The sequence below is a fragment of the Engystomops pustulosus genome, chromosome 4, assembly GCF_040894005.1.
Source record: "Engystomops pustulosus chromosome 4, aEngPut4.maternal, whole genome shotgun sequence".
Classification (NCBI taxonomy): Eukaryota; Metazoa; Chordata; class Amphibia; order Anura; family Leptodactylidae; genus Engystomops; species Engystomops pustulosus.
In genome coordinates, this window is record NC_092414.1 from 133,945,743 (window position 1) to 134,009,594 (window position 63,852).

Here is a 63,852-nt window from a genome sequence, read left to right on the forward strand (position 1 = left end):
TGTACCTGCCTCCTGCTCCTGCGGGTCACCAGCTGGTACTCCTGCAGGTACGCAGGAGCTTTACCTTTTGTCTCCCTTTGAGACCTTCGAAGTTCCGGCCTGGAGAAGATAACAATCTCCTCATTGTCGTCCTCTGATTCAGGCGCTGGAGTCGGAGTCTCAGCTGGCTCTGATGTTTCAGGGGTTGCAGACAGTGGAGCCGGATCATCCTCCACAGGCAGCAGTATTGGAGACTGCGGTGGGGATGATGGTCTCTGCGAGGTACCTCTTACTGGAGTGGAAACAAAACAGAATTGAGGCACAGTCACAAGTTCCAAGAAACTGGGGGTAGGCGAACACAAGGAGGTCTGTAAGTTGGGGGTCGAGGTGAGAGGTGTAGACATAGGGGCAAAAGGACGAAGACATCTCTTCAGCCGGTTCCTATGTACCCGGAGTGGTGGACGGTCTCCTCTTGAAATCTCGTAGACTTCAGGGGAGAGACTGTCCCTAACTAGGTATGGCTCACGCTCCCAACGCCCATCTAGCTTACTGGTGGGATGGTTGTTGCGCAGCCACACTCGATCTCCTGGGGCAAAAGGCTCAGCACAGGCATTACGATCGAAGTCCCTTTTTTGTTTCTCCCGGGCCTCTTCTAACCGCAGATCCACAACTTCTCTGGCATCCGCCAGGCGCCTCTGGTGTTCGTGAACCCAGTCAGTCTGGGGGAGTAAAGACTGGGAATCAGGGGACTCCATGTCCCAGGTCATATCAGCAGGGAGATGGCCGTGTCTCCCGAACATCAGATAGTACGGGGTGTACCCTGTGGAGCAATGAGTGGTATTGTTGTACAGATACACTAATTCGGGCAACAGTTTTGGCCAGTCAGCCCTTTTTGCAGGGGTCAGAGTCCTCAGCATATTGATTAGAGTCTGATTCATCTTTTCACAAAGCCCGTTGCCTTGGGGATGATAGGCTGTGGTCCTCAGCTTCTTGCAGCCATATAGAGTGCACAGCTCCTGGAAGACTTGGGACTCAAATGCTGTTCCTTGGTCTGTAAGGATCTGGTCCGGACAGCCATAGGGGAGGATGAAGCTCTTCCACAGGGCCGCTGCGGTGGTCCTTGCAGACAGATCTCTGACAGGTACTGCAACCACAAATTTGGTATAGTGGTCGATGATCGTAAGAGCATAACTGTGACCGGATCTGCTGGGCTCCAACTTCACGTGGTCCAATGCCAGGATCTCCAAGGGCCGTTGGCTCACAATGGGACGTAGAGGGGCCCTTTGATTGTGTCGCTCTCCTCGAGCGATGGCGCAGGCCGGGCATTCTCGACACCAGGCTTCAATGTCGGACTTCATGTTGACCCAGAAGAATCGCCTTCGGAGGGTGGCTTCAGTCTTCTGAGCGCCAAAGTGTCCAGACTGGTCATGGTACATTTCCAGTACTATCTTGGCGTCCCTCCTGGGAATCAGAATCTGGTATATCCGATCATAAGTGATAGGGTCCAGAGTTCTTCTCTTTAGCAGACCCTGGTGCATGCTCAGAGTCTTTCTCTGGCGCCACAATTGAGACAGTTCTCCATCAGCTCTTCTGCGCCGGATTCTTTCAGGCACTCGCCCACTAGAGAGATAGTCCATTACTTCTCCTATGGCACGGCTATCAGCCTGAAGACTCATCCAGAGGTCCTTTTCCGCAGGGGGCTCTGACTCTTCTTGAGGAGTAGCTGGCGCTGCCTCTGTCGGTAGGGAGTAAACTCTCTGGGCATCCTGACGCACAAACTGGGCATAGAATGCTGGCATCTCGACATCTTCCCACTGAGCATCTGTGGAGGGTCCCTCCCACTGGTCAGGGAGACGGGACAGAGCGTCGGCGTTGTCATTGGTCTTACCAGCCCGGTACTTGATGGTAAAGTTGAAATTGGCAAGTCTGGAGGCCCACCGTTGTTCCAGTGCTCCAAGACGAGCGGTGTTCAGATGCGCCAAAGGATTATTGTCTGTGAAGACAGTGAAAGATGATGCAGCTAGATAGTCCTTGAACTTTTCGGTCACAGCCCAGACTAACGCCAGAAACTCCAACTTGAAGGAACTGTAGTTCTGGTCGTTTTGCTCCGGTTCTCGGAGGGAACGGCTGGCGTAGGCTATGACCCTTTCAGTTCCGTTTTGGAGCTGGGATAATACCGCCCCTAGACCTTGCTTGCTGGCATCAGTGTACAGGGTGAAAGGCAGACTATAGTCTGGATATCCCAACACCGGGGGCTCAGTCAACCGTTGCTTGAGCATCTGGAAGGCAGCTTCTCGTTCGGCCGTCCACTCAATGGCTACTCGGGAACGTTGGCTCTCTTTTGGCAGGCCCCTTAGAAGCTCTTGCAGGGGAGCCGCCAGCTGGGCAAACTTCGGGATGAAACGCCTGTAATAACTGGCAAATCCCAGGAAGCTTTTGATGTCCCGTACGGTTGATGGGGTAGGCCAGTCGTGAACAGCTGCAATCTTCTCTGGATCTGGCTCAATTCCATGAGCGCTCACCACATGTCCCAGGTACTTGACGCTAGGTTGTAGCAGGTGGCACTTGGAGGGCTTGACCTTCAACCCATGTTGGGTCAGGATTTGGAAGACTTCAGCCAGATGGTGGAGGTGGTCTTCATAAGTCTTGGAGTAGATGATAATGTCATCCAAATATAGCAGGACGGTCTCAAAGTTGCGATGACCCAAACATCTCTCCATCAGCCGTTGAAATGTGCCTGGGGCGTTGCATAGCCCAAACGGCATGTTGTTGAACTCGAACAAGCCCATTGGGGTGGTGAAAGCCGTCTTCTCTCTGTCTTCTGGTGCCATGGCCACTTGCCAGTAGCCGCTGGTCAGGTCCAGGGTAGAGAAGTAGGCAGCTGACCCTAGGGCTGCGAGGGATTCCTCGATTCGAGGCAGAGGATAGGCGTCCTTGTGGGTGATATTGTTGATCTTCCTATAGTCAACACAGAATCGAAGGGTTCCATCCTTCTTCTTCACAAGGACCAGCGGGGCAGCCCATGGGCTGCGACTCTCCCGGATAACGTTGGCTGTCTTCATCTCTTGTACCAGCTTCTTCACCTCTTGGTAACGGGCTGGAGGTATGGGCCGATATCGTTCCTTGATAGGAGGATGAGAGCCAGTAGGGATGGTGTGTTGGATCAGAGTAGTCTGCCCAAAATCCAGTGGGTGTTTGCTGAAGGCCTGGTGGTGCTTCATGACGACATCCAGGACACCTTGTACTTGGTCTGCAGGAGTAAAATCGTCGTCTCCAATATTGAGCTCAAGCCACCAGGATTGCTCGGCAGGCTCATCTTCAGCACCTTGCTTTACTTCCAACTGTTGGGAGGCAGACAGAGAGGTTTCCACCAAGTCTTCAGGATGGACACTGAAGAGAGTGGCTACGGCTTGATACTTCCTCAGGTCCACTGGGGAGTCTCCCACATTTAGTAGTCGAATGGGTACTTGTCCTCGGGATACAGTGACTAGGCTCCTGGCGGCTAGAATGGGCAGGTCTTCATCAGCTGGTAGAGGTTCTACTATCGCCTGGTAGTCTTGACCTTGGACGCCCATGCAGGCTCGACACCATACTAACGTCTCAGTCCCAGGTTGAAGGCGGACAGGTTGGGGATCCTTGATCCGGGCTCTGCAGATTTCTCCATTAGGGCCAGCAAACTTCTGTTGCGCCGCTAGAACCTGCATAGTCTCCTGAATTACCTTCCGGGAACCGTTGGGCACTGTTGGCAGGGAGTCGTGGAGAGCCTTCAGCACTTCAGGGTAGCAGTTGCGGAGGACATTGGTACCCAGTACCAGGGAGAAGTTACCGTTTTCGGGCACACGTGTCACCACTACGCCCTGTCTGGTTAACTCAGTGTCTCCAATGGTTAGTGTGGGCTCCCAGTAGCCGCGGGTGGGAACGGGTTTTCCGTTCGTAGCAATAATGTTCAAGTAAGCCTTGGGAGGCTGGACTAAGGATGCTCCTCCTCGGCATTTCTCGAAGGCAGCACTCCGGAGGGTGGTCACTTGAGAGCCGGTATCAATTAAGGCCGGTAGGGTAACTCCGTTGATGGTTACATGAACCATGGGGCGAGTCCCCACGAACCTGGGCATCCAGTTAGCATCTCGGGGACTTACAAGTTCTTCCCTTGGAGGTCGTCCCTTAGCTCCAAGGGTTTGTCGTTTAACTGACGACAGTCATTCTCTTCATGCCCATATTTATGGCAGTAGCTGCACCGCTGACGGGGTTTCTTCTGACTCCAGGTGCTTAACGACTTCGCTTCTTTTGGGCGCTGTTTAGTCGGAGATTCACGAGGAGTAGCTGACCGTACCGGGTTCTCTGGAGATTTCCTCCTCATAGCGGAGACAGTCACTTCCACCTGGGTCAACCGATCGAGGATTTTATGCAGGGTGTCCGCCAGATTAGAGACCTGTCCTGCTAAGTCAGCAACTTCCGTAGCCGCAGGAGTAGGTGATGTCGACTGCGTTGGATAGCAAGCTAGAGCAGATTCCTCCATTTCCACGGATTCAGGCTCTTTCTGCGGTCCAGTAGGCGGTCGGTCCCCTAATATGTCAATGGCAATTTCCTTAAACTCAAGGAAGGAGGCCTGGGCATGTTGAGAAGAGATGATCTTTAGTTGACACCTTTGATTTCTATCAACAAGTCCATTAATAAATTGTTCCCTTAAGGTTTGATCAGAGGTTTCAGCGTCTTTGGGCTCAAGGCAGGTGATGGCCTTCCATGTCTCCTGTAGGGAGAGGGCAAAGTCTCGGAGGGACTCTTGGGGCTTCTGTCTTTTCCCGAAGAATTTCTGCTTCAACTCGGAGACAGTACACTTGTCAAAGGTGTTACGTAGCCTATCAAGAATCTGGACCACATTCTGACACTGTTCTCGGGGCCAGGACTTGACTTCCCGGAGAGCGGGTCCTTTCAACTGCCCGATGAGGATGCCCACTTTCTGTTCCTCTGTGAATGGGAGCAAGGCGAAGGTGGCTAACAACTTGTCCCTGAATTCAGGGAGAGTATGTGATTCTCCCTCGTAGTAGGGTAACCAGGGGGCCCCCAGATAGTAGGGCATAGTCAAAGGCATCATGGTGGGAGTCCCAGGGACACTAGCTGTAGCAGGGCTGAAGGGACTCTCAGGAGGACTTAACATGCTCCGGTACCCTGAGGAGGGACCAGGGGATGGGACTTGCGCCAGTCCCGTATCTTCGTCCTGGGCGGACATGACTGGCCTAGCTGAGGGAAGCCTGTAGGGTTACACAATGTCCGTTGCTATGGGCGATGGCTAGAATGGGACGTGGGCACTTTAAGACACAGTCACTATTCCCTGGGAGGTGAGCCAATAACCTAGCATCGGAAACAATCTCTACCCCCCTTTAACTTCCCCAGCGGTACTCACTCAGGATCAGCCGCGGTGACAGGACAGCTTCGGTGCATGAAGGTCTCTGTTCCCGATGTCCGGCAGGCAGCAGGGGCTCGGTGATGCTCAGCGGTGTTCTCCTCCAGGGGCAGGACACGTGCGCCGGAACTCCGGATGAGGCGCACACTGCTGGCAGGCTTCAGGCGCGGCCTGCGCCGAAATCCAAGATGGCCGATTAACCCTCTTCGTTGCCGGCCGCACACGCTCCAGCTCCTCCTCCACGGTGCTTCGCGCCACTCGCGCAGGGGGCGGAGCCTAATGACGCCTCTGGAGTTCCCGCCAGTGAAGATTTGGCGGGCTTGAAATACTTGCTGCGCCACACGCCTCTGAGGTAAATGCTTCAGGCGCAGCAGCGCCGGATGTAGCAGAGCTGACAAAGTTCTTTGCAGGGCTTAACCTCTTGAGTGCTGGAGCGGAGCTCGACAGCACGTGGCAGCAGTATAAAGTTCAATGTAGAAACACACAAATACTTGGGCCTAAACCCGGATGGCATCAGGGTTAGGCAGCACAGTCTTTTTCTTAATAAAGTACAGTCTTTAGTGCCAGGATAAGGCACAGAAGTATATATCCTGTTCGTGACGCCACTTGCAACATCCCCCACCGGGGCCTAGCCTTAAAGGGGAGGCCTGGAGACAGCCGGGGCCCGCTGTACCGGAGTGGCTGGCGGTTGCGGCCTAAGCACGCTATTGTCACGGTGCTTGGTACGGGGGATCCGGAGGGCTGTCCTACAGCCTGGCAGGTCTCCAGCAGGGTGGTGTTGGCAAGAAAAGATGAGGGAGCGGCTGCTATAGCGGATCTCCCTGGGGCAACCCCTTAATGTCCCGAGTGTGAGTCTCTGTGTGGTGGACAGGGTGCCAGTGATGATGGGAGTTGTAGTAGCAGGGACCAGACGGAGGCAGAGGTTGAAGAAAACAACTTACAGTTCTTTATTGGAACCGCAGGAACTTCAGCAAACGTGCCTTTAACAGGTAGATGGAGTACTGGAGAGGTATTTGGAGGGAGCCGCAGGATGTAGGTCACCAGCCTGGATGTAAGGGCAGGCTGGGAGGCAGCTGTGTCCTTAGAGGAGGCTTCAGCTCGGTCCTGGATCTCTTCAGGTATCACCCTTGAAGGTAGGATGATACCCCTTTCCTCACTACACTAACTCTAGTCTTATTGTTCCACTTCAGGCAGGGGCTAGGCTCTTCCTGCACTGGTCTGGTGTGCTAGAGTCTCTGAGCTACTGCTCAGCTAACTACTCTCTGCTGCGTCCTGCAGACCCAGAGGGCCTGACTAGGACCGGTCTATTCTCCCTTCTGGGAGAGACTGCTCTCTTCTCTCTCTGGGGAGAGACCTCTCTCGGAGTGTTCTACTAGAACATTCCTGGCCAGAGGTTTTATTACCTCCCTTTGGTCAGGTGGTGGCTGCTCCTCCAATTACCTCTCAGTTCACAAAGACAGGATGTAACACATATCATTGGATACTGGACTTTTACATCATATACAGATTTAACTTTTGCCTTGCCAGGCAGGATTAACCACTGCAATGTCCCCTGTATGATATGGTGACATGTTATGGGGCTTATTCGCAAGCACTACCTCGCCATTGCATCGGCGAGGGTGTTGCATTTGCATGTTATAGGATTATTGTGCAACCGGCCACTATTGCAGGGGTGGGCAATTCATTTACCCATGGAGGCCACACATGAGAAATTCAACTAATGTACTTAACTCAGTTCTAACCAATACCAATGCACTGTATTCCGTATATAACCTATCCCTGCATAAAACAGTAAATAAAAATTACACTTATTCAATGAAAATATGGAGGACCTAACTGCATTTAATGATGGGGAGGGGAGATCAATTTTTTTCAACAATCTTGAGTGGGCCGGAGATCGTTAGAGGATCAGATGTGGATCACGGGCTGTACAATGCCCAGGTCTGCACTAACGCTACTACAGTACAACTTGTACACTACCATCTGGTGGTAAAACAAGAAACTACTCTTTGTTTGTTTCACAAAGTGAAAGTGCAAGTAAGCGCTGGTATCAGGAAGTCCAATGACGATGGTGAGTAAAACATAGAAAACGAAAAGCAGAAATTTGACTTAAAGAGGGAGTATTATATGTATAACCACTTTCCATTTAATAGGGAACTAACTATAGTGACAGCATAGGTGGTGGGATATATACAAATCCTCCCAACTTTTGTTGTGGTGGAAAAGGGACAAAAGTTTTTTTTCCCCCTAAGCCATGTATGTTGCCTCTCCCTTTATGCCCCCCCTCCCACAGTATAATTTACCTCTTGGTGCCCGTCCATATCCCCTTTACCATGTGGCTCTCTCTGTTATATTCAGTTATATTCAGGCCCCCTCATATTGTATCTCCCTTTCATACTTTGGACCCCAGCAACTTCCCTCCATACTGTGCCCCCCTAGCAGCTCCCCTCCATACTGTGCCTCCCCCAGCAGCTCCCTTCATAGTGTCCTCTCAGCAGCTCCCCCTCATAGTGACTCCCCCACAGGAGCTCCCCCTCATAGTAACCCCCACAGCAGCTCTTCCTCATAGTGTTCCCCCACAGCAGCTCCCTCTCATAGTGTTCCCCCAGCAGCTTCCCAACATGGTTTTCCCCCAACAGCCTCCCTCATAGTGTTTCCTCAGCAGATGCCCTTTTTACTGTGCCTTCGTGATATGTCGTTCGCAAACGGCGGGAGCTGACTCCCCTTGGTGAGCCGATGGCTCACTTAACCCCACCCATTAACAGCTCACCATGCCCCCTTTAACCTGATACAATGGGGTTAAAAGTGGAGAGGTGTTGGGTGTTTGACTGGCCTGTGGCCAGTATATTTAATAGGGAGCCATTCAGGAGCCAGCGGAGCCGGCTCTTAGTGAGTGGATCCTAATGAGCCAGCTCACTAAGATGAGCTGTAATTCCCATCACTATTGTGCCTCATCCCCCCAGCAGCTGCCCAGAGTGTGTCTCAGAGAGGAGGGGGGGAGGCTAAAGCCAGCAGTGTAGGAGTGAGCTGGCAGCAGGAATGTCCCATCTCCCCTGCAAAAACATGTGCTGCGCAGTAGCAGCTGTGTAACTTCAAGACCAGGAGGAGTATGGGAGGGAGGCGCTGTGTCCTGCACATCTATACCGCCCAACCTTTGGGCTACAGAGGGAGGGACAAAATCGCCTCCCTTTTTCTAAACCACGCCGATTGTCCCAACCTTGGCCCCACCCCTGAACATATTATAATATTGTTCTTAATGGCCCCTACATAAATTAATGCCCCTTCCTGTCGCCCACCTCCTAAGGACCCATATAATACCCCCTAATGTAACTTTATCTTTATCCTCCCTTTACATTTGTTCCCCCCCTTTAATTTATCTCCCATTGTGGCCTCCTGTTCTCCATCATATTGTGGCCTCCTGTCCTCCATCCTCCTTATATAGTGACCTCCTGTCCTCCTCCATCCACCCTCCCTCATATTGTGGCCTCCTGTCCTCCATCCTGCAGCCTCCTGGTCTCCCTCCTTCCTCATACTGTGGCCTCCTGTCTTCCATACTCCCTCATATTGTGTCCTCCTGTCCTCTACCCCCCTCATATAGTGTCCTCCTGTCCTCCTCCACCCTCCTACATATTGTGGCTTCCCTCAGCCTTTATATTGTGGCCCCATGTCCTTTTTCATCCTCCCTCATATTGTGGCCCCTGTCCTCCATCCTATTCACATAGTAGCCTCCCTCCTTCCTTATCTCGTGGCCTCCTGTCCTTCATCCCCCTCATATTGTGGCCCTTCTTCTCCATTACCCTCATATTGTGGCCACCTGTCCTCCACCACCCTTATATTGTGGCCTTCCTCCTCTAAATATTTTGGCCCCCTGTCCTACATCCTCAATTATATTGTGACACCTGTCCTCCTCCATCCTCAGTGCCCCCCCAGTACCTTATTTACATTTCCATATGTCCCCCACAAGTACTGCTTCTTCTTCTCCCCAGGCATAGAGATGACGAGGAGGGGGTGGGGCCAGATGGGAGTAGCTCCTCCACTCCTCCTTGTCATCTCGGAGCCCTGTGGAGAGGAGGAAGCAGGACTGTGTGGGAACAATGGAAAGGTAAGTTCGAATACAGCAGGGGATCAGAGTAAAGATTGCCGCAGGGGGCAGGGGGGGGATTTTTATCCTCAGGCAGCAGAAAGGCTAGAATCAGCCCTGAGTACAAGAAAAGATCACAAAGGCGTGTTTGTGTGGGTTTCCTCTGGTTTCCTCCCACACTACAAAACATACTGGTAGGTTGATTAGATTGTGAGCCTCATGGGTACAGGGACTGATTTGGCGAGCTCTGTGAAGCACTGCGCAATCTGTGTGTGCTATATAAATACAGAAGTTATTATTAATTATTATTATTAATATTGAAAGCGCATAACAAATTATGTAAACTCCTCTAGTGCTGCCAAGAGCATCCAGAGAGATTCACCAGAGGTCACAGTGGAAAGAGAAGTTTGTAACTAGAAGTTGTCTGTAAGTTGGGTATTTTTAAGTCAGGGGCTGCCTGTATATCTGAACAGTTCAGTAAGCTGCACTTACCTTGCATTTTAAAATATTGCTCTGGTCAATGTTGAAATGATGAAATTTGCTTACTAGATCAGCCCTAGTAAGTAGCAGACCCGAGATGAGCAAACCGGAGAAACTTGAAAATTAAGTATCAAATCTGAACCATCATCATTGGAGGCACCGATCTCTGGTGTAAAGTTTTTAAATTCTGCCGGCAAAACCAACAGTAGTATTTAAATCAATGTGATGCACAGAGGACGGGGTCATTTAAATGAATGTGGTGTATGCGTGCATTGGTGTCATGCCCCCGGCACCATTTTGGAGAAGATTGTCACTCCCCGCCACACTGCTTTAAATGCCACGGGTGGTTTTAAAGACTTAACACTCACGATTGGTGCTACTACCAATTGCTGGTGTTATTGGCGGGGAGGTTGAACCAAACCCAGACCTGAACCCAAACTGCTGACTGACATTTGAGTTTGGGAAGCCAAACCCATATCCCTGTTGGGATATCCATGTTTGACATGGACCCAAACTTTGTGGTTTTGGTCCACTCTATACTACTAGTAAGACTATTAAAAAACCCTATGTATAAAGACTTTTCGTACTGTAGACTGGGACATTTTCAGCATAAAAGAAACAAGGAAAAGTCAATGTGGTTAACTAATACTAATAAACAAGAAGAATAAGGCATTTAAGTTGCTAAAACACAAAGCTAGGGGGCGTGGCTGACGGCTGAGCAAGCCAGATGCAGCCTGTGAGTGCTCCAGTGCCTGGCATATTTATCCCTTGCCATCCTGCACACAAGCGGGTCTATAACCCCAAAGATCTCCCCCTCTGCCACCTAGAGACTCGTGCCATTTCTACCATTTCTAGGAACGGGGGAGTCCTGTGGAAGACCGCGGCCTACTTGCAGCCTAGACTAGCCTCGGCCTCCCCTGACCGGAAGTCAGCCATACCCCGCCGGCTCCCAGCACAGCTAGAACTCTGGCAGCAGCCCCCTCGAGACTCCGGACCCAGCCTGGGCCCATCTTTCAGCAGTCCCGAAGATCCAGTGCGGCCTACTAGGCCTCAAAAGCCTTGGTTTTGCCTAAATTTACTGCCCGACCTAGGGGCACTGTCTGTGGGGAGGAGATCTGAGGCCTGCAGCTCGGAATAAAAGTGGGCCTGAAGGTACAGCAGGGAGGACAATGGCGCTTTTAAGGGCATTGTGTGATCTGTTATACTTCTGTTGAGCCCTGGTGACAAACCACAGAGTCTTTTGCCTTTTTGCCTATAAATCATTTTTTGACTGTGGCGGTCCCCTTATGTGAGTGGCGGCACATCTTCAAGTGTGGTTTGATGGCAGACGATGGTGCCCGTGTACCTGCCCCTGCACGATCCGTGATTTACAATTTTTTTTTTACTATACAGAACACGCAGCTGACTGTTTGACATTTCCCCGGTGCTTATGAGACCCAAGTCTCGCAAAAAGGGACAGAAACCACCTGATCCTACAGGCATCCGCCAATATTTGAGGGGTTCACATGCCGCCTCTCCGTCTCCCTCTCAGCCCAGAATGGCGTTGCCCCGTCTACCATCCTCTCCATCAGTTAGCCAAAGTCCTCTACTTCTGCTTGAGTCCCCAGTTGCCTCTGCAGCTTCAAAAGGGGCGCCCAACACCCAAGTGGTGGATGAGAGCTAGGACTGGAAGAAGCATCTGTGGGCGATCCCAACAAGGCAGGACCTTGAGGTTCTTATCCAGCGTATAAAGGACTCTCACAAAAAGGTAGTGGAGGAGGTAAGATGGGATGTGGCTCATATAGGAGGTCGGGTTGAAGACTTCCTGGAAGACACCAGGAAGACATTGAGAACTGTCACAGACTTAAAAACCTGCGGATAAGGGGACTATCTGAGTGCCTCCACAAGAGTTGGATTCTGTGGTCACCCAGTTATTTCAGGAGCTCTTGGGGCCCTCTACTTCACACAGATTGGAAATGGACAGTGTTCATCATGCCCTTGGACATAAAAGCTCAGGTCCCGCTAGACCCAAAGATATCATTTGCCACATCCATTTTTATAAGGAGAAGGAGGCCATTTTGAGGGCAGCGAGAGAATGACAAGTCATCTCTTTCAGGAATTGCTCTGTCTCTATTTTGCTAGATCTAGCCAAGCACACTCTGCAGCTGCAGAAAGCTATCAACTGCTCTACGTGAAAAGAGATCCCGTATCAATGTGGGTTCCCTTTCCAGCTGCATGCTAAGAAGGGGGACAGAATGGCCACGTTCAAGGACTTGGGTGATCTACCAACTTTTCATGGAACATTCGTGTTACCACAAATAGCTCTTCTGGAATAGCCGGCCATGACGGTGTTACCACCTGTTCCACCACGTCTGGAAAGTTGCTCAGAAGCCAAAAGCGCAGAGGCAGATTGGAAATGTTGTAATGTATACTGGAATAATTATGGTGTTTCACACGGGAAGGGCAGGGTATTGTCACTGGCACTGTACTTTGACTATCTCCCCCAGTCGGGATAGGTTCTGGGTCAGTTGATTGGGTTCGGTCGCTCTAGATATCTAATAAGGACTACTTTCCGCTGTAGTTTTACACGGTAGCCTACCTTAGGTAAGGTTACACAAAGCATGGGTGTGTCTGGTGTGTTGTCTGTTTATCTGGTTACTTGCTGTCTTGTTTAGTTTTATCTTGGAGTGTTCTTTCCTTTCCCTAAGTATCTCATCCTATCCAACGCTTAACTGCTAAACATGTCCTCACTAACATTTAGCTCCTATAATGTTAGGGGGTTAAATAGCCGTTAGCAAGTGTGGGCAGATCCTGTACCATCTTCACAGGCAGAGAACTATGGTCCTTCTTCTACAGGAGACCCATTATAAGACTAACTGTGTCCCGGCAGGTAAAAATAGATATTACAACAAATGGTTCCACTCCACGAGCCCCATACATAGAGCTAAAGGGGTGACGATGCCTTCCATTACTCTTTCTCTCCTCAAATTCTCGACTCTCTGTCAGATTCGTTAGGGAGATCCTTGTTTGTGAAGATAAATTGGGCAGGCAGAGTATTGACATTTGCTAATCTGTATTTTTTTCCGAATTCAGGGTAGGTGTCTTTTGGAATTGAGGCCTTGCACAATCTATGGGAGTTCGCGGATGGCTCCCCGATTAACCTAGGAGGTGATTTCAACATGCCGATGGACGTAGCTGTAGATACGACCTCAGGTAGGTTGGTAGTTTCCTTTGCTGCAACCCGTAGACTTAAGCAGGAGTTATCAAGCTTAAAATTAGTGGATCTCTGGAGGGTCCTCCACCCTGGGATTTGGGACTATAGCTACCATGCTTATTCCCATTACTCGTACAGTAGATTGGGCTACCAGTTTGTGTCTCATGGTCTTCTTGATCTTTCTCCTCTCTGCTCTATGGATAGACTGCTGTGTTTAGATCATAGCCCGGCGCTTTCTGGATAGGAGCCCCTCCACAAAAGGTTCAGTCTTGGCACTTAAATGATAATCTGCTGAGGGACTTGGTTTGTGTGCCCCCACCATTAATTATTTCATATGCTGCCCCTCATAATTAATTATTTCATATGCTTCCTCCACCATTAATTATTCCCTATGCTTCCCCTCATAATTAATTATTTCCTATGCGGCCCTTTATAATTAATTATTTCCTATGCTGCCCTTCATAAATAATTATTTCCTATGCTTTCCCCCACCATTATTTCCTATGCTGCCCCTCATAATTAATTATTTCCTATGCTGCCCCTCCAACATTAATTATTTCCTATGTTGCCCCTCCACCATAAACTATTTCCTGTGCTGCCCCGCATAATTCATTATTTCCTATGCTGCCCCTCATAATTAATTATTTCCTATGCTGCCCTTCACCATTAATTATTTTCTATGCTGCCCGCATAATTATTTCATATATTAGGGCCCCCGGCCGCCACAATCTTTTTACTGCTGTTTAAAAAAAAAATCCTGTACTCACATTTGGCAGTGGCTCCTGCGTCTTCTTTCTTATGGCTGTTGCCGGACAGGAAGGGGTGTGCGGCCGCGTGATGACGTCATCACGCAGCCGCGCATCCAGGTTCAAAGAGCGATGTGTGCCGGGGTTGTCTTCCGGCCACATCACTCTACCTGCAATAATAGTGCTCGAGTGGTCTTTTCCGGCCGCATCGAGCACCATACAGTGACGGGCAGGAGCTTCCTGTCCCGATGGACGGAGGCCCCTGCCCGGCTGCCGAAAGCCTTTGGCCTGGGGGGGGGGGTCCAGTGCTGGTGCTCCAAGCGATGGGAGCAGGATAGAAACGGTCCGAGGGCCGCATGTGGCCCACAGCCTGTAGTTTGGGGACCCCTGGTTTAGAGAGTCCCCACAGTTTGATCTTTTTATTAGAGGTTTGTAATTTGCAGTTATTTGATAGGATGCTCTCCCCTTCCTCCCCAGCTTGTAAATGTTGTCTTGTGTGTCAGTATGGCTGTGTGTATTGGTGTATGATGTCTTTGTATGGGTTTTATTTAGTTTAGGTATTTGTTGTGGTGGTTTTTTAAAGGAAGGCGGGATGAAGAACTACATTTTGTTATGTATTGTGGTCACCGCTTTATGTTTTTCTCATATACTATTTGCACCAGAGTAATGTGTGATTTGGATTATTGTTTTTTCTGCAATATTCATGCAATGTATGTGTCTCATGGTAATTACAGTACTTATACCCGTTGTTCATTTTATGTTTTAATAAAATCTTTATTGAACCTAAAACACCAAGCTAGCGATGACTCATTATGGCTCACAAATTATTTTGTAATTATATAAATGGCAAGAAAGAGTGCGGGCCCTGTGAGGAATAACTTGGGTTTCATGGTAGAGGGAAATGAGGAAAGGGACAATATATTGAATGTTGCCTTCTCAAATGTCTTTACCCAGGAAAATCCCTTGGTGGAAGACATGATAAGGGATAATGTAAATTATCTTTTAAATGTCACCAGTTTAACCCAAGAAGAGGTACGGCACCACCTCACAACCACTAAAATAGACAAATCACAGGGCCCGGATGGCATACACCGCCAGGTATTTCATGAATTAAGTATTGCAATAGACGGGCTTTTATTTTTAAAGATTCATTAAGGACTGGTTCTGTTCCACAGAACTGCTGCATACCAAATGTGGTGCCAGTATAAAAAAAAGGTTTTTTTTGTAGGGAAAATATTGGAGGGGTTTGTTAGAGATGCTATCTGTCACAATCTCAGGGGAATTGTCAGTGGACTCCCTGGACCACCGCAGGGGATAACAACCTTAGCCACAACCCGGGAGCGGAGCCAAGGTAGGGACACGAAGACCACGGGCAGGAAGGACCACGGATGGCAGGTAGGACCATGGACGGCAGGCAGGACCACGGATGGCAGGCAGGACCTTGGAAGGCTGGCAGGACCTTGGAAGGCTGGCAGGACCTCGGAAGGCTGGCAGGACCTCGGATGACTGGCAGGACCACCACAGGACACCAGGACCGCCACAGGACACCACGGAACAAGGGAACAACACGAAACACAGGAACACGGGAACACAACGGAACACGGGAACAGCAGACCGGGGCCGGGCAGTGCACTGGTGCACCCGCGATCCGAAACATGGATGGCGGGGTCACCCCTGACACTATCCTAGAGCATCTCACTGTACATAGTCTTATAACCCAGTATCAGCATTGGTTTATGAGGGAATGGTCCTGTTCTTAGACTGGTCCTGGGGGAGGTTGTGGATGTTGTGTATATGGACTTTTCCAAGGCATTTGACACAGTGCCAAATAAAACGTTTGTACATAAAATGAGACTGCTGGAACTAGGGGAAAATTTGTGTATTTGGGTAACCGATTGGCTTAGTGATAGAAAACAGAGGTTCATCATTAATGGCACATTCTCAGATTTGGTTGCAGTTACCAATGGAGTGCCACAGGGGTCAGTATTTGGCCCCCTTCTTTTTAAAATATTTACTAATGACATCATAGAGTGTATGCATAGTATCATAGTATCATAGTATCATAGTATATAAGGCTGGAAGGAGACTCAAGTCCATCAAGTCCAACCTTCAAGAATTAAATAAATGTTTTATCCCCATAACCTGTGATCTTTTTTCTCTCCAGAAAGTCATCCACGCCTCTCTTGAACGTGTACATAGAGTCGGCCATAACAACCTCCTGCGGCAGAGAGTTTCAGAGTCTCACTGCTTTTATAGTAAAGAACCTTTGTCTATGTTGATGGTAAAATCGCCTCTCCTCTAGGCATAGAGGATGCCCCCTTGTCCTGGTCACAGACCTAGGTATAAAAAGATCTTTGGAGAGATCCTTGTACTGTCCGTTCAGGTATTTGTACATTGTAATGAGGTCTCCCCTCAGTCGTCTTTTTTCTAAACTGAATAATCCCAAATTTTGTAATCTGTCATTGTATTCTATTTCCCCCATTCAGGGTCGGTCTGGCCCACCGGGGGGCCGGTGAATCCCCCGGTGGGCCCCGACTCCTGTCACTATGGCATGGGCCTTTAATGGAGGCTGCTCCTCTACTACTAACAATAGTACTTGCATCATTCAGATGCAAGTACTATTGCTTACAGTGCCGCGCAGGGCGTCCTGTGCGGCGCTGCTGTGACACAGGAAGCCCTTGCTAGCGCTTCCTGTGTCACTACCACAGAAGCAGCCTGGAGGAGCCAGGGGAAGGAGGAGTAGGAGCGCCACATTCAAATCTGTGGCTGGTCTCCCTGGAGGTGCAGCCCGGGCAGAGCTGACAGGAGAAGCCCCGCCCACCAGCCCGGGCCTGCTGCACAGAGGAGACAGCTCCATCCACTGCCATGATGTATCCCCTGCCTGACCTGGACCTGCTGCTGTATACCAGGTTAGTGTAATGTGTATATGTGTGTGTCTTCCCTGTGTATGTGTGTTTTGTCATATGTATATATGTACAACATGTCATGTGCTTGTATATAGACTGATAACATGTAATAGCTGTATATATAGGTGTAATGTGTTCTATATGTGTGTATATAATGGTATAGGTGTGTATATATATATGTATGTGCATATACAAGTTTTACATGTGATATATGTATATGTGTGTATATGCAGGTATACCATGTAAAGGGTGTAAATATAGGTGTAATGTGTGTGTATATTTATATATAGTGATTGCTGGGGGAGCTGTATACAGTGATTGCTGGGGGAGCTGTATACAGTGATTGCTGGGGGAGCTGTATGCAGTGATTGCTGGGGGAGCTGTATACAGTGATTGCTGAGGGAGCTGTATACAGTGATTGCTGGGGGAGCTGTATACAGTGATTGCTGGGGGAGCTGTATATAGTGATTGCTGGGGGAGCTGTATATAGTGATTGCTGGGGGAGAAGCTGTATACACTGATTGCTGGGGGAGAAGCTGTATACACTGATTGCTGGGGGAGAAGCTGTATATAGTGAATGCTGGGGGAGAAGCTGTATATAGTGGTTGCTGGGGGAGAAGCTGTATACAGTGATTGCTGGGGGAGAAGCTGTATATAGTGGTTTCTGGGGGAGAAGCTGTATACAGTGATTGCTGGGGGAGAAGCTGTATACAGTGATTGCTGGGGGAGTTGTATACAGTGATTGCTGGGGGAGCTGTATACAGTGATTGCTGGGGGAGCTGTATACAGTGATTGCTGGGGGAGCTGTATACAGTGATTGCTGGGGGAGCTGTATACAGTGATTGCTGGGGGAGCTGTATACAGTGATTGCTGGGGGAGCTGTATATAGTGATTGCTGGGGGAGCTGTATATAGTGATTGCTGGGGGAGCTGTATACGGTGATTGCTGGGGGAGAAGCTGTATATAGTGATTGCTGGGGGAGCTGTATACAGTGATTGCTGGGGGAGAAGCTGTATACAGTGATTGCTGGGGGAGAAGCTGTATATAGTGATTGCTTGGGGAGCTGTATACAGTGGTTGCTGGGGGAGAAGCTGTATACAGTGGTTGCTGGGGGAGAAGCTGTATACAGTGATTGCTGGGGGAGAAGCTGTATACAGTGATTGCTGGGGGAGAAGCTGTATACAGTGATTGCTGGGGGAGAAGCTGTATACAGTGATTGCTGGGGGAGAAGCTGTATACAGTGATTGCTGGGGGAGTTGTATACAGTGATTGCTGGGGGAGCTGTATACAGTGATTGCTGGGGGAGCTGTATACAGTGATTGCTGGGGGAGCTGTATACAGTGATTGCTGGGGAGCTGTATACAGTGATTGCTGGGGAGCTGTATATAGTGATTGCTGGGGGAGCTGTATATAGTGATGTCTGGGAGCTGTATACAGTGATTGCTGGGGGAGCTGTATATAGTGATTGCTGGGGGAGCTGTATATAGTGATTGCTGGGGGAGCTGTATATAGTGATTGCTGGGGGAGCTGTATACAGTGATTGCTGGGGGAGCTGTATACAGTGATTGCTGGGGGAGCTGTATGCAGTGATTGCTGGGGGAGCTGTATATAGTGATTGCTGGGGGAGCTGTATATAGTGATTGCTGGGGGAGCTGTATACGGTGATTGCTGGGGGAGAAGCTGTATATAGTGGTTGCTGGGGGAGAAGCTGTATACAGTGGTTGCTGGGGGAGAAGCTGTATACAGTGGTTGCTGGGGGAGAAGCTGTATACAGTGGTTGCTGGGGGAGAAGCTGTATATAGTGGTTGCTGGGGGAGAAGCTGTATACAGTGATTGCTGGGGGAGAAGCTGTATACAGTGATTGCTGGGGGAGAAGCTGTATACAGTGATGGCTGCAAGAGTACTAGATGCGGCCGGAAGCGGCTGCTTGAGTACTATCACTGATTGTGCGCGCAGCACTCAAACATTAGATGCCGGAGGGAATGGCAGCACGTATGGGGCGGGGCCTTAATAAAATATGGAGGGGGGGGGGGTGGCAGTGTGCACGGGGAGCCTTAATAAAATATGGAGGGGGGGGGGGTGGCAGTGTGTATCAGGGGCCTTAATAAAATATGGAGGGGCGGTGGCTGTTTGTTTGGGCGGCCTTATTAAAATCTGGGGGGAGGGGCAGTGTGTATGACATTGTTTTATCCAGGTGACATTATACTGTAAGTAACTGTGGTATTTTTAGGGTCGCAGTGAGGGGGATCTGCCTCCCAGTGCTGAACACATCTGCCAGAAAATTCTGCAACCAGATTTTACGATGATTCTGGATGTGAAGGAGAAGACAAGTCACTTGTAAGGTAGAAGATGCTACTTCTTCCTGTGTCCGATCAGTATTGTAGTCCCTGACTTACCTTCTAGTGTGAGACGCTCTCATCTTATGTACTGTAATATCTATAGGGTCAAAGAGACAGGTGTGACTTGTCTATGTGATGCGGGGACACCAGAGTAGGGTTATTGTCATCAGTTGGTGCAGTGCAAACACTTACGTCTCTAACCATAGCTCTGGAAACCAGGGGTAACTCTTATACTATCCCTAACCACAGCATAGCCACCAACAGAAAGCCCCGGAAACCAGGGGTAACTCTTATACTATCCCTAACATTAATGCCTTGAGGTGAAGTCACCCCTGCAGCCCCTGTACACAAACCAAGAGCCGAGCTCTAGCAGAGAGGGAGGGAGGGAGGGAGAAAGGGATTAGCTTATCCTTTGCTTCACTGCCCCCGCTAGTGCTTACAAATTTCCTCATCCCATAATATTTATATGCAGTAGTAGGTGGGCCCCCAAAATCAATTTCACTGGTGGGCCCCAGGCACCCCAGTCCGACCCTTCCCCCATTCCCCTAATAATCCTTGTTGCTCTCCTCTGCACCCGTTCCAGCTCTACTATATCCTTTTTATACACTGGTGCCCAAAACTGTACACAATATTCCATGTGTGGTCTGACCAGGGATTTGTATAAGGGCAGAACTATGTCTTTATCATGAGAATCTATTCCTCTCTTGATACATCCCATTATTTTATTTGCTTTAGCAGCAGCCGCCTTGCTCTGGTCACTAAAATTAAGTTTACCATCCACCAATACCCCCAAGTCCTTTTCAGCTTCAGTTTTACTAAGTAATTGACCGTTTAGAACATAATTATACTTTTTGTTTCCATGGCCCAAGTGCATAACTTTACATTTATCTACATTAAACCTCATCAACCATTTCTCTGCCCATCCCTCAAGCTTCCACAAATCCCTCTGTAATGCTAAACTATCGACCTCAGTATTTATTACTTTACACAGCTTAGTATCATCTGCAAATATTGAAACTTGACTGTGTAAACCCACTACAAGGTCATTAATAAAAATATTAAAAAGAAGTGGCCCCAATACTGACCCCTGTGGCACTCCACTGGTAACATCAACCCAATCTGAGAATGTGCCATTAATGACTACCCTCTGTTTTCTATCACTAAGCCAATTACTTACCCAGATACACAGATTTTCTCCTATTCCCAGTAGTCTCATTTTATATACCAACCTTTTATGTGGCACGGTGTCAAATGCCTTTGAAAAGTCCAGATATACAACATCCACAGCGTCCCCCAGATCCAGTCTTGAACTTACCTCCTCGTAGAAACCAATCAGATTAGTCTGACAGGACCGATCTCTCATAAATTCATGCTGACGCTGGGTTATAAGGTTGTGCACAGTGAGATACTCCAGGATAGCATCTCTAATAGTACACTATTTGCAGATGATACTAAGCTGTATAAAGTAATTAATACTGAGGCCTTTGGAACAAAAATACAGAGGGATTTATGGAAGGTGGAGGTATGGACGGAGAAATGGCTGATGAGGTTTAATGTAGATAAATGTAGGGTTATGCACTTCGGCCATCAAAATAAAAGGTATAATTATATTCTAAATAGTCAACTACTTGGTAAAACTGAAGCTGAAATAGACTTTTGGGTATTGGTGGCTGGTAAACTTAATTTTAGTGACCAGAGCCAAGCGGCTGCTGCTAAAGCAAATAAAATTATGGAATGTATCAAGAGAGGAATAGATTCTCAAGATAAAGACATAATTTTGCCCTTTTGCCCCTAAATCACTGGTCAGACCACACATAGAATATTGTGTACAGATTTGGGCACCAGTGAATAAAAAGGGCATAGTAGAACTAGAATAACCAAGATTATTAGGGGAATGGGGGGGGGGGGACTAGAATACAATGACAGATTACTAAACATGGGGTTATTCCGTTTAGAAAAAAAGATTGCTAAGGGGAGACCTTATTAAAATGTACAAATACCTGAATGGACAGTACAAGGATCTCTCCAATCTTTTTATACCTAGGCCTGTGGCTGGGACAAGGGGGCATTCTCTACGCTTAGAGGAGAGGCGATTCTACTATCGCCATAGACGGGGATTCTTTCTTATAAGAGCATTGAGACTGTGGAAATCTCTGCCACAGGAGGTTATGGCAGACTCTTTTTACAAGTTCAAGAGGGGCCTGAATGCCTTTCTGGAGAGCAAAAATATCACAGATTATGGGGAAAAAAAATTGTTTACTCTTACAGGTTGGGCTTGATGGCCCAGTGTTGTTTTCCAACCTTATATAATATATAAACTATGTACTATGTACTAAGTGTTATTATGGTAATATTGTAGCTATTATTTCTTGCTATTCAGTTGTATTATCTTTTATGTATAATTTTTAATGGGGATTTTGTCTACAATTGGAACAGTTCATCAGAAATCTTCATAGTATACAGGAAACTAGTGGACCTTCGGATATTCACACCTCTGCTGTATCAATGAACAGTGCTTACAGCCTCTGAACATCAGCCATCCTTGTGAGAGTTTTATTTAATACAGTATAACACACCATGATAAGTATGGTTAAAGATATGATGATAAATTATATTTTATTGCTTTTTTAGGAGTTGTTTTTCTTGATCTTAATCATGGATTCTCAACCTGCCAGTGAGAAAGTAGGTGGATCAAAGGTGAGTAATGGGTAAAGTGAGATGTTATTAACCCCTTAAGGACGGAGGGTTTTCCGGCTCATTTCTCGCTCTCCAACTTCAAAAATCCATAACTTTTTCATTTTTACTTGTACAGACCTGTGTGAGGGCTTATTTTGTGCGTAACAAATTTTACTTTCCCGTAATGTTATTTATTTTAACATGCCGTGTACTGCGAAGCTGAAAAAAAATTCCAAATGTGGAAAAATTGAAAAAAAACCGCACGTGCGTCACGTTCTTGTGGGCTCAGTTTTTACGACTTTCACTCTTCGCTCCAAATAACACGCCTACTTTATTCTTTGGTTCGGTGCGATCGCGGTGATACCAAATTTATATAGGTTTTATTGTGTTTTAATACATTTTCAAAAATTAAACGAATGTGTACAAAAAAGAAAAAAAATTTTTTGCCATCTTCTGACGCTAATAACTTTTTCATACTTTGGCGCACGGAAATGTGTGAGGGGTCATTTTTTGCGAAATGAGGCGACGTTTTCATTGCTACCATTTTGAGGTCTGTGCGACATTTTGATCATTTTTTATTTCATTTTTTATGTTATGTAAAAAGGTGTAAAAGTCGCATTTCGGACATTTGGGCGCCATTTCCCGCCTCGGAGGTCACCGCCGGCCGTAACCGTTTTTATATTTTGATAGATCGGGCATTTTGGGACGCGGCGATGTCTAATATGTCTGTGATTTTTACTGTTTGTTATGTTTTATATCCGTTCTAGGGAAAGGGGGGTGATTTGAACTTTTAATATTTTATTAATTTTTTTTATTTTTTAAACTTTTTTTTTTCTTTTTTTTTTCACTATTTTTTAGACCATCTAGGGTACAATAACCCTAGATGATCAGATCGCTCCTACCATATACTGCAATACTACAGTATTGCAATATATGGCGTTTTTGCAGGTCTTACATTACAATGAGCCACTGGCTCATTGTAACGAACCTGCATAAACCATGTAGCCTCGTGTCAAGAGAAGACCCGAGGCTACCATGGTAACCGATCGCCGCCCCCCGATGACGTTCGGGGGCGTGGCGATCGAAAAAAAGATGACGGCGCCCGCGCGCCGCCGTCTTTTAAACGCCGCCCACGACTTTGCGGGCGGCGTTTAGAGGGTTAATAGCCGCGATCGGTGCAAGCACCGACCGCGGTTATTAGCGGTGGGGGTTTTGTGCAAAATGCAAAAACCCCCACCTCTGTATGAAGAGGACTCAGCCCGTGAGCCCTCTTCATACTTCCCTTATACCTCTGCGCCGTAGAGCTACGGCGCAGAGCGTTAAGGGGTTAAGATATTAGGTATATACTTGATGTTTGAAAATGGCTTTTCAGTAGGAGTTTACATTTTTGAAGAGCTTCCTGTTTATTTCCCTGTTGGGACGTATAGGGGCCAGTACTTTCCATATTAGGGGATCCTCATTATTGTCACGAGTGCTTTTGCGACCCAATACCCATGTTGCAGGCACACCCGTGCTCCTATCCGTGCTCTCCAGACCCTCGCCACTGCTCTCACCGCTCTGTCAGGATCCGATCTTCTTTAGCTTCTTATGACATGATTATGCCATGGTTTTTACAAAAAAGCTTTTAAAATTATGCAAAGGAGCCTGAGGGAGTCTGGACCCCATAGGTGTTAATGGAGCCTGGAGCCCCTTGGGCTCATTTGCATAATTTTTAAAGCCTTTTTTCCTAAAAACAAGTGCATCAATGGGGGGTATCTAATGTTACTTTTTGATCACTTTTTATCCTTTTTTATGATGTTGGATGTGAAATTTTTTTTTACGGCATTCACTGTCCGGGTTCAATAATTATTTTATTTTATTCTATGGGTTCTTTTGGATGTGGTGATACCCAAGGTCGTGTTTTGTGATTTTCAATCTTTTAAATATAAAATTTGATTTTCATATGTGATGGGACATAAGGGGATCTTTATTCATTCATTTTATAATTTTTTTCCTTTTTTTGAAAACTTTTTCTTTTACTATTTTACTTTGTCCCAGTGTGGGACATGAACAAGTGATCATTTGATCACTTGATCTATGTAATACAGGCGGTCCCCTACTTAAGAACACCTGACTTACAGACGACCCCTAGTTACAAACGGACCTCTGGATGTTGGCAATTTACTGTACTTTAGCCTAAGACTACAATAAACAGCTATACCAGTTATCACAGGTGTCTACAATAAAGCTTTATTGTTAATCCTTGTTCTAATGACAATCCAACATTTTTAAAATCCAATTGTCACAGAGACCAAAAAAAATTTGGCTGGGGTTACAATGATAAAGTATACAGTTCCGACTTACATACAAATTCAACTTAAGAACAAACCTACAGAACCTATCTTGTATGTAACCCGGGGACTGCCTGTATACTGCAATACTTATGTATTGCAACATATTACATAGTCAGCCTATGCATTCTGCATAGACTTACAGGAACTCTGCCGGCAGTCTCGAGAACTTCATAGGTCCTAGGACCACTCTAACACTGCAGCGTTTGTTCAAGCACTAGCAGCTGCTTACTTTAGTAAGCAGCTCTTGGTGCCGAAAATGTGGGTGACAGGTCCTCTTTAAAATCCTGCATCCTGGTGGTAGATCCTAACAGTCCTTTAACATTTGCTTTATATTTATGTTTTTAGCTGAATTTCAAAAGAAACCAGGACTTACTTGTTGTTAAAAGTACATATATCAAGTTAATTGGTTCTCTGATTTTCATGCCAGGTAAGTGGATTCAGAGGCAGTTTTTCTATTATATTAATGTTCAGCTCTTAAAGCCCTATCTTTGTTATATTTCTTGTAGGATACATTGTAGTTTCAATTGTGTTCAAATAGGTTACTTATAACTCAATATCTAAAATGATTTCACTTTTTCTGGATTATTATTTTTAATATTTAATTAAAAATAATATTTTTATTTCATAATTTTATCCCCTTTTGTCTCGAAAGGGGACATGATCACACAGTTTTCTACAAAACTGATCAATCTTATTTCTGTTAGCATAAAGCAAGATATAGTAAGTGGTTAACTATGGAAAGTCCAGGCTGCCTACTATGATAATACATCGGCATCCTTCACTTGCACAAGAGCTGTGTGTATCCTTATTAATATAGCGCCATTATATTCCATAGTGATCTATAAATAATAGGGGACATATATATATAAAATACTACATTACAGAGTACAAACAGTCATATGGGACAATAGTAGTTCCTTGTTTTTACATGTAATATATTCTGCTGCTCTATATTTCATATTGCATGTACAGCATCCTAAAACGCAATGGTGCTGTAAAATAATATATATGTGCTAAAAATTATAGCTGCCTTAACAGAAGTAATGTATAGTAAATATGTTCATTCTCTTCTGACAGTGTGCCACGTTGCATCCTTAGACGTTAAGGCACAACTACGTGAAGATGTCCTCCTTCCATGTACAGTCAAATACAAGGATGAATTTGATTACAATATGCTTGTAGTTCACTGGCAGCGACCAGGAAATGACATTGTGGTCCATACCTTCTTTTATGGTTCCAGCCAACCTGATTATCAAGCAGATCACTATCGAAGTAGAACAGAAATGTTTTATGACTTATTGCCTTTTGGTAATCTGTCATTGCTTCTGAAGAACCTGTCTGAATCAGATGCTGGGATTTACTCTTGTCACAGCATTCTAAAGGAATCTTCAGGATTTGTCACAAAATATGTGAACCTTACAGTTGAAGGTAATATTTAGGATCTTACCAGACTTTATGATTAATGATTTATGATTATTTATGATACTGTTTTTTTTATTGACCCTTTTCTCTGATTAAACTTAACGGCCACATAGGCAAGTACAGAAAAAGTGGTTTTGGCTGAAACCCTGCATTCAGTGGTCAATAGTCAAATGATTTTGAAGGTAGTACGAGTTTACTCACAAAATCCGAGCCGATAACCTCTTCACTATGTTCACATTGGGGCAGATTTACTTACCTGGTCCATTCGCGATCCAGCGGCGCGCTCTCTGCGGTGGATTCGGGTCCAGCCGGGATTCACTAAGGTAGTACCTCCGACGTCCACCAGGTGGCGCTGCTGCGCTGAAGTTCCCCCGAGGCCCACTGGAATGCCCTGAAGTTCACCGGCCTATTTCTGGTGAAGGTATGCGCGAGTCCTGCGACACTTTTTTTTTTAAATGCTGCGGTTTTTCCGAATCCGTCGGGTTTTTGTTCGGCCACGCCCCCCAATTTCCGTTGTGCGCATGCCAGCGCCGATGCGCCACAATCCGATCGCGTGTGCCAAAATCCCGGGGCAATACAGGGTAAATAGGCGCAAATCGGAAATATCCAGGTAACACGTCGGGAAAACGCGAATCGGGCCCTTAGTAAATGACACCCATTATGTTTCTACCATCTGCTAAGTGAACTGTCATAACGGATATTTTTAATGGATACCAAAGGAAGACCATCTGTTTGCATTGGTTTGACAAAGTCTTCAGTGGTATATCTATATATATATATATATATATATATATATATATATATATATATATATGCAATCTTCAGAGGAGTATGCTGCACGCTGAGAAAGCAATAAGCGGGGTAGAAGCGGAGGGGGGAGAGGTAAGCCAGCAGGGCCAGGTGGGTAGCTGGGTTACTGTACATAGAGGTGGTAGAAAGGGGTCAGAGAAAAGGAAGGCCAATTCTGACTCTGAACATCCAAGCAAAATTGCAAAATTGTGCAATGATGTAAGGAGGTCAGTGTCAGAAATGGCAGCCCTAGCGGATCCTGCTCTCCTTAACAGCCGGGGGAGCAGACCAGCTAGTAGTAGGGTGGATGGGAGTGCAGGTAAGCCAAGGCAGATAGTGGTTGTAGGGGACTCTATAATCAGGAAGACGCATAGAATAATTGGCCTCAACCAAATGGTTTGCTGTCTCCCTGGTGCCAGGGTTCGGCATGTGGTGGAAAATGTGGTGTGGAGTGGGGGGAAGGACCTCCAAGGTAGTATTCTCCGGAATCCTACCTGTGCCATGTGCTACACAGAGCAGACAGCGGGAGCTTAGGGAGTTAAATGCATGGCTCAGGTCCTGGTGTAAAGCAGAGGGATTTGGGTTCCTAGAGCATTGGGCTGACTTTTCATTGGGGTACAAGCTGTTTTCCGCAGATAACTTGCACCTAAATGGAAGGGGGGCTGCTGTGCTGGGCAAGAAGATCCTAGCAGGGGTGGCGGAGTATTTAAATCAGGATTGGGGGAGGAGGAAAAGGAAGACACTAAAGGGATAGACAGGTCAGAGAGGGGGCAGGTTATGTTGGTGGGTGGTGAGGTGGGCAGTGTATGGGGGACTAAAGTAGTGGATAAGGAGATCCACAAGTTACAGAACAGTGGTGAAGATATATGTGCTGGTAAAATTACTTTAAATCAGATAAATAACTGGAAAATTAAAGTGTATGTTCACAAATGCCAGAAGTATCACAGGCAAATTAGGCGAGCTTGTGGCTCTGGTATTACAGTGACAGTTAGATGTTGGTGTAGCGGAGACATGGCTCGATGCATCACATGGGGTGTTAAAATTCAAGTTTTTGCACTCTTTCAGAAAGACAGGGCAAATAAGGAAGAGGTGGTGTATGTCTGTGTGTCAGAAGAGACTTAAAAGCGATTGTGAATGAGACAGTGGTCTCAGAAGAGTGTGAGGAGGCTGAAACTTTGTGGGTTGAAATTCAAAGCCAGAAGAGCTTTGGGAAAATTATTTTTGGTGTAATTTATAGAATTATAGAACTTTGAATTTTAAGGCGGCTAATTTCCAGAAATTCAGGGCTGCACTACAGGATATAGACTGGGATCAAATACTGTCAAATGATGATACTAATGTTAAATGGGAGAAATTCAAATCTATCCTGGGTCATCATACTTCTAAATTTAATCCAAGGTAAAAAATATAGACGGGGCGAGATTACACCCCTCACAGCTTACAGCTACAGTTAAAAGGGCAATTAATAAGAAAAAGAGGGCATTTAAAAAATATAAATCTGACGGGTCACCTGAGGCTTTCAGTACTTACAAAAACTTACCAAAATCTGTAAAAAGGAAATCAAATCAGCCAAAATGCAAAATGAAAGACAGATGGCTAAAGATAGCAAAACAAATCCCAAGAAATTTTTTAAGTATATCATTGCAAAAAAAAAGGGTCAGAACAGGTTGGACCCCTTAATTCTGAAAATGGGGCATCAGTAACTCTAGACCAAAAGAAGGCGGAGACACTTAATAGGTTTTTTAGCCCCGTTTATACGATAGAAGAAAGAACTTCTGACATGGGTGGTGCCAGTGGGGGTCATGCATCCTGTAATATACTAGACTGGCTGAATGTAGACATGATTCAATCTAAGCTCAATAAAATCTATGTGTACAAGGCTCCTGGATCAGATGGGTTACACCCCAGAGTTCTTAAAGAACTCAGTTCTGTTATTGCTGTACCGCTGTCTAAAATCTTCAGGGATTCAGTAATGTCTGGTGTGGTGCCAAGTGACTGGCGCAAGGCAAATGTGGTGCCACTATATAAAATGGGCTCTAGAACTTTGCCAGGCAATTACAGGCCTGTAAGCTTAACTTCCATTGTGGGGAAAATATTGGAAGGGTTAGTAAAAGACTATATAATGGAGTATGTGACATCAAATAGTATAATAAGTGACAGCCAGCATGGGTTTACAAAGAATAGAAGTTGTCAAACCTTATCTGCTTCTATGAAGTGGTGAGCAGGTGCCTGGATGGAGGAGCTGCTGTAGATATTGTTTTCTTGGACTTTGCAAAGGCATTTGACACTGTCCCTCATAGACGCCTGATGGGTAAAATAAGGTCTATTGATTTGGCAGAAATCATTTTCAAGTGGATTAATAACTGGCTGAAGGATCATATCCAGAGAGTTGTGGTCAATGATTCCTACTCGGAATGGTCACCAGTTATGAGTGGTGGACCCCAGGGTTCTGTGCTTGTCCCACTACTATTTAATATATCTATTAATGATATAGAGGTAGGAATTAATAGCACTGTGTCTATTTTTGCAGATGACACCAAGCTGTGTAGTGTGATACAGTCTATGGAGGATGTTCATAGGCTGCAGGGTGACTTGGACAAACTGAATGTTTGGTCACCCACTTGGAAAATGAGGTTCAATGTGGATAATTTAAGGTTATGCACCTGGGGGCTAATAATCCAAAGGCAAAATATGTCCTTGGGGAGTAAATCTGGGAGAGTCCCTTGTTGAGAAGGACCTGGGAGTACTAGTAGATCATAAATTGAATAACTCATGCAATGTAAATCAGCTGCCTCTAAAGCCATTAGGATCTTGTCATGTATCAAATGTGGTATGGACTCTTGTGATAGGGATGTAATATTACCACTGTACAAGGCATTGGTTCGGCCTCACCTGGAATATACTGTCCAGTTCTGGGCACCGGTCCATAAAAAGGATGCCCTGGAGCTCGAGAGGGTTCAAGAAAAGCCACAAAAATGATAAGGGGTATGGCTGGTCTTAGTTATGAGGAAAGATTAAAACAACTAGATTAATGTAGTCTGGAAAAGAGACAACTACGAGGGGACATGATTAATTTATATAAATATACACTCACCGGCCTCTTTATTAGGTACACCATGCTAGTAACGGGTTGGACCCCCTTTTGCCTTCAGAACTGCCTCAATTCTTCATGGCATAGATTCAACAAGGTGCTGGAAGCATTCCTCAGAGATTTTGGTCCATATTGACATGATGGCATCACACAGTTGCCGCAGATTTGTCGGCTGCACATCCATGATGCGAATCTCTCGTTCCACCACATCCCAAAGATGCTCTATTGGATTAAGATCTGGTGACTGTGGAGGCCATTTGAGTACAGTGAACTCATTGTCATGTTCAAGAAACCAGTCTGAGATGATTCCAACTATCCTGCTGAAAGTAGCCATCAGATGTTGGGTACATTGTGGTCATAAAGGGATGGACATGGTCAGCAACAATACTCAGGTACGCTATGACGTTGCAATGATGCTCAATTGGTACCAAGGGGCCCAAAGAGTGCCAAGAAAATATTCCCCACACCATGACACCACCACCACCAGCCTGAACCATTGATGCAAGGCAGGATGGATCCATGCTTTCATGTTGTTGACGCCAAATTCTGACCCTACCATCCGAATGTCGCAGCAGAAATCGAGACTCATCAGACCAGGCAACGTTTTTTCCAATCTTCTACTGTCCAATTTCGATGAGCTTGTGCAAATTGTAGCCTCAGTTTCCTGTTCTTAGCTGAAAGGAGTGGCACCCGGTGTGGTCTTCTGCTGCTGTAGCCCATCTGCCTCAAAGTTCGACGTACTGTGCATTCAGAGATGCTCTTCTGCCTACCTTGGTTGTAACGGGTGGCGATTTGAGTCACTGTTGCCTTTCTATCAGCTCAAACCAGTCTGCCCATTCTCCTCTGACCTCTGGCATCAACAAGGCATTTCCGCCCACAGAACTGCCGCTCACTGGATGTTTTTTCTTTTTCGGACCATTCTCTGTAAACCCTAGAGATGGTTGTGCGTGAAAATCCCAGTAGATCAGCGGTTTCTGAAATACTCAGACCAGCCCTTCTGGCACCAACAACCATGCCACGTTCAAAGGCACTCAAATCACCTTTCTTCCCCATACTGATGCTCGGTTTGAGCATTTACATGCCTAAATGCACTGAGTTGCCGCCATGTGATTGGCTGATTAGAAATTAAGTGTTAACGAGCAGTTGGACAGGTGTACCTAATAAAGTGGCCGGTGAGTGTATACTGTATGTTTTAGTATATGATGTATATTTACACATGATGTATATATTACACTATGTGTATGTACTATAGAGTATGTGTGCAAATTTGATGTGTGTATACAGTATGTGTGTACACATGTATGGATGTGTAAATACTGTGTGTGTTTATTCTGTATGAGTTTGAATAACCTGTAAGTATTAGTGTATAAATGTATATATGAGTGCATAAATGTGTGCGTATAAGTATATACAAGTTTATAAAAATGAGTGTCCACAGCTTCATCTTAACTATCCCAGCCTGCATCTACTATCAGGCTGTGTGCACCATTCCTGCGGACCACTCTCCATGAGCACAACGTTGCCTGCGTCTGATCCCTGGATACGGCTGTTTACCACCACGGGCTTCCTCATCCATTACCCAGGGACCTATCTTACAGACACTCAGGAGTTGCCCCAGGGAAAATCAGTACATCAGCCTCTCTCTCCATATTTTTGCACACACCACCTGCTGGAGACCTGCCAGGCTGTAGCACAGCCCTCCGGTCCCCATACCAAGCACCGGAACATCAGCGTGCTCTAGGCTGCAAAAGCCAACCACTCCGGTATTCTGGGCCCCGGCTGCCTCCAGGCCCCAAGAAAAGGCTAGGCCCTGTGTTTGGGGGGGGGGGGGGGGGAGGTTGCACAATGTTACCACAACATGTCATCTCGGTTGTAGCTTTTGGATTGCGTTTCAAAACACATGTGTTAATGTGGCATAAGTAAATGTAAATTTATACATGTTTTAAATTTCTTTCAAGGGAGATCTGAGGACCAGATTGAACAACATAACTATCACATTTTAGCATGGATATGCCTTACAAGTTTGGCTTTCATTTTGGTTTTCTTCTTTCTGTATTATAAATGGAAAGTGAAAAGAAATAAAAAACATGATGAAGGTAAGTGGTAAAATGTTAGTAATATACATTGTAAAAATAAAAAGCTTGCTTATAGTGGGTGAGGACACAAAACGCGGAAACCTCTGCATGCACTGCTGCATCCACAGCCCTACAAACATGTAGTGGTCATTTTTTTCCCCCGTGTGTGCGGCCTCCTCTCCAGCGCACAGCAGTATGCTCACCCGGATTGTCCTTTAATACAACTACTGCTGCACTCTGACCATCTGGATTCACCAATATTTACCACAGGACGGTTGTGGGACATGCAGTAACTCCCAGACATTTCATGCAAAAAAACTATTTGTTCCTTTGTGCAGCCAGCAGTGGTGGTTGTATCTAAGGACATCTGTCCTTCATTTCTAAGGAGCCATATGATTACATTTACCGTTTTAAGGCACTTCTATTTTTCTGACTTGTTTTGTGGAGCAAAAAAAGAGACCAGCTAAAAGAAAGTCTATCTTTCCCCATGTGTGCGGCCTCCTCTCCAACGCACAGCGGTATGCTCACCCGGATTGTCCTTTAATACAACTACTGCTGCACTCTGACCATCTGGATTCACCAATAATTACCACAGGACGGTTGTGGGACATGCAGTAACTCCCAGACATTTCATGCAAAAAAACTATTTGTTCCTTTGTGCAGCCAGCAGTGGTGGTTGTATCTAAGGACAGCTGTCCATCATTTCTAAGGAGCCATATGATTACATTTAGGGGAAATTCTCTTGACACAGATATTTTTTTTAATAACATTCACTTGAAGAAATGTATGTACATGGCAGATGAATTAAATTAAATTAAATGTTTTTGCCCACATGAGAATATCCCTTTAATAATGGGGATATTTATTTATAAAACCAGTTATTTCCTAATTAAAGAGAAACAGCACCTTTCCACAGCCTCCAAAACACCCCAATCATCAATTGGCAACGTGTGTAAGTTTTCCCAGAAGCAGAGATTGCGTTTGTAAAAGCAAATCCCATTGGAACAGGGCAAGGCTCGGCCCAATCGCATATGAGTTTCCATAGAAATGCGTGAGATCGGTAATGAGTATGTAAACAATGCAAAACACTGGGTGCTTGTTACCGATCACATGCGGTTCAATGGAAACAAATCTAACATGCTATTCCAACCAAGGCGGTATTTTCATTAAAATCTTAGTTTATTTAATCATTTTAAAAGAATGGCAAGGACACTGTAAGTTTAGGAGTGTCTAAAAATGCCCACTTCTGTAAAAATGTACTAGTGCTAACAGTAAAACATGTAAAAAATGTATTAATTTTTTTTTTGTTGCAGAAAATGAGGTCCTTCTTCCAATCTCACAAGGTAATTTACTTATATTACTGATTTTTGAAGGATGCATAATCTGTAACTTTTCTATAATAGAGTGTGCCTGATCATGACATCCAATTTTAGAAGTGAAGGCTAAAGCTTAAAGGGGTATTCCGGGAATATGAACGTCTGACACAAAAACCCTTAATGATATAAATAAATGAATACAACAATACTCAATGTCATTAGTCACAAAACGGAGCTAAAATAATATGATTTTATGATTTACAAAATTTATGGCCTCTCTAAAGTAGGTGGAGTTATCACTAAGATGGCCGCCACTGGAAACTACAAGTTCCATGATCCTTTAGTTCTCAGTAACTCCTCCTACCACTTATGCTCTGCTAACAGTGATGATGTAACAGGTTTTCTTGCTCTGTTACCATAGTAATGATGTGTAACTGCCATCACCACAACACTGGCCATACTGGATGCACTGCAACCAACCGACTACAGCCAAACGTAGTGGTGATCACATGACCCTGCCCAGGCAGGTACAGGACATGTGATGTGGACATGTGACCAGCGGCCATCTTCTTTTCTGCGACGGACCGCGCAGAGGAAATTAACGGACTGATTAAAGGGCCGGTAGCATTTTAATTCTTCATTACTGTCTATGTCACTAGCATTTTCTGCTAAGGAGAGCAAAATTTTAAATAACAACTAATTATACATAAGCTTATATTTTGAGTGCCCACTTGTATATGAATTATGCTGATTCCTGGAATACCCCTTTAACTGTTATTCAGTACAGTGCTTTGTTTGAATTGGCTTGCTGTTATTAGTATCAGTGGTGTACTGCTGAGGATAGTGATAGTCGGTAGTGGTCATGTAGATTGAGACACATAGGGGTAATTTATTTTAGCATTTCAAGTGGAAAAATTTTTTTCCCCTTTTTTGCGCCCCTTGCGCCTTAATTTATGAAGTGTCGGCGACACAATATTGGTGTTGTCGACTTGTTCTATTTTTTGTCACAAAATTGTGGCGCCACTTGTGAATCCAACCATTTTCTGGCGCTTCTATTTTTCTGACTCGTTGTGTGGCGCAAAAAGAGACCAGCTAAAAGAAAGTCTAGGAGTTTTTAACCTTTTAGTCCGTGCACCAATTCATTAATCCCTTGCACCACTTTTTGGGTGCATTGGGGTATTTGCACAATTTTTCCAAACTTTTTCAAGAAGTGCACTTGAGTTTGCCGTGTAGCAGTAAACCTGATTTGTGTCTAAATAGTTTTTGCATTTCTCCTGCCTCCAGATGTTTGCGCCTGAATCTACCAAAGACCAAAGAGGTGCCATAAAAAAGACTCCCCAAAAAAAAGACTCACTAGACAACAAAAATAGCTCAGGGAAGGGAGAAAAAGATAAATGACTCCCTATATGTTTATTTTGCTGCTTCTGTTACTTTAAACTTATGATTGCCTGCCCCCTGTGTTTTTTTAGCCCAAATTTATTATGAGGCATGCTTCTTGGGACAGTTCTCTGTCTGTCTTGGGAACTCGGCTGACATATTAAAGTGGCTTTTTTTTTTCAAAAAGTCGCAAAAAAGGAATAAAAAGTCCCCGCATATACGCTATCAGGAGACTGGCGTGACTGTGTGACTTTATATACTCCTTTTTTAAAAATGTCACAAAGGTTTGACAAAATAGAAAATTGGTGCAAATAGAAAATGTAGAATTTTATTAGTGAAAAGTTGTAAAAAACCTTAATGCAGCTTTTCTGAGACTTTTTTTTACGCCCAAATGGGCCAACAAAAAACCCAAATCTCTTTATGGTACATGTTTTAATCTGTGTTGTACATAGGGAGGCTTTTAAATTTAAAGAACATTTCACACACAAAACCGTGATTACTGCTCCCACTTTCTGTTTATAGAGTGTTAAATGCATGTGGCACCATGGTAGCACCCATGGACATTATTGTTACATTGTTGGTACCCTTATGTTAAATTTTGTCAAAATCAATTAATGTAAATGAGACATAAAAGGACTAGAGATGAGCGAGCACTAAAATGCTCGGGTACTCGTTATTCGAGACGAACTTTTCCCGATGCTCGAGTGCTCGTTTCGAGTAACGAGCCCCATTGAAGTCAATGGGAGACTCGAGCATTTTTCAAGGGGACCAAGGCTCTGCACAGGGAAGCTTGGCCAAACACCTGGGAACCTCAGAAAAGGATGGAAACACCACGGAAATGGACAGGAAACAGCAGGGGCAGCATGCATGGATGCCTCTGAGGCTGCTTAATCGCACCATTATGCCAAAATTATGGGCAACAGCATGGCCATGACAGAGTGACAGAATGAAGCTAGATAGCATGTAAAACATCCAATAATTGACCCTGACACTATAGGGGACGGCATGCAGAGGCAGCGGCAGCAGCGGCAGGCTAGAGAGTGGCATGGCGACATACCCTAAATGGACTCAGGCTTCAAACCAATGGGTGGCAGAGAGGAACCAAAGGAGGTGAGCAAGAAGCGCTCAAATAATATCGGTACATGATAAAAGTTTGCCAGTATATTTTGTGGATTACACAGCAGGGTGGCGACAAAGTTAACATGGAAGCCATGAAAACAACCCAAAATTCTGCCTGACACAGCTCGTTTGATAAGGGGACCATGTATGGAGGCAGTGAACTAGTAGTAGATTAAAGGTGCTGCAGTTCAAACTATGTTAGTTGGTTCTTGGCATGGAGCTGGCGCTCCGCTGCCAGGCGAGCTTTCGCCAATCCAAGCCCCTGTCTCTAGGCTACTCCCCAAACAGCACTTCTAAGAACCTTTTGTATAAGATCAAGTGTAGTAGCGTTCTTATAAGTTTAGGATATGGCGGGTGAGGGGAATGTAAACAGATGCGCAAGAAGCGCTGAAATAATATCCGTAAATGGTAAAAGTTTGCCAGTGTATTTTGTGGATAACACAGCAGGGTGGCGACAAAGTTAACAACTTTGATGTGGAATCCATGAAAACAACCCAAATTTCGGTCTGACACACCTCGTTTGATAAAGGGACGATGTATGGAGGCAGCTATATGGACGACTTTTGGAGGTAGCAATGGAGACAACGTGTGGAGGCTGCTATGGAGACAATTCAATTTGGATAGTGCCTGTATGTGGCAGTCCAAAAAAGTTTTCAAACCAGAGGAGCAGGTAGGTGGCCCTCCATAAAAATGGAATAGATTGAGTGCCTGTATGTGGCAGTCCAAAAAAGTTTTCAAACCAGAGGAGCAGGTAGGTGGCCCTCCATAAAAATGGAATAGATTGAGTGCCTGTATGTGGCAGTCCAAAAAAGTTTTCAAACCAGAGGAGCAGGTAGGTGGCCCTCCATAAAAATGGAATAGATTGAGTGCCTGTATGTGGCAGCCCAAAAAAGTTTTCAAACCAGAGGAGCAGGTAGGTGGCCCTCCATAAAAATGGAATAGATTGAGTGCCTGTATGTGGCAGTCCAAAAAAGTTTTCAAACCAGAGGAGCAGGTAGGTGGCCCTCCAGAAAAATTGAATAGATTGAGTGCCTGTATGTGGCACTCCCAAAAATTGTTTAAAACAGAGGACCGGGTCGGTGGCCCTCCAGAAAAATTAAATGCATAAAGTACTATAGCTAGAGCCAGTGGGCCCTGTAAAAAAATAGCCAGTTTCCTCTGCTTTACTGTACAAAGAGGAGGAGAAGGAGGAAAATGAGGAGGAGGAGGAGTGGATAAATTATTCAGGTTGAGCTTCCTTCACCTGGTGGAGATTGGAAATTAGGAGAAATCCAGGCTTTATTCATCTTGATAAGCGTCAGCCTGTCAGCGCTGTCAGTCGACAGGCGTGTACGCTTATCGGTGATGATGCCACCAGCTGCACTGAAAACCCGCTCGGACAAGACGCTAGCGGCAGGGCAGGCAAGAACCTCCAAGGCGTACAGCGCCAGTTCGTGCCACATGTCCAGCTTTGAAACCCAGTAGTTGTAGGGAGCTGTGTGATCATTTAGGACGATGGTATGGTCAGCTACGTACTCCCTCACCATCTTTCTGTAAAGATCAGCCCTACTCTGCCGAGACTGGGGACAGGTGACAGTGTCTTGCTGGGGTGACATAAAGCTGGCAAAAGCCTTGTAAAGCGTACCCTTGCCAGTGCTGGACAAGCTGCCTGCTCGCCTACTCTCCCTCGCTACTTGTCCCGCAGAACTACGCACTCTGCCGCTAGCGCTGTCAGAAGGGAAATACTGTTTCAGCTTGTGCACCAGGGCCTACTGGTATTCATGCATTCTCACACTCCTTTCCTCTCCAGGGATGAGAGTGGAAAGATTTTGCTTGTACCGTGGGTCCAGGAGAGTGAACACCCAGTAATCGGTGCTGGAATAAATTCTTTGAACGCGAGGGTCACGGGATAGGCAGCCTAGCATGAAATCTGCCATATGCGCCAGAGTACCAACGCGTAAGAATTCACTCCTCTCACTGGCCTGACTGTCCATTTCCTCCTCCTCCAACTCCTCCAACTCCTCTTCTTCTGCCCATACACGCTCAACAGTGAAGGACTCAACAATGGTCCCCTCTTGTGTCTCGCCAACATTCTCCTCCTCTTCCTCCTCATCCTCCTCCACCTCCAACGATATGCGCTGAGAAACAGACCTAAGGGTGCTTTGGCTATCAACAAGGGAATCTTCTTCCCCCGTCTCTTGTGAGGAGCGCAAAGCTTCCGACTTCATGCTGACCAGAGAGTTTTTCAACAGGCCAAGCAGCGGGATGGTGAGGCTGATGATGGCGGCATCGCCACTGACCATCTGTGTTGACTCCTCAAAGTTACTCAGCACCTGACAGATATCAGACATCCACGTCCACTCCTCATTGTAGACTTGAGGAAGCTGACTGACCTGACTACCAGTTCTGGTGGAAGTTGACATCTGGCAGTCTACAATCGCTCGGCGCTGCTGGTAAACTCTGGATAACATGGTCAGTGTTGAATTCCACCTCGTGGGCACGTCGCACAACAGTCGGTGAGCGGGCAGTTGGAGGCGGCGCTGCGCTGCCCTGAGAGTGGCAGCATCTGTGCTGGACTTCCTGAAATGCGCACAGATGCGGCGCACCTTCGTGAGCAAATCAGACAGATTGGGGTATGTCTTGAGGAAACGCTGAACTATCAGATTTAACACATGGGCCAGGCATGGCACATGTGTCAGTCTGCCGAGTTGCAGAGCCGCCACCAGGTTACGGCCGTTGTCACACACAACCATGCCTGGCTTCAGGTTCAGCGGTGCCAGCCACAGATCAGTCTGCGCCGTGATGCCCTGTAATAGTTCTTGGGCGGTGTGCCTTTTATCGCCTAGGCTCAGCAGTTTCAGCACCGCCTGCTGTCGCTTAGCGACTGCACTGCTGCTGTGCCTAGAGCTACCGACTGATGGCGCCATGCCCACGGATGGTCGTTCGGAGGAGGAGGTGGAGGAGGGGTGGGAGGAGGAGGAGGCATAGTAGGCCTGAAACACCTGGACCGAGGTAGGCCCCGCAATCCTCGGCGTCGGCAGTATATGACCAGCCGCAGGGTCAGACTCGGTCCCAGCCTCCACCAAGTTAACCCAATGTGCCGTCAGCGATATATAGTGGCCCTGCCCGGCAGCACTCGTCCACGTGTCCGTGGTCAGGTGGACCTTGTCAGAAACGGCGTTGGTCAGGGCACGGATTATGTTGTCTGACACGTGCTGGTGCAGGGCTGGGACGGCACATCGGGAAAAGTAGTGGCGGCTGGGGACCGAATACCGAGGGGCGGCCGCCGCCATGAGGCTGCGAAAGGCCTCGGTCTCTACTAGCCTATAGGGCAGCATCTCCAGGCTTAGCAATCTGGAAATGTGCACATTAAGGGCTTGGGCGTGCGGGTGGGTTGCACTATATTTGCGTTTCCGCTCCAGCGTCTGGGGTATGGAGAGCTGAACGCTGGTGGATGCTGTGGAGGATCGTGGAGGCGACGATGGGGTTTTTGTGGCAGGGTCCTGGGCAGGGGGCTGACTATCAGCTGACACAGGGGAAGGAGCAGTGGTGTGCACGGCCGGAGGTGAACGCGCTTGTTGCCACTGAGTGGGGTGTTTAGCATTCATATGCCTGCGCATACTGGTGGTAGTTAAGCTAGTAGTGGTGGAACCCCTGCTGATCCTGGTTTGGCAAATGTGGCACACCACAGTCCGTCGGTCATCCGGTGTTTCCTTAAAGAACCTCCAGACTTCTGAAAATCTAGCCCTCGCCGCAGGAGCCCTCGCCACGGGAGCTTCACTAGTTGACACATTTGGCGCTGATGCACCAGCTCTGGCCCTGCCTCTCCGTCTGGCCCCACCACTGCCTCTTCCAACTTGTTCTGGTCGAGGACTCTCCTCCGTCTCAGAAGCACTGTGTTCACCCGGCCTCTCAACCCAGCTTGGGTCTGTCACCTCATCATCCTCCGATCCCTCAGTCTGCTCCCCCCTCGGACTTCCTGCCCTGACAACAACTTCCCCACTGTCTGACAACCGTGTCTCCTCATCGTCGGACACCTCTTTACACACTTCTTCCACTACGTCAAGAAGGTCATCATCACCCACAGACTGCGACTGGTGGAAAACCTGGGCATCGGAAAATTGCTAATCAGCAACCGGACAAGTGGTTTGTGACTGTGGGAAGGGTCCAGAAAACAGTTCCTCAGAGTATGCCGGTTCAAATGGCAAATTTTGCTGGGAGGGGGCAGACTGGGGGGGAGGAGGCTGAGGTGCAGGAGCTGGAGGAGTGCCGATTTCGGTGACATGGGTGGACTGCGTGGAAGACTGACTGGTGGACAAATTGCTCGAAGCATTGTCGGCAATCCACGACATCACCTGTTCGCACTGTTCTGGCCTCAACAGTGCTCTACCACGAGTCCCAGTAACTTGAGACATGAACCTAGGGAGTGTAGCTCTGCGGCGTTCCCCTGCTCCCTCATCAGCAGGTGGTGTCTCACCCCGCCCAGGACCACGGCCTCTGACCCCTGCAGTAGTTGGACGCCCACGTCCCCGCCCTCGTCCTCTACCCCTAGCCCTCGGGTTAAACATTTTGAAAATGAGAGTTATAACTTTAATTTTTTTTTTACCTTTTTTTTGTGTTTTTTTTTTTTTTGTGTGTTTTTTAGTTTTTAAAACCAAACGATGCTATCCTATTGCTATGGCTATTTTCTAGCCAAGTATGAAAGCACACTGCTATGCCAGATGAGATGACGCTGAGTTATGAAAAAAATAAACGTAAAATAAAAAAGGAAATGGCAGACTGTGCCTAATTGAAATCCAACCCCGGGCCCTAATAAATTTTCCCACTTCGGTCTTTGCGATGGATATGTGCGTCACTAAGCGCAAAACACAGTGGTCGCAAGTCTCACTCCAAATTGCTCACAATTTGCTAGTAGATGCACTGCAACAACTACAGCCACCAGCACATCAACCAGAAATCAAATATATATAACGCTACTGTAGGCGTAAGTAAGCCGTTTGGATTCTCCTATGGCTATTTTCTAGCCAAGTATTAAAGCACACTACTATGCCAGATGAGATGACGCTGAGTTATGAAAAAAATAAACGTAAAATAAAAAAGGAAATGGCAGACTGTGCCTAATTGAAATCCAACCCCGGGCCCTAATAAATTTTCCCACTTCGGTCTTTGCGATGGATATGTGCGTCACTAAGCGCAAAACACAGTGGTCGCAAGTCTCACTCCAAATTGCTCACAATTTGCTAGTAGATGCACTGCAACAACTACAGCCACCAGCAGATCAACCAGAAATCAAATATATATAACGCTACTGTAGGCGTAAGTAAGCCGTTTGGATTCTCCTATGGCTATTTTCTAGCCAAGTATTAAAGCACACTACTATGCCAGATGAGATGACGCTGAGTTATGAAAAAAATAAACGTAAAATAAAAAGAAACTGGCAGACTGTGCCTAATTGAAATCAAACCCCTAATAAATTTTCCCACTTTGGTGTTTGAGGTGGATATGTGTGTCACTAAGAGCTAAACACAACGGTAGCAAGTCCCCCTGCTAATTCCTCACAATATGGTACTACTACCACACTACTAGTGCCAGCAAGCCCAGCCACAAGCAAATAAAAAAAAAAGGATAACGTTATTGTAGCCCTAAGAAGGGCTGTTGTAGAATCACTCCTGCCTAACAGTAAGCTAATAGAACACCCTAACGCTTTCCCTGACCAGCAGCAGCTCTCTCCCTAGCGGCATCCAGACAGAGAATGATCCGAGCAGCGCGGGCAGCGGCTAGTCTATCCCAGGGTCACCTGATCTGGCCAGCCAACCACTGCTATCGACGTGTAAGGGTACCACGTCATGCTGGGTGGAGTGCAGAGTCTCCTGGCTTGTGATTGGCTCTGTTTCTGGCCGCCAAAAAGCAAAACGGCGGGAGCTGCCATTTTCTCAAGCGGGCGAAATACTCGTCCGAGCAACGAGCAGTTACGAGTACGCTAATGCTCGAACGAGCATCAAGCTCGGACGAGTATGTTCGCTCATCTCTAAAAAGGACCTATCACCACCTCACACATAGGAGATTAACAAATCCAAATGTAGGGCCTTATTCACAGATTCAGGGGCACTTTGAATTTTTTCTCCCCAACGATTGCGGAGATATAAGTCCCAGTATTTGACCATTATAATCCTGTATACTGTCAGAGTGGCGATGTGTTTTATCATAATCGTCTCTGATACTATCAGCAGCAATGCCTATAGTTGACCACCGAATAGAGGTAAAGCCGGTTGTAAAGTATATGTCTACATTAATACAACATAATAACCTCTAAAAATATATACACCACCAAAGCCTAGGGCTATGATAAAGTACATGTAAACCTATTTTGTCTACCTAAGGAAGGAGACAGATCCAGGACATAAACATAATACAAATATAATAAGATAATGCTTTATTAAATTCAACATACAAAAACCATAAAAGAATTTTCTGATAAAAAATGTGCAGCCACAAATGGTGGTAAGCAGACAAAGGAGTGACACCACTTGGACACAAAGGGAGAAAATTACTGCATTACATATTTTCTGGGGATCAGGTGAATCAGGTATTTATGTACCGTTATAGTCCTTTAATATAAATGTAAAGTCATATTGCACTTGCCCCAAGAAGGTTTTAAAATGAACAGGGTCTCTTACCCATAATCAGACAGCAGGCTCCCAGGTCCAGGGTGACTCCAGCCCCGAAGCGCATTTCAGCTCAAATGAGCCTTCGTCTGGGCTCATTTTCTGTCTGACTTTGCACTGAAAAGACCGTGCAAACTGCTTCCACATGTGTTTATAAAGTGTCTGCACGTTCAGTTTTGTCTCTTGGCTGCACTGTGTCCAACAAGACATGTTCTACATCATTTGGTTAAAACGGTAGACCTTCAAATTTGCAGACCCCCCCCCCCCACCTCTTGCCAAATATTGATTTTGTAATACAAAGCTTAGCTACTACACAACACCATAATACACACTTAAAGGGGTATTCTCGTCTGGGCACTCACATTCAGTTTCATTAATATGCCATATGTAAACATTTCTTCAATTAGATGTTATTAAAAAAAATGTTCCTGAGTAAAGATAATTTCTCATAAATGTAGCCATGTGGTCCCTTTAGAAACAAGATGGATTCCTCAGATACGGCCACCTATGCTGGAGGGATTGCACAAAGACACAAAAGGCTTTGGTATATGAAATATCCGGGAGTTACTACATGTCGCACAGCCACCCTGTGGTAATGATTGCTGAAGCCTGGTGGTCCGGCAGGACAATATAGCGCAAGTCTGGCCACCACTGCTAGAGTGTGACATGGTCGTATCCGAGGAAGCGGATCTCGTTTCTAAGGGACAGAATGACTACATTTACGAGAAATTATCTTCACACAGGAACATTTTTTTTAATAACATCTAATTGAAGAAATGTTTACATATGGAAAATGAATTTAATTACTGTATATACTCGAGTATAAGCCGACCCGAGTATAAGCCGAGACCCCTAATTTTACCACCAAAAACTGGGAAAAACTACTGACTCAAGTATAAGCCGAGGGTGGGAAATGCATTGGTCAAACCCCCCCAGTAGTATACAGCCTGCCAGCCCCCATGTAGTATTTAGCAGCCCCTAGTAGTATACAGCAGCCCCCTAGTAGTATACAGCAGCCCCTAGTAGTATACAGCAAGCCCCTAGTAGCATACAGCAAGCCCCTAGTAGCATACAGCAAGCCCCTAGTAGTATACAGCAGCCCCCTAGTAGTATACAGCAAGCCCCTAATAGTATACAGCAAGCCCCTAATAGTATAGAGCAAGCCCCTAGTAGTATACAGCAAGCCCCTAGTAGTATACAGCAAGCCCCTAGAAGTATACAACAGCCCCTAGAAGTATACAGCAGCCCCCTAGTAGTATACAGCAGCCCCCTAGTAGTATACAGCAAGCCCCTAGTAGCATACAGCAAGCCCCTAGTAGCATACAGCAAGCCCCTAGTAGTATACAGCAAGCCCCTAGTAGTATACAGCAAGCCCCTAGTAGTATACAGCAAGCCCCTAATAGTATACAGCAAGCCCCTAGAAGTATACAGCAGCCCCTAGAAGTATACAGCAGCCCCTAGTAGTATACAGCTAGCCTGCCCCCACGGCCCTTAAAAAATAAACTTATATACTCACCCTCCGATGTCAGCGCGGCTCCCCGATGTCGGCGCGACTTACCGATGTTCCCGATGTCAGGGCGTCCCGTCTTCTTTCTTCTCCGCAGCTCCTCTTCTCTCTTCCGGCATGGACGCGGCCATGTTTTCTTCTAGCATGCGCATACTATGACGCGGCCGCTGCTGATGTAAGATAGAAGAGAGAAGAGGAGACGCGGAGAAGAAAGAAGACAGGACGCGCTGACATCGGGGACATCGGTAAGCCGCGCCGACATCGGGGAGCCGCGCTGACATCGGAGGGTGAGTATTTAAGTTTAATTTTTTTTAAGTTGGTAATTTTTTTTGTTATAGACTCGTGTATAAGCCGAGGTGACGTTTTTCAGCACATTTTTTGTGCTGAAAAACTCGGCTTATACACGAGTATACGAGAGAATACCCCTTTAAGCTGTGGCAAAATCTTATAATACACATCACAACTGCTACAGAACCTCATAATAAACACCTCAGCTGCTGCAGAACATCATAATTCACACCTCATCTGCTGCAGAACATCATGTTATACACCTGGGCTGCTGCAGAACAACATAATAATCACTTCAGCTGCTGCAGAACACCATCATACACAACAAAGCTGCTCTCCCCTCTTGTGCTGTATCTCTGTATACCCTCTTGTGCATGTCTCTGTATACCTTCGTGTACTGTGCTGAATATCTGTATATCCCCTTGGCAAAAATATCAAAGTGACCAATACAATCTCTTTCTTTGGTCACCACTAGTTTGAACTATACCAGTGTAATCAAAATGTACATTTTTTTAGGTGGTGTTATTAGAAAATCTTTCTTTTTAAAAAAAATCACTTTTATTGGATATATAATATATAACATATATATATATATATATATATATCTTATATAATTTGACCAACAACTTTAGTCTCAGTTGTCCTTCACTGTTAACTGAGATATCTAAGCAGGTATATATAGGGATTGGTTGTGGATCACTATCATACAACATTTATTGCTTGGTATAAACTAATATAGGACATCAACCAATCCCTATATATTCCTGCTTAGGAATCTTGGTTAATGAGCGTCAAGAGTGAAGGACAAGTCAGACTAAAGTTGTTGGTAAAATTATATAAGCTTTAATGTATATCCAATAAAAGTGATTTTTTTTAAAGATTTTCTAACAAAACCACATAAAAATGTTTCATTATGTATACCCTCTTGGGCTGTGCTTTCGCACTGTGCCATCCTGGGTGGTTGCATGCGGTGCTTAAATAGCCCTGATCCAAGTGAAATGTGGGCAGCACATTTCACTCCAGAATGCCTTGATATTCTTGAGATTATTCGGACCATTAGCAGTCAAGACACCCTATATCTGGTACAGCAAAGCAACACCAAATCTGACTTGCCAAAGACCTCCAGTTTTGTCCCAAAAGACATTCTCCCAGAAGATTTATGGCTTGTGAGTTTGGCTAAAACTTTTGAGGCCACGACCGGGAGGATGGTCCTATGGACCATAAACTTCTGAATAATAAGTTGAACGGTAGTAAGAGGAACATCAAGTTGTTTGGAGATAATCTAACAGCATTTACCTTGAACATTTTGTTTTATCATTTTCTTTCTAGTCTCCCTAGAAATTTCTTTCCTTAGCTTTCATTGATCTATGTTCAAAAGCAATGTCTGATTTACATTAGTTGATTTTCAGAAAATTATATATTTATAATATGTATTATATGTTTCTCAGTTTCAAATTTTTCATTAATCTGTTAGGGTTGGTTACACAAAAGACAGGGGATAGTGTGCCCTGAGCTTGCCCCAACCTCTGTCCCTTCCTATAGCCCCCCCACGCTAAACCGTGGGGCGACTACTTGAAGACTCGAAATATTCTGGGTAAGTGTGGGAAGGGGAACACAAACAGACTGACAAACATAAAACAATAAAAGAATCGTAAACAAGCCGGAGTCACAACTAGAGGGTACGTCAAAAGCAGAATCAGTAAGCAAGAGTCAAAGTCCAAAACTAGCCGAGTTAGCAACAATATAGATACAGATACAGAGCAATACAAACTAGCAGCAACCAGGTGGAGAAAGGGATTTTCAAACACTGGCACTGGTGACTAGTGAAGCTGCAATTTATGCAGCCAGAACTCCACCTCCAGAACCTGATAGGTGCTGGACAGCATCTGGGAATTAACCCCTCATGGTGCAGAAACAACCAAGCACCAAGCAGAGGTTCAAAGTCCCAGCCACTCCTAGACAGCGCGAGATCTTAGCAGCCGCTGCCCAGGACGAGAGGTGGAGTTTGCGCGGATACGCGCCGGGGTTCGGAGAACGCTGCTGGTACCACCAGAAGAACCAGAAGTCCCAGCCATCTCCCTAGCGAACCTGACAAATCACTTTAGGTTTTTCTTTCTTTAGTGGATGGATACCAACATTTTTGTCCATATGTTCATCAAACTGAAAAATTCTAGTTGGTTTAGGCCATGGGCTTCCAGGGAACTCAGGTGGCATCCAGTTACAGTTTTCCCTAACTTTAAAATTTACCTATCTTTATACACTTTTAATAAATCTTGCCGATTCTACAATGAATATACTGTATGTGAAAGCTTCTTTTTAAGTATATTGTATTTGCTGAAAATAGTATCTTTGCTAAAATCTGCTATTTTTCTCTGTAATACATAGAATCTCTTATACAAGATTACAAAAAACATCTGACCTCTTCTTCACGACCTCAGTATGATTCTGTCCTGCAAAGACAATTACTTGTGATAGAACCTGGTTTCCTTGGTTCCTGTAAAATAATGAAAACATCTATAGGAAACAATTCAGAGGAAATAAATGCAGAAGAACTTTTTACACTAGAAAACCAGCATCTTTTGTCCAGAAGAATGCTTCTAGTGGGGGATGCAGGGTCAGGAAAAAGTTACTTCTGCAAATGGCTACAACATAAATGGATCCAAAAAGACATTAATATATATAATTGTATTTTATATCTATCCTGCAAAAATATAAAGAATGAGATGAGCCTAAAGAAAATATGTGACACAATTTTCGAACAAATTTCTACAGTTCTTAGCATGGATAAGATCCTACTTATTTTTGATGAACTTGATGACCTTTTATGTCAAAAGGAGAATGTAAACTTGACTGAGAAAATTGATACAGATACCCCTTTGGATATAAAAACTCTGTTGAAATTGATAATGGGAAAACAACTTGTCCCTGACACAGATGTATTAATTGCTTCTCGATCTGACTCTTGGATTTTCTCAAACAACAAATTTGATTCTACTTTTTATCTTCTGGACTTTACGGAGGAAGAGACTAAGAATCTCTATAATACAATTACTGCAAAAGACAAGAAAGCAGACAATAGATCTAAAAGAATATCAGATATCACTTACACTCCCGCTTTTGTTGTACTGATGAGTTATTTGCAGACTGCAAAGGAACTGGAAAATAACAGAGATTGCAGTCCATATAAGATTCTCATTGATGTTTTGTTAATGTGGACTACAGATGTAACAGGAAAAAGGAGAGACTTGAAAAATAATTTTACAAATATGGCAAAGAAGGCCTATGAAAACCTTACTAAAGGAGAACCATACAGCAGTGAGTCCATGGAGTACTGGGAGGAATTTCTGAAGTTATATAATTGTGAGCATAAATACATATACCAATGTAATATGCTGAGAGATATGTTAGCAGCTATGCATTGTGTATGGGAAACACACCGTATAGGAGGCTTAACAGAATGCCTAGATTTCTGGGTATTTGGAAACATAATATATAGCAATAACAACGAGTTGCTAAAATCCATTGCAGATGAGCATAATGCAAAATATTATCATTTCATAAGATTCTTCTTGAGACTCTTGACTTATCCGGACTGTGACAGTCTATGTAACAACAAACCTGTGAAGAACAGGGACACTCAAGAGTTACTTTCAGGGTGGTTCAAGAAAAGTTTTAACATACATAGTAAACATAGTGAGAGGCTGAAAATCATCCACTGTATTTTTGAGCTAAATAATGAGAAAGTGACGAGAGAATTTTGGTCAATCATAAAAAAAATTGAGCTCTTCAACACCCCTCTGAACTTTTTAGGACATCCAAGCCATAGAGTATTGCTTGAGAGGAATCGTATTGGAAGAGCTGGACTTGAGGCTTTGTGCTCTTGAAGATAAATCTGTTAGCCTGCTCCGAAGTGTGATAAAGAACACCAAATATGTCCTGTAAGTATCAGTAATAAGTCATTTTATGTGTCAGTTTGTTGAAATACAGCTGTGAAGACAATAATTTTACAGGGGCCCAAGACTAACTTTGCAAAAATCTATGCATGTATCCTCCGTACATGAAATGGGTTTTGGCTGTCACAAGCCTGGGTAAATATTAGGCTAAGATGTATGTGTGAGGTGCCACAAACCCACTATTGAAGAGTTTATGTTATAAAGCTTCACCAGTAAAATAAATGCTATTTAACCCCATAGCGCAATAAGACGTACCCTTACGTCTTGCTGCGCATGGGGGAGTATGAAGAGGGCTCACCGGGCATTTGCTTTGATTGCCGCCGGGAAAGCTGCCGGCGGCATTAAAGAGCCGGCGGCGCATGGGCGCCGCCATCTTGCCTCCGATCGTTACCGGGGAGCGGCGATCCGTTGTCATGACAGCCTCGGATCACATAAAGATCCGAGGCTATCATGATCTCGGCTATCTATTACAATGTGCGATTTGCACATTGTAATAGATGGTATGCAAAATCCCCATATACTGCCATACTGTAGTATGGCAGTATATGATAGGATCAATCAGACAACCTAGGGTTAAAGTGCCCTAGGGAGTCTAAAAATAGTAAAAAAAAAAGTAAAAAAAAAGTAAAAAAAAAAAAAAATTATATTAAAAAAAACATAAAAATTCAAATCACCCCCTTTTCCCTAGAACTGATATAAATATAAATAAACAGTAAAAATCCTAAACACATTAGGTATCGCCGCGTCCGAAAATGCCCGATCTATCAAAATATAATAACCGTTTTTCACTGCATTTTACCCCGTAGCGGAAAATAGCGCCCGAAGTCGCAAATTGCATTTTTTTGCCATTTTGAAAAATAGAAAAAATTCTATAAAAAGTGATCAAAAGGTTGCACAGTCCTAAAAATAAAAGCGTTGAAAATGTCATCAGAAGTCGCAAAAAATGACACCACCTACAGCTCTGTACACTAAAGTATGAAAAAGTTATTAGCGCAAGAACACTGTAAAATGAAGAATTTTTTTTCTGTACAGGAGATTTTAATTTTTGTAAATGTATGAAAACATTATAAAACCTATACAAATTTGGTATCGCTGTGATCGTATTGACCCAATGAATGAAGTATACATGTCATTTGGGGCGCACAGTGAAAGCTGTACAAACCAAGCCTACAAGAAATGGCGCAAATGTGTTTTTTCATCATTTTCACTGCATTTAGAATTTTTTTTCCGCTTCCCAGTACATGGCATGGAATATTTAATACCATCACTACGAAGTGCAATTTGTTACGCAGAAAATAAGACATGACACAGCTCTGTACATGGAAAAATAAAAAAGTTATAGATTTTTGAATGTGGGGAGTGAAAAATAAAAACGCAAAAACGAAAAAGGGCCTGGTCCTTAAGGGGTTAATGGGCATTTAGGTTCCCAATAAAGTGCTCAGAAAAGCAAATGAAATCTAATCTTATTCTTACAACTAAAATATTTGACATGTACTTTCATGTAACTAAATCAGTATGATGAACAATAATTCATTTTGCTTGTTTTAGACTTTCTTCCAACAACCTGACTGCAGAAACCGGAAAACTGTTAGGTGAAATTCTTAGAGATCCGGACTGTATGATTGAAAAGCTCTCGTAAGTATATACTGTATTTTTATATCCACATATAATTATGAAAAACAATCTAGGACAACAATCTACCTTTAAATTAACAACATAGTCCTTAAATGGAAAACCTTGTGGTTCACCAGAAAATGTACATGTTATAGATTTTGTTGGTGAACAAACAAAGGATCCATGTATATTATGATCCAACCTTTTATAATTTTGTTTCTGCAGGTTGGGGACCAATAAGTTGGGTGCCTATGGTGCTCAAGATCTTTGGAGAGCTCTAGAACACAACAAGAATCTAATCGGTTTATATGTTTATGATAACAATATCCAAGATGAAGGCACACGTGGGATTGTTGAGTACCTACGGAATAATAATTCACTTAAGGAACTACAGTATGCCCTTTTACTATGGTTTCACTTTACTTTTATATTTATTTTTACATTTCTGCTATTTTTTTCTAGGTTTTGAAAGTGGTAAAAATTTAGATCGGAATCAGGAGCAAGGCAAAAGATCAAGGCAGGCATCAGAGTAGCTAAATCAGGAACGGAACCGGGGTCACAATAGGAAATTACAATATCAGAGTATAGCATTGGTATCAAACTTTCTCTAGGGCACTAGGCACAAAGATCTGGCGGGGCTTGCAGGAAGAGGCTGGCTATTTATAAAAACCTGGAATGGCCAGAATCAATTAATGTCGCACCGGCCCTTTAAAACGTGAGAAGGCGGCGCAAGCGCATCCTAGGAGGCTGAGACACACGCCCGATGGTGCTGGAGGAGGGGCACAGGGAAGCACATGGGTGTGTCTGGAACCGGAGGGGGGGGGTCACACGAGCACCCATTATAGTACCCCCCTACAGCCTCCCCCTCCTCTTGGTCAGAAGGAACCTTTGAAGGAGAATACGGTCCAAGGATGAATCGCTTCCCCCTAACCATCTTCATATACAGGACCTCCTTTACCTCAAAGACATTGGTGGAGTCAGCCTCAGGACCAGGAGGAGTCACTAGCAGCAAGAAATGGCTTCAGAAGAGAGACATGGAAAGAGTTCAGGATGTGCATGGTGGGAGGAAGACGGAATTTATAGGCCACTGGGTATCAGCGTATAGTGTCAGAAACAAGCTTTCTGTAGGGCACTAGGCGCAAAGATCCGGCAGGGCTTGCAGGAAGAGGCCGGCTATTTATAAAAACTTGGAATGGCCGGAGCCAATTAACTTCGCGCTAGCCCTTTAAATCGCGAGTAGCCGCTGCGCGCACCCTAGGAGAAGCGTGTGCTTAATTGCGGGAGACAGTGCTGGAGCGTGGAGTCAGACCACGGCATAATGGGTTAAAAATGATCTTTATTGTGTAAACATCACTAGGGGAATACAATGTGCTAACTTTCTTTGTTGGGAAATCCCTTCAAATTTGTTAAAATGACTATTTCACTATATTTAAAACCGTATCAAGGTCATATTCTGTGCAGTGTTTTAAAGGGTAACTGTCATTTGAGATTTTTTTTTTTTTATATCGTGGGAAGGGTTGTGATCATTTTTCTAATATACTTTATTAAGAAATTGTTCTTTTTTTTTTAAATCAGATCATATTTATTAAATTCCAACATCACATTTTACATTTTCAACACTGAGAACAAGAACACAACGAAAACCCCCCTTCTCCCCCTAAGACCCCAACCCCCCCATTCCCTGGTACATTTCTTCAAAAATCTGTACTTTGCCAGCTTGATGAAGTAAAGTGTTCATTCAAAGTTTCAGTTGTCTTTAGGCAGTATACCGACCTAGATGACCCCACTCCCTTAGACAGAGATACAGCACTCACTTGAACCAGGACATTGCCTAATTACCTTACCCAATTTTATACATACTTACCATATCACCCCAAAATGAATGAGTTGTTTAGCAAACCCTGGAGGGGAGACCAGGTGTGGCACTCCAAGGACCCCATGTGGCGTCAAACTTTTTAATTGCTTTTCTTTTCTTTATATACTCCGTTTTCTAATTATCTAATTACGTTTTTCAGGGACTCCTTCAGTTCTTTAATAGTAGGAGGAGCGGTTGAATCCATTTGGTTGCAATTAGCTTGCAGGCCTGATAGAGTATAGCGAAGCTACTGTATCCACTCCACAGCCGTGGGTGGATGAGGGCTCTTCCAGTGTCAAGGGATCACTGTCCTTGCCGCCGTGAGAAAGTGGCGAAGGAGTCCTTTTTTGATGGAGGAGATGGTGCCCGGTAGCACGGAAAGGAGGGCAACCTGTGGGCTAAATTGTGTAGTCTTACCAGACACTCTGCTATAGGTGTCAAACACCATCCGCCAGAAGTCCTATATTATCGAGCAGCTCCACCAAATGTGAAGAATGGATCCCACCTCCGCACCACACCTCCAGCAGAGCTCCAAGACTCCATGGTAAATCCTATGGAGCGTGAGGGGGCACCTGTACCAGCGTGATAAGATCTTATAGTTCTTCTCCTGAGCGCTGCAGGGCAGAGGGAGTTTATGGGAGAATAAAAAGGCTTTGTCCCATTCTGCTTCCGTGAGTGTGGTTGATAGGTCCGTCTCCCACGCTGACACAAACCCTGGGTTCCCCCGGGAGGACTCAGCGAGCAGTATAGCATATAGCTGAGACAAGACGTGGACGTGATGCAGGTCTAAGTAGCACCTCAAACCCGGTTAGGGATGCCCCGAAACTAGAGTCGTGTCCGAGCTTACGTATGAAGCTAACTGTTGGTACTCCAGCCAGGATAGCGGAACGTCTGGGTTGGAGCCTCTCAAAGAGTCCCAGGAGGGCATGATGTCTCCAGACACTACCTGACCCATACGCGTGTCCGCTCCCGCCTCCCAACACAGGAATCTCCCTCTCCCCATCCCTGGGAGGAATGCTGGGTTGTTAAATAGGGGGGTGAGGGGGCCCTGTAGTCTAACTAGGGTATCTCGAGAAGCTAGTCTGTCCCATTCTCGGAGGAAGTATGGGGAAAAGAGTGAGTGTGTGAAGCTCTCTGGCCGCTGGGCCGGCCGTATCCATGGAATTGTGCGCAAGTGGGGGTGAGTGAGGTCTGTTTCCAGAGCCACCCATTGCTTGGTTGCTCTATGGTAATGCCAATCTACTATGCGCATGAGCAACGATGCGGAGTGGTAAAGTTTGGGGTCAGGAAGACCCACTCCACCCGCAATTTTGGGTCTAGCCAGTGTGGCGTAACTGATCCTGCTTGTCCCACATCCACACACAAATCTCCGGAAAGCCGTTTTGAGGCTCGTAAAGAATGAGCCTGGAGGGCGTATCGGTAGGGTTTGAAATAAGTATAAAAACCGGGGCATTACGTCCATTTTCAGGACATTAATCCGGCCGAACCATAACAGGCTACTGCTACGGTATTTGGCCAGGTCCCGTATTGTGCAGTCCAGGAGGGTTTTATAGTTGAGGTTGTAGAGGTGCGAGAGATCTGTTGGGATGTCAATTCCTAAGTAGCGAATATGAGATCTCTGCCACTTGATGTCTATAATTTTGGGTAATAAACAGGAAAAGGGAATTGAACATGCATCTAATCGCATATACAATACTAGGATATACACAACTTCAGGGGCATCTTTTATTATTGCATTTCATCTATAATGTAAAAATAATTCTCTAGTAGCCTTTCTGTTCTGCTTTCTGTAGATAAATTGTTATCAATGAAGAGAAATTTGATGGATTTATGCAGAAAACAATAAACCTGCAAAGAGTTTTAGAAGAAATATATAGAAGAGAGACAATTAATATTTTTTTTTAGGAAAAATGAATTTTACTCCATATGCTATTTTCTTTCAGTAGCCAAGTAGACATAGGTAATAATGCTTGCAGTCATATATTAAGATATTTAGCACCTAAATCAGTGATGGGCAACCTTTTGAGCTTGGTGTGTCAAATTCGCCAAAAAAACGGGTGTGTCACCTTGAAAAAAAAACATAATTTTGTGATATTTATAGTTTAAATAACAAATATGTATAATTATTTAACTTCTAGGGTACTTTAATCCTAGGTTGTGTGATTGATCCTACCATGTACTGCCATTTAGTATGGCAGTATATGGGGATTTTCCACATCATCTATTTATTACCATGTGCAAATCGCACATTGTAATAGATCGTTACAATCAGACACGTGTGGAAATGCTTAGTAACCTGTGAACTTTGTCATGAAAGTTCACAGGTTATAGTGAGTCGCAGGTGCCGCTGTCTGCATCTCCTTCATGAGGAGCAAAATAATCGCAATGTCTGACGATTTGCAAGGCGTTGTGATTATTTCAGGGCTTGTACATCACAAAACTGAGACACAAGCCCAGATGACTGTCTTTCATCATACAGTACACTGACATTACTCACTGTATGATGTCTTGTATGTATGATGAGAGTGGTTGTCCTCCCTCATCCCTGCTGTAGAGATGGTCAGTGTAGAGGTGACCTACCACAACAACTCCCCCCAGCACAACTATCATAAGCTGCAGAGGAGTTTCTGGAGTTGATGGTCGGGTCCCCTCTCTTGGTGCTGAGCCCCGGGATGATACCTGTGCTGACTGGAGACACGAGGCACAGCTCACACAGGGGGAGGGGCCGGCCCAGTGGAGGAGGAAGTGCTGTGAGCTCAGTGCATGACAATCTCTCAGCCTCCCGGGTACTGCACCTGGCCGTGTAGGAGCTGAGGATGATACTTAGCTCTCCGGTGGCCGCGTGTCACTGAAAATGGCTAGGCGTGTCAGCACTGACACGCGTGTCATAGGTTAGCCATCACTGACCTAAATCCTCAGTACTGGTACCATTTTACATTATTGGTATCAGGAGTGAGAGCTGTAAATGAAGCAGTGGATACATTCAATTTTTAAAACTGTAATTGTAAGTTGCTGGTTGAGGGCTGCTTTTTGCAAGATAAGTTGTATATTTAGCTGGTGTCTATTTCAAATGCTTAGATTTTATTGAATTAATTTTTTAACTGTCTATGGAGGGGAAAAAACTTACTGATTTTGGCATTTTATTTTTAATTTCAGTATGTCAGACTTTTGCTGAGCCACATACCATAGTGAAAACCAGTCTACCTATCCCTGGATTGATATAGCACTCTGAGGCACATTTACTAAGGGTCATGTGCCAGTTTTCTGTCGGACTTTGCATGTTCTTTTAGGCACAAACTGTTTGCACATGTATTTAAGAAGTGTCTGCACCACATTTGTGTCGCACTTGAATGTTTCCTACACTATTCTTCATGCAACACGAATTGCTGCACTGAAATGGGCGTTCTGGTGCTCTTTTGGACCGTGCGCCACATTTATCATGCAAAGTCCAACAGGAATGTGTTGCACGCCCTATGTTAAAGGTGCACCAAAAAGAACTGGTGTGCTCTGTCACAACAATGCAGTGGGCCTCTATCTTGTTTTTTTGGAGGTTCAGATATTGAACCTACTAAAGTATCAAATTAATTAGCTGTGGGGATATTTTGTTGTTTGCTTATTATTGATTATGGTTATAACTTGGATAAGGGGAGTGTAAATTTGTATACCTGTATAATAATTATATATCTGCAATTATCATGCAAAAATAGTTTGGCAAACCGTATAGATGTTTTGTTGTTCTTTTAAACAAACACTTATTTTAATATAGACATGTATGGTATGTACCTTATGGACTCCTTTTACTGTATCTAAGAGTTTTTAAAGAGTTTTTTTTGTTCACATTGATAAAAATGGTTCAAGCCAATCAGTAATTGTTGCTCTTTTTGGTTATATAACAGGGCTTGAACAATTTTTATCAATGAACGCTATTACACATGTTGCTTGTTTACAACTGACACCCCCCCCCCTGACTATTCAGAGATCGTTTTCCTGCCAAAAAGATAGGAATATAATCTACACGCTTACACCATACTGTATGCTTTATGTAACTGACTCGAAACGTGTTTTACTGAGAAAAATCTTTCAATAAAGAAGCTTATTAAATACAAAGGTGTCGCTTTGAGTGACTGGTGCCGCAACATCCTGGGAACACCTATTCATCTATCAACTTTTCCCCCGCAAAACCTGCCAAGGAATCTAGGAAGAGCTGTCTAAATCACTCAGATTATTGCTGAAGCCAAAAAACGAGTTGTACTGACCATAGAACTAAACAAGGTGAGTAGAACTGACTATCGAATAAATGGAAATAATCTACCCAGATTTTACACATGTGGTAAATGAACTTTCATTGGTATATAGCACTGCGGCCCATTGGTCATCATCTTGTGTAGATGCTCCTTGGCCCATGAAAGATGATGCTGGTGTTGTCAGGTACACATGCAGGTCTTCTAGCACGCAGACCACACTGACAGTTGGGTGTTTCTCTAGTTAAATGTTTCTAGGCAAATGACTATTCGGAGAATCAGGCAAAAGGGTCAAAGATACCAGAATACAGAAGACATAATTAACACAGCTCACTAAGCACAAGACAAAAGTAGGCAAAGAGCACCATTGCAAAAAGTATTATATAAGTTGCCAAATTGTCGACAAGATGATTGGATCAGGGCAACAATGAGAATGACAAGAGATTAACTTTAAGTGAATCAGAGCAGTGTTCACACGAGACAGAAGGGTGGAAATCAATCAAGGCTGCTAGGAAAGGAATACACCACAAAAAAGGGAGGGAACTAAATTACACTTGCATTCTCAGCTGTATACACAGCCATTAACGTCTGAAACACTGGCAAAAAAGTGAGTACACCCCTTAATGAAGATGAGCAATCTGGGGCAGATTTATAAATTGTTCATGACAGAATTATCTGATAATTTGCATGAAAAAAGTATGAAAAGTAATGGGCACGGGACATAATTTTGGTCCACCTTTCTTGTACATAGTACGACTAGACTATCTATACAATGCCAGATTTATCATCCAGCATCAGACACTGGGATGAATCTGGTGGAGCATAAAACTGTCTAGATTAAATATGCACCTACCTTATGACACTTTTGTTAAATGTGCTTGCCACTTTTGATTAATGTGCTTGCTTATGTTGCCACCATTACTTTTCAGAAATACATTAACTCTCTTGGGCATGGAGTTTACTATCGCTTCAGAGGTTGCCACCAGAATCCTCTTCTATTTTGCCATATCACAGAGATGTTGGAGACCTTGTGTGATTCTGCCTTCCGTCTTAGGATCTACTACAGATGCTCTATAGAGTATAGGTCTGGAGGCCTGCTTGGCCAGTCCAGCACTTTTACCCAGTGGTAAGCTTGCCAGTGGTCAGCCATCATATTTCAATACAGCCCTACAGCCCAGTTTCCAAAGGGAAGGTATATGGTATGTCATATTATATGTTGGCATACATGGTTCCCTCAATGCACTGTAGCTCCCAGCTGAACATATGCAGCCCCAACCCATGGCAATCCCACAACCATGCATGCAAGACAAATGCAACTTCTCAAATACCAAGTTAAAAAACACAGTCATAAATATTTCTTTCCTACTACGTTGGATCAATAAAATTTCCAACAGAAAAGTACCTCAAAGACAAATCCACCTTCGGAGTAGAAATAAAAAAAGAAGCAAGGAAAGATCACTGGTAACGATCCACATTAAGCAGTCTAGCTATCAACGCTGAGAGAGTTGCACAGGAACAGGTCCCTCTGGAAACTCAGTTGCACCTCTCAAAGGTTCCTCACTGACTGTTAGCTCTCTCTAATTTGGTTTAAGCTCAGGAAGAAAAGTGACCAACAATAGTGTACCACACTTAACAATAGGTAAGTAGAAAGTTTCTATATTATACTCACAAAAGACTTATTGGTATGAAACCTATAAAATCATTTTGCTTAAAAAGTCCTCTCATCGATCACCGAGACCTGGACAGATGCAGCACTGAGCTTGGTACTGAGATGAAGCCTAAGGCCTTGGTGAAGGCTAAATATTGTGTAGTTTCATCATCCTTACACAAGGCATTTTGTCTCACTTTACTTCTTAAACCATACTGAGATATAGCACTAGAACCAAGCTTCCTAAAGCACTAGAACTTATCTCTGTACATAAAGGCAGCACCAGAACTGAGCTCTGAACAGAATTTAAGCACCAGTACCAAGCTCCCTACTGAAATACAGTACTAGAATCAAGCTCTGTACACAAATACAGCACCAAAGACAAGCTTCATGCAAAAATACAGCACCAGAACTGAGCTCCATACAAAAATACAGCAACAGAACTGAGCTCTGTCCAAAGTACAGCATTAGAATCAGGCTCCCTACAGAAATATAACAGCAGAATCAGGGTCCTTACATATACATATACAGCAAATATAGAAAGCACACTCTTTTGTGAAATGTCCAGCTCAGCCAGATGAATGCAATTCCAAATCCCCTGGTCTCATGCTTATTGCACGTAGTGATATCCAAGCGGTAGGATCCAGAGTAGAAGCATGCGAAACTCTGCACTCATGAGAAGCTTTTGTGCAGACAATCAACGCGTTTCTACGTAGCGCTTCTTTATCATGATCTAATAACACAAGTTTGGTTGAATCAATTTAAAACCACCTGTGACAAAAGACGGGGAAATGTCCATAAAGGATACACTCCCCCCTGGAGACCTTCCGTAAACGTCATCAAGGTAGGAAATATACAAACATATAAACATACTTGTATTAACAAATACAAAAGTACATATCATGTGAAATACAGAAAACGACTTTTTGTTATCATTAAACAGATTAACTAACTGTAATACCTGATAGTATCAATCCATTAATAGTACTATATGTTGTCCTATTAGTGTTTTCTTGGAAAAAGACAATATAAAATATAAAAATCTTTTCTGAGGACCACTATTTCATGTAACATGGATGGCAGGGCATTATTGCACAAATATGTATGTCAAGTGTTTTTGCACAGACCCTTTCCCTTATTTAACTGTCGCTGTGTTTTTTGGTGAGCAGTTTCAGATATTGTCATCACAGCACTAATATTTACAGACAAATTATGTTACACGGAAATTTTTTTGTCATTGGTCTTTCTCTCCAATAATTCGATTATAATTTAAAAAGGAAAGGACTATTCTCATCTCCAATGGGTTCAATAAGTTAGGATCATGTCCATTCTTTTATTTAACACATTAGGAGCATGACTTCTTAAAACAAATATCCAATAGGACTTTATGATGGTATTAACGGAAGTGCTTGGAAGCAGCAGAAGCATTAACCATTTTGTTATTTATGTCCGATAGATGTCTCCTAACGCAGACCTTTAATGGACACGTTGTATGACCAAGATACTGCTTTTCCATGACAGGCATTCAATCACATAGATGCAGTTGCATGTATTGCAATTAATATACATTGTAACAGGAAGATCATTATTATTCACACACGATGTGATGGTGTTACCTGTTCTAATAGAAGATCATGCTTTGCACTGTTTTTGTCCACATTTGTGTGTAGCCGGGAAGTTTAACCATGTATAGCTTTCTTTGTTGTTAATTTGGCTACTAAACAAACTGGGAGCAATATTCCTGCCTATAGTAGGAGCTCTTTTTACCACACATTTAATACCTTGATCCACCAATGGAATGAATGATGTATCATTTAGTAGTATGGGAAAATATAGCTTGACTATATTACTGATTTTATGAGATTGGTCGCTATACATGGTTGAAAACACTATGGGGCAGATTTATCAAGCTGTCTGAAAGGCAGAATATTTCTAGTTGCCCATGGCAAGCAATCACAGGTCATCTAAATAAAGGCCCAGACTCCTGGTGGGGGTTGTCAGCACAGAAGATGAACTGTTCCTCCCACTGTGACATATAAATATTGGCGAGGGATGGGGAAAATTTTGTCAAATATAATCTATCAAATATAAAGAAGTTATGGGCAAGTTGAAATTCTGTGGCCATTAAAATAAATTCTCTCAGCTCCATATGTACTATATATCTCCATGTGCTTACGTAGGAAATGTAGCCCCAAGTTGTGTGGGATTAATGAATATAGTGCGACGACGTCACACGTCGCCAACTTATGTTCCTCACACCACTCAAAATTCTGCATGATTTGCAGTAATTGTTTTGTGTCCTTCAAGAAGGTGGGTGCTACCCTGGTCAAAGGTTGCAAATAGTCGTCGATCCACTCCCCCAGTCTTTCACCCATACTACCTATCCCAGCGACTATGGGTCTAAGAGGAGGGGGGAAAACCCCCTTGTGAATTTTGGGTAGTGAATGAAAGACTGGGGTAGTCGGATGCGCGACCATCAAATATTTTTTAAGCTTAGCGGGCAATACACCCTGATGTTCGCCTTCCTCTAATAATCTATTTAATTTTTATTAAAAAGTATCTGTTAGATCTTGTTGTAAAGGGCGGTAAGTGGTGCTGCCCCGTGATGTCTTCTCATTCAAGTTTTTATATAGGGAGGCATAAAGGACCTCGACCGAGCTGCCCTTATCTGCAGGTCTCACGACCACGTTGATGTTTTCATGTAATTGTTTCAACGCAATTTTTTCTTGCCATGTCAAGTTATTATGGTGAGATCTCAATTCCCCAGAGGTATGTTTATTTCTTAACAAGACCAATTCTCCCTTCACCAACTCCTGAAATCTATCCAGAGCACTCGGTTGTGAGGCCACTGGATAGAACTCAGGGTTGTGTGTGTGAAATAATTTACATAAATTGTTATTAATGGGCGCTTGTTCACACATGAGTTCCTGCAACAGGAGAATGTTATTTTGTTCTCTAAAATTATGACATATATTATCAGCAGGTGACATTAGATCATGAATATAATCATTCTTTGACACAACATCTGGATTACTGTTAATGTCTCTTGCCAGTTTGTTGACACCAAGAATAGTCCTGAACATATCATTATTGCAACTAGGAGAGAAGCTAGGTTATAAGTCCTTTAGCCGACACATCTATTTGCTGTCATATTCAAAACTTTTTGTCCTTCTGTTTGCATGTTTTTACTCAAGTGTGTCAAGTGTGGTTTATGTCTCTAACCTGCCCTCCTGTTGCGTTTTTTGATCGTTGTTTGTGGATTATATTGTCATGCTGATCTTGTGAATGGGGCATGGAGATATCAATTGAATAATCTGATGACAGACTACCTTTAGAGTCCTCAGTTTCTAAGAAACCAACTTTGTAATTCCCCTCGTTGTGTTTTTTGTATCCTTTTCTTTTTTTCTTTAGGACTGATTTTGGCATTCTTTCTTTGTCAAAACTGTTGAAGCGATCATGTCGTTTCCATGTATACACTTGGTTATTCCGGTAATCTACGGTGTCACCTTGAAATTTGGTGCGTTTAGTTTCTATGCATTTTCTATTTTCTAAATTTTATTATTTATTATATCGATCTGTTTCGTATTGATGACTTGAAAGTTTAGACTGTAGTTCACATTTAAGCGATTCGATCTCTTGTTTAGTGTTGTGTAATATTTCTTGCTCTTGTTTGATAATTAGTTTAATAAGTTTCAAGGAACAGTCGCTTAGTATTTCATTCCAATTGTTCATGAAAGAGGAGGAATATTCTGTGGTTGGAACTTTTTTAATTCTCAGTCCTCTCGGGATCATCTTTTTGTTTAGGTATGAATTTAAAGTTTCAGAATTCCACCAAATGCGGACCTCTTTCTCAGATAATTTTATGAGTTTACCCCAATGTAAAAAAGATTTGGACATAGGATTACATGCTGAATTGTCCATATTAAAAATCTCTGCCGCTTTATTGTGTCTTTGTGCAAGACTTGGGGATGTTGCCCTTTTTTTTCAGCAGGAATCGAAATGTAATTTGTAACAACAAGTTGTATCATATATACTGCAGCTTCGGGAGCACAGAAAACCGCCAATATATAACAAATATAGAAAACACACAAAAAACAATCACAGAAAAGCTCTTGTGAAATCAGCTCACCCTCTCCGTTTAAACATTCCTCTTTGTCTTGACTCTGGACACTCCAGCACGGACAACCCCGGTCACAGGTGCGAGCAGCGTTTAACATGAGAAAGAAACTGTTTCCAGCTGGACATCAGACGTCAGTTTTAGGATAAAATGTAACAAAATTTATTTGAAATCCATTAAAAAAGACATAATGGTACATGACACAGCATAAGGAGTAAAAAATAGCATCAAAGCTTACGCGTTTCGGTAATTAAACCTTATTCATAGCTTCTGCACAACTTTCTGCAGTCTGGCTATTTAACCCTGCCCTTTTTTCAATCCCATGAATCTCTGGGTAAGGTTTTTAACCCTTTCTATGATTTTTCTATAAAAAGTATATGTATTTCCGTATGTCAAACCCACTGCCTCTAACACCATCCTACTAGCTAGTTCTTGTCACCCCAATCATGTCATAAAAAATATCCCAACAGGAGAACTTATCCGCACAAAAAGGAATTGTTCCACACCCTCCCTGTATGAAACAGAGGAGAAAAAAGTTTGGGATAAGCTAAAAAATAGAAAATACCCGGAGTGGATGTTAAAGAGGGCTTCCCATATAGTTCATAATATCCCCCGCTCAGATTTGATTAGCATTAATAACAATAAAAAATCAAAATACAAAAAACAACCAGTAGTGTTCACTACAACCTACAGCGTTCAGTACAAAGAGATTGAAAAAATTATATATAAAAACTTACCCATTCTGTATACTGACCACACACTGTCCGAAATTGTGCACAATAATATAAAATGTGTAGCCAAAAAGGCTCCGAATCTCAGTAACTTATTGTCACCAAGTTTATATCAATCAAATTCAGGCCACACTACATGGCTCAGCACCAAAGGTTTCTTCAAATGTGGAGCAGACCGATGTAAGTGCTGCATGTATGCGATTCAAAGTAAATCTTTTTCCTCATACTCCAACGATGCACAACAAGAAATAAAACAATTTATAAATTGTAATACATCATATGTAATTTATCAGATACAATGCATCTCGTGTGGATTAGATTATATTGGTTGTACTACTAATAATCTTAAAACTCGGATTCGACGACATCTTTCTGATGCCAATGCAGACAGTGCGGTTAATATCTCCGCAGTATCCAGACATGTTAGGGAACATCACGCTGGAGACTGCAGTGTTCTCAGATGTAGGGGTATTGAAAAAGTAATAAAACCTAAGCGAGGTGGAGATCTCAGGCGGATCCTGCTAAATCGAGAAACGTATTGGATCTTTTCTTTGAAAACTAGAGTGCCTTTTGGATTAAATAAGAAACAAGATCTGATTCACTTTTGCTAAAATTGCTAACCTATAAATATACACCCATATATATAATAAATATAAAAAATCTTTTTTGAAAAATTCGAAAACGTTTCCGACGTAATACACCTTTTTGCTTCTTTGAAAAATAAAATGTGGTACTTTTCTTGTAGGTACTAAGGTGGTAATCATCACCTGTATTTCTTTGTTTTTAAATATGTAAAGTTTCCCTTATGTATGTTTACTTTTTATAGAAAAATCATAGAAAGGGTTAAAAACCTTACCCAGAGATTCATGGGATTGAAAAAAGGGCAGGGTTAAATAGCCAGACTGCAGAAAGTTGTGCAGAAGCTATGAATAAGGTTTAATTACCGAAACGCGTAAGCTTTGATGCTATTTTTTACTCTTTATGCTGTGTCATGTACCATTATGTCTTTTTTAATGGATTTCAAATAAATTTTGTTACATTTTATCCTAAAACTGACGTCTGATGTCCAGCTGGAAACAGTTTCTTTCTCAAAATATAGAAAACACAACCGTGGGTGAAATGTCCAGCTAACCCAGATGAATGCAATTCCAAATCCCCTGGTCTCAGCCTTGATACACATAGCGATATCCAAGCTGTAAGATCCAAACAGATTACAGATTACAGCAGTCAGAGGCAAAATGCTAGGGATTCCATCCTTCTGAAATCAATGTGAAAAATTATGCTAATGAGCCAGAAGGCTTGGGGGGGGGTCTGTTACACTGTCCTGGAGAAAGTCTTTTGCTCCCTCAGCATGTATCCCCTCTCTGCCTGCCTGCTGTAATTTTGAACATTGGGAAGGGGGAAGTGTTACGTCACAGTTTTACAGCCTGGGAAGCTACAGTACAAAAGTGCTCCGATAACACCCCTCTGAGCTCTTCTGACTCATTAGCATAATTTTTAAAGTTGGCTTTTGATGCAGATGGAGGCCACGGATAACAAATATAATAAAATTACTGCAGTCACTGTGCTTAGATCTATGATTTTGCACCCATGTGCTAGTGAGTGCCTGCCCACACCTCACTTGTTTATATAATGTTTTTGGAATCATTATAGAAAATTTCAATGGTCATTCAGTAAATAAGCGCTACCACTTTATCATTGCGACATAGAGGCGGTACCCTACTTAAGAAAACCCAACTTACAGATGACCCCTAGTTACAAATGGACCTCTGGTAATTGGTAATTTACTGTACTTAAACCCTAGGCTACAATAAACAGCTATAAAAGTTATTAAAGGTGTCTGCAATTAAGATTTATTGTTAATCCTGGTTCTTATCACAATCCAACATTTTTAAAATCCAATTGTCACAGAGACCAAAATAAATTTGGCT

General features: G+C 44.1%; 1 protein-coding gene across 4 annotated transcripts; it reads left to right on the forward strand.

Annotated features, from left to right (window-relative positions):
• The first annotated feature begins 7,326 nt into the window (after positions 1–7,326).
• LOC140127167 (uncharacterized) lies at positions 7,327–55,307 on the forward strand. Of its 4 annotated transcripts, none has more exons than XM_072147528.1 (11): positions 7,327–7,451; positions 13,014–13,133; positions 21,562–21,669; positions 21,757–21,822; positions 24,480–24,561; positions 25,212–25,562; positions 31,395–31,532; positions 32,825–32,854; positions 46,148–47,700; positions 49,264–49,350; positions 49,555–55,307. In XM_072147528.1, exons 4-9 carry the CDS (start codon positions 21,781–21,783, stop codon positions 47,644–47,646), a joined length of 2,142 nt encoding a protein of 713 aa, XP_072003629.1. In that variant the 5' UTR covers positions 7,327–7,451; positions 13,014–13,133; positions 21,562–21,669; positions 21,757–21,780; the 3' UTR covers positions 47,647–47,700; positions 49,264–49,350; positions 49,555–55,307. The 4 variants fall into 4 exon arrangements, with proteins under 4 accessions (XP_072003629.1, XP_072003631.1, XP_072003630.1 ...); XM_072147530.1 differs by lacking the exon at positions 7,327–7,451 and adding an exon at positions 9,460–9,482; XM_072147529.1 differs by lacking the exons at positions 7,327–7,451; positions 13,014–13,133 and adding exons at positions 16,437–16,789; positions 19,017–19,128.
• Positions 55,308–63,852: the final 8,545 nt, after the last annotated feature.

Bases quoted from the DNA above. Each gene is read 5' to 3' on its own strand.
- LOC140127167 (XM_072147528.1), top strand. From the start codon at position 21,781: ATGGATTCTCAACCTGCCAGTGAGAAAGTAGGTGGATCAAAG. The intron at 21,823-24,479 runs GTGAGTAATGGG...TTATGTTTTTAG, and splicing joins AGAAAGTAGGTGGATCAAAG to CTGAATTTCAAAAGAAACCA. The intron at 31,533-32,824 runs GTAAGTGGTAAA...TTTTTGTTGCAG, and splicing joins AAATAAAAAACATGATGAAG to AAAATGAGGTCCTTCTTCCA.